At 33.4% G+C, this 61742-nt stretch overlaps 9 protein-coding genes across 10 annotated transcripts; 5 read left to right on the top strand and 4 right to left on the bottom strand.

The window, feature by feature from the left end:
• Positions 1-1180: 1180 nt before the first annotated feature.
• On the bottom strand, positions 1181-3974 carry LOC11435758 (B3 domain-containing transcription factor VRN1). The gene is made up of 5 exons (XM_003622618.4): positions 3774-3974; positions 2605-3067; positions 2410-2531; positions 1553-1847; positions 1181-1466 (listed from the first exon to the last, which is right to left on the bottom strand). The coding sequence occupies exons 1-5, from the start codon at positions 3852-3854 to the stop codon at positions 1435-1437; spliced, it is 993 nt and encodes a 330-aa protein (XP_003622666.4). The 5' UTR covers positions 3855-3974; the 3' UTR covers positions 1181-1434.
• A 2732-nt stretch (positions 3975-6706) lies between these two features.
• Positions 6707-8173, bottom strand: LOC11446380 (B3 domain-containing transcription factor VRN1). Its single transcript, XM_024770868.2, has 4 exons — positions 7765-8173; positions 7477-7601; positions 6931-7222; positions 6707-6847 (listed from the first exon to the last, which is right to left on the bottom strand). Exons 1-4 carry the CDS (start codon positions 8171-8173, stop codon positions 6810-6812), a joined length of 864 nt encoding a protein of 287 aa, XP_024626636.1. The 3' UTR covers positions 6707-6809.
• Positions 8174-11502: 3329 nt separating this feature from the next.
• LOC11437270 (B3 domain-containing transcription factor VRN1) lies at positions 11503-14109 on the bottom strand. Its single transcript, XM_003622615.3, has 5 exons — positions 13923-14109; positions 12631-13048; positions 12234-12355; positions 11853-12141; positions 11503-11769 (listed from the first exon to the last, which is right to left on the bottom strand). The coding sequence occupies exons 1-5, from the start codon at positions 14001-14003 to the stop codon at positions 11732-11734; spliced, it is 948 nt and encodes a 315-aa protein (XP_003622663.1). The 5' UTR covers positions 14004-14109; the 3' UTR covers positions 11503-11731.
• Positions 14110-19980: 5871 nt separating this feature from the next.
• Positions 19981-24077, top strand: LOC11436832 (cytochrome c oxidase-assembly factor COX23, mitochondrial). The gene is made up of 3 exons (XM_003622613.3): positions 19981-20179; positions 20932-21008; positions 23685-24077. The coding sequence occupies exons 1-3, from the start codon at positions 20089-20091 to the stop codon at positions 23730-23732; spliced, it is 216 nt and encodes a 71-aa protein (XP_003622661.1). The 5' UTR covers positions 19981-20088; the 3' UTR covers positions 23733-24077.
• A 4604-nt stretch (positions 24078-28681) lies between these two features.
• LOC11437863 (F-box/kelch-repeat protein At3g23880) lies at positions 28682-29857 on the top strand. Its single transcript, XM_003622611.1, has one exon. The coding sequence runs from the start codon at positions 28682-28684 to the stop codon at positions 29855-29857; it is 1176 nt and encodes a 391-aa protein (XP_003622659.1).
• Positions 29858-34259: 4402 nt separating this feature from the next.
• LOC11427098 (F-box protein ETP2) lies at positions 34260-34826 on the top strand. Its single transcript, XM_003622609.1, has one exon. The coding sequence runs from the start codon at positions 34260-34262 to the stop codon at positions 34824-34826; it is 567 nt and encodes a 188-aa protein (XP_003622657.1).
• Positions 34827-35764: 938 nt separating this feature from the next.
• On the top strand, positions 35765-36940 carry LOC11437542 (F-box/kelch-repeat protein At3g23880). Its single transcript, XM_003622608.2, has one exon. It carries the CDS (start codon positions 35765-35767, stop codon positions 36938-36940), a length of 1176 nt encoding a protein of 391 aa, XP_003622656.2.
• Positions 36941-47587: 10647 nt separating this feature from the next.
• On the top strand, positions 47588-53162 carry LOC25499938 (elongator complex protein 6). Of its 2 annotated transcripts, none has more exons than XM_039828231.1 (6): positions 47588-47847; positions 47957-48202; positions 49184-49269; positions 51540-51739; positions 51820-51966; positions 52872-53162. In XM_039828231.1, the coding sequence occupies exons 2-6, from the start codon at positions 48042-48044 to the stop codon at positions 52986-52988; spliced, it is 711 nt and encodes a 236-aa protein (XP_039684165.1). In that variant the 5' UTR covers positions 47588-47847; positions 47957-48041; the 3' UTR covers positions 52989-53162. The 2 variants fall into 2 exon arrangements, with proteins under 2 accessions (XP_039684165.1, XP_024625843.2); XM_024770075.2 differs by having other exon boundaries at positions 47589-47847; positions 49184-49256.
• Positions 53163-56559: 3397 nt separating this feature from the next.
• Positions 56560-57613, bottom strand: LOC112416264 (protein MAINTENANCE OF MERISTEMS-like). The gene is made up of 2 exons (XM_024769498.2): positions 57274-57613; positions 56560-57156 (listed from the first exon to the last, which is right to left on the bottom strand). Exons 1-2 carry the CDS (start codon positions 57403-57405, stop codon positions 56932-56934), a joined length of 357 nt encoding a protein of 118 aa, XP_024625266.1. The 5' UTR covers positions 57406-57613; the 3' UTR covers positions 56560-56931.
• Between the last annotated feature and the right edge of the window lie 4129 nt (positions 57614-61742).

Below are 61742 nucleotides of genomic sequence, written 5' to 3'. Positions count from 1 at the left end.
CTAAAAAAAAAAGGCAGCACGTTTATATAAAACACTAGTATGAAACAATCAATAAAAAAATAGGGTCAGTCTAATATTGAGCTCTTTCAAAAATTGTTCAAAGTCCGGTCCATAACATTTTTGGTAAAAAAAGAAGTTTATTATTTTCTCTTATAAATTACTCCCTCCGTCCCAAATTGTATGCTGCTTTAGGAAAAAAAATTTGTCATAAATTATATGTCGCTTTACAATACCAGTGCAACATTAATGTTACTTTTCCTATTATAACCTTAACTATTTATTACTATCTCTTATTTCAATTATTTCATTTATTTTTCCCATGTTATTTATTAAGGACAATTTTGTAAAACAACTCATAATATCTTTTTTTCCACACAATATTAATTGCATTTCTTAATATGTGTGAAATGCCCAAAACGTCATACAAATTGAGAAGGAGGGAGTATCTGCTAACGACTATGTTTGTATCTCAATTTAAGAATGGAAAAGAAGTAACAGCAGAGATGAATTTATAATACAGCTAACAATTAATTCAATTTAATGACATTTACTCCTCTAGCTCACAATTAGTTCAATTTGCAAAAACTGATCAATTAAATAGTGTGCAACTCTTCTATCCAAAAAAATAAAAAATAGTGTGCAGCTCCATGCTTATAAATCATGGCCTTCTTCTATCTATAATAGACCATTTATACTATTTAAATTTTTTAAACCATCAGAATAGACGGCATCATACAATTCTTAAATCAATCACTAAGAGGCGTTTGCGTTTGTTTCAAGTTTACGAAATATAATCCATTTTTTTGGGAATACAAGGATGGAAAGAAATTTTATTCCCGGGTTTATTGAAAAAATGTGTTTGATTAATATTTAAAGTAATTAATGATTTTATTTCAACTATCATATTCTAGGAATCTTCAAATATGACAAAACAAACGCCCTTTAAAAAAATCATATAAAACCTTGCCAACTGTTTTATTTTCCATAACACACCAAATTTATTACTAACATGTTCTATCAATCTAAGTCAAACACTCAAACCATGTTTTGGCTTGATTTCCTCATGTGCAGAACTTATGACACCAAAACAATTATAGCAAGAGTGGATGACCAATTATTATTTTAATCATAAATAACTACAAAACAAAGATTAAAACAAAAACATACTCTAGGGATAATATTAGCCAAAAAAGCATAATAGTTCATTCATAAACATAGCATATACCATCAAGTAATGTCTAGAAATGCAAAATAAGTTGAGTTTCTTGGTTACATGAATTAGACTAATAATGTTTTCATTTTTTAGCAGTGTTCCCAAAACATATGCACTAGATACATACAATATTGATTAAGTTTCATTAAGATCTAAAACTCCTTGGTGGTGGTAGTGATTTGATTGTAGATTTGCAGTAATGAATTCCATTCACTTTATCCTTAAGTAGCTTCTTCTTTCATCTGGAAAGATTCTGCATAGGATGGAAGAATAAATCTCTTTGTCAAATGAAAAAAAAGAAATAATTTGAAATGAAAATTAAAAATCAATTGATCCTACTTTGAAATGTAGAACAATTGGTGTTGTCATTGTCTGTCTCTCTAAAGATATGAACAATGAAGGTAAGTATAGTGCAAGAGATGAGCTCAAACTTGCAAACATCGTCAACTTTCAACTTATTGTCCTTTGCAAATGCCTTCCATCCGGTTGTCATGAGTTCAAAATGTAGTCCGTTACGGGTCTTCTTGATAGAGTACTTTGCAGGCCAAACTCCTTTATTTAACACCTGAAAATAAATATCTCCTCTCTTCTTATCCAAATCAAAGTGTCTATTACCAAACGAACGTGGTATATTCTGCCAAGTAAAAGAAAAGACAAATGTTAATGAATAAAAAATCGAATGTTCTTGTTGAGGAGTACGATTTTTCAAACGATTTAATATGAAGAACTATGCATTAGTGGTGTTTTTTTACATAGTTATCTAATCGAATCTAATCATGATGTCATTTGTTAGGATTAATATGAAGGGCACAATTGCTCAACAGGGACCAGTTGGTATCAAGGGAAAGATGAAAAGGGAAAGAAAACAGAAAATATGTATTAATCAAGATCGCAAAATATGTATTAATCAGTCACAAAACTCGTTTAATCAAAATTATCCCCTCCCCTCAAGCGTTATTCAAATACTTGTCGAGAATAAACAAAATAACAACAGAACCTATCAATCACCTAACAAACTAATCAACTAAGTAACTCCTCTAAAAACTCTTAATTATATTCTAATTATCCTTAGTGCATACATAGTCTTTGAACTATTTTTAGATAGTCAATATATATTTCTCACGCCTTAATCTAGTAAAGAGTAGAGAAAGATTTGGTTATTGATTCTACAAGCCATATATTTCATTGTAACTTACCAGTAGAAAATGATGTTTAACGTATGATGCACGCATGACAACAACAAAGGACGGATTGCTTGTTTTGAAAGATTGTGCTCTTTCAAGAGCTGTAACTCTCTTACCAGTAATCACTTCTTTCCCTGCAAAATTGGAACATAATAAGGATAATATTTCATGAATCATGATCATCTTTCATGTTCAACAATCTTATACCTTTGGACTCTCTGTCAGTATGATGCAAAGATGCTACCTTCTGCAGTTTTTCAACTCTAAAACAACTACTGCTTCCAATGTCACATGGTTGATGAAGTTCAAAGGAGTTATCTTTTCTCTTTTGAGATGCTCTACGACTTTCACCATTTGGAGGTTTATTTCCTTGACCATTGGAGACCCTATTAGTTTTAGCTGCAACTCTTTGGAAAGGGTAATTTATCTCGAACGCACTCTTTTCAAAGATGTGCACAAGAAAATGAGAATTTCTTTTATATTTGAAAAGCAGAAGATGGCCATGTGCTAGAGAGTGATGCTTTGCAAATTCTTTCCAACCCTTTTCAAACCATATTTTTCCATCACTTTTTACCAAATTTAATTTCCACTTCGCCCCGTTTGGAGTCTTTAGATATATAGCTTTTGATAAACCTTCTCCATATTTCTCTACAAACTTTCTCGGCATCATCTGTCAATTAATTAAACTAAATTAGTATGCATGATAAAACTCATGAAATTATTTTTGGCAATATTTTTTCTATATAAAGCACTATTAGAAAAGGCCTATATACAAATAGAACATGTTATTAGATGGCCTTTATTCAATTGCCCTTCCATTTTGGTCACTGCTAAAATTGCTCAAAAACATACCTCCAGTGGTTAACTTCCGTTTGACTTTCCAGCGGCAGTTAAGTGCCCTTGGGAACTTTTTAGAGGGAGATAATAACTTTTTAAGTTGGTTTAACCGATCTTAAAAGTGTCAAAGGCAATTAATTGCCGCGGAATAGCTGAACTGTAGTTAGCTGTCGTTCGATTGGTTGGGCCAACAACAGTTGAAGAAAAGTGCAATTTAAAGATGAGCAATTTCCATCTTGCCCAAGTTAATTACTTGCTGGTTTGGTTTTAAAAAAAAAATTAAAATTAAAATAAACAAAAAAAGAAGAAAGAAATTGTTCAAATTGGCCATGAAGACATTAGCGACATAGATGAGTAGAGGTAATGCTACCAACCCACAAACTATGACAAACAAATACTGTGACATAATAAAATGCATGCAAAATACAACTAATTACAAAGTAATGTGATCAACTGATAAACATTATAAACTACCTGAACAAAGAATCTAACTCAAGATTATCAGAAGAAAAAGAAAAGAATTTAAGTAAAAGGCTTACAAGCTTTCCTTCATGAAGATTTTGAGCAAGTATTATCTTGAAAAAGTGGGTTGATCTCACCTCAGGAATTTCACTACCCATGCTACCCTGAGTTACTCTGTTCTTAAATGCGTAGTATGCTTTAATTCATTTTTCCACCTGACTAAAGTTCAAGGCTTCTTGGAACTAGTAACACATAATCACAATTACTCCACAAGTGTTTTATTGATTTCTTTCTGTATCAATTCTATGATGCAGATTGCAACCATACATTATCTGGTCATTATTATAAGTAAAAATTTGTATTTAGATTCATTTAATTAATTATGTATATAATATTTATTATAAATCACATAAATCATGTAATAAATGAATCTAAAATATTGATTTTTGCTTATATTAGTGATCAGCTGAGATACTCATATGTCCCTTTTTATAAGACTAGTTTTAAAAAATGACGGTTATTAAGAAAAATTGTTGAAGTAAAAATTTTGTTCTTTAAGAATGTAATCATAGCCACATACTCCTTCCGGAATAAAATATAAGCAAATAAACTAGTTGAAAGGTCAGTGTATATCTACTTAAAAATTTAGTCCACATACATCAACTTTTCAACTACCATAGTTGCTTATATTTCATTCGGGTGGGAGTAATTCGCAATTCACATTGGTACAAGGTACATATAAGTTAACGATACGCGAGTACGCAACATGTGATCACTTACACTTTGTTTGGTCGTAAAGAGAAATTGTAAATAGATAAATAGGTGAGAGAGAGTATCAGAAGAGAGAAAGATGTAAGAAATATAGTAGATTTGAGGTGTTGTTTGTTATAAGAGAAAGATGAGAGAAATAGAAGAGAAAGAAGTGTTAATTATATATAAAAGTACCAAAATATCCCTAAATTTGAAAAACATCTATCCAAAATAAATTTTGCTCATTTGATAGTTAATATTAATTAAAATAATTAGTGCTTTGTTTTTTTACAAATGAAATGATTATTTAAAGTAAATAAATTATTTATTTTGATTTAATTAACTAATTAATTCACACACTTTTATGTGATTTTAGAACGTAACAATGCTATAAAATATTCTCTGGAAAAAAAAATGCTATAAATTAAAGTAAGTATAGATAATATGAAAGACATGGTCTCTCTCCCTTTCTTCGCACATCAGAGGAGACTCAAAAAGTGGGTGGGGCCTACAAATTATAATCTCTCTTCTGCATTTTTCTCTCTTCAATATCTCTCGCATCAAACTCTCACCTACCAAACGAACCGTTAGTAAATATTGGGGTATAGAGCTTCAAAACACGTTAGTTTGTAGTACCAATATATACTAGCATTATCTAACTAAGTATAGTAAGCTATGAATATTATCCCTCTGTCTCATAATAAATAACTCTCGAAAAAAAAGGTCCTAAAATGAATTACTCTTTTCACTTTTCAATTCAATATTGATTACATTTTTACAGTTACACGGTTTAAATAATACTAATTTCATCACTTCCAACTCACTATATTTCACTTTGCATTTATGATAATGATGAATGTATCAATACTTGGCAAAGGTACTTAAACCATCAAAAGCATCACTTTTCTTAAGATATACTTCCTCTGTTCCAAAATACATGTCGCGGTTTTACAATATGCACTATTCAAATAACTTACTTTGACCATATTTGTTAACTAATATATAAATATAAATGTTTGCACGTAAAATGTTATTTGATTTGTCTCGATAGATATAGTCAAAGTAGTGTATTAACATGTGTGAAGTGGTTGACTACAACATGCATTTGAGAACGAAGAAAGTATGAAATGATCAAATAGCTTAGTTATATTGGGACGAAGGGGGTAATATTAATTAGTTAAATTAATCAATGCGAGAAAGTATAAGGATTATTATAATAGTCAAATGCAATAAACTAGTGCCCATTTACCAAAACTTTTTTTATATTCACTTTTTTTCTTTTTTTATGAGTATTATTTTGCAAGAGACATTCTCTTTTTGCAAGTTTCAAAGAGATTTTATGCAAATTTTATATGCACAACCAAAGGTTTTCCTTTATATCTCCTACTCAACCTTGGTTCCTCTTTCTTCAAACTTTATTTTTCTCGATTCGCCGATTTTGAAGAATTATTAGAGAATTTGAGAGAACAAGTTCACAAAAGTACCACGAATTGGTATGCATGCACAAGTCCGTGGCTCGCAGCATGTCAACAAAATTATGTGATTATGAACGTAACCACTCTCAAATGGCCTAAGAGCGTCACCGTCCATCCTACGAGCGCATGAGACATGTGTAGACAATCACGTAGTGACAACTACCCCCACTTAAAGGGATCCACCTTCGAGGACATGCATGTAAGCTTTATCAAACGACTTTCTAGCAATATCCTTGGTCTAGCCTCGTTCTTATTACCTCCTAAAGCTCCTTACGTCATAAAGACAATAAGGGCTTGGGTGACAACCGTTCTGGAATAGGTCTCAACTCACATCACCGACTCAATACATGACGGTCCATTAACTCATAATCCTTATCGTTCAAGCAAAATAGAGGAATTCATGTATGTTTTACCGCACAATAGCACGCATCGATCAATCTAGATCGTTCATATGATCAATAACGGCCTCACGCACATCTCGGCACGGTTTCACAAAGTTAGTTACAAGTATGCTCCACTGTATGAGTGTGGCTCCGCCATATGATCACATTTTCAACACTTTCCGCACATTTTCCTTCCTTATTTTTGTCACTAATTTGAGTGTTGTAGTGCTAACCTACAAATTTATTTCCCCTCATCGGAGAACTACTTCCACCACATCGGAGATCACCTCATAAGAGCACTTTCAACAGTTATCGGTTGTTCTGGTCTATTACATATCAATCATAAAATTAATTGAGCATAGGTTAATATTAACCAAAGAAGCATAATAACCCATTCAAAGAAATAACATAAAGTAATGTCTACAAATCCAAAATAAAAGTTGAACTTCTTAGTTACAGGAAGTAGACTAGTAGAGATTGTAGTAAAGATTTCCATTCCTTTTCTTTATCCTTGAGAAGCTTCTTCTTTCACTTGGGAAAATTCTGCATATGATAAGAATATATTTATTTGTCATATGAAAAAAATAAATAATTTGAAATGAAAACTAAACATCAATTAATCATACTTTGAGATGCTGAACAATTTGTGTTGTCATTGTCTGTCTCTCTAAAGATATGAACAATGAAGGTAAGTATAGTGCAAGAGATGAGCTCAAATTTGCAAACATCGCCAACTTTCAACTTATTGTCCTCTGCAAATGCCTTCCATCCACCTGTGATTTCAAACTGTAGTCCTGTTCTGGACTTCCTGATAGAAAACCTTGTAGGCCAAACTCCTTCATTTAACACCTGAAAATGAATATCTCCTCTCTTCTTATCCAAATCAAAGTGTCTATTACCAAACTTACGTGGTATATTCTGCCAAACAAAAGAAAAAACCAATATTGTTAATAAATAAAAAAATGTGTAGAAGTCAAACTAGCCCACCAAAATTGCACTGAGGTAAGTCATACCTTAGACCTCAAGAGGAGCGCACTTTAAGGTCAGAAGCCAAAACCACCGTTAAATTATTTTTAAATTATCAATATATATAGCTCACCCCTTAATCTAGTAAAGACTAGAGAAATATTTGGTTATTGGTTCTACAAGCAAAATATGTTATTGTAACTTACCATTAAAAATTTATGTTCAACGTATGATGCACGCATGACAACAACAAAGGATGGATTTCTTATTTTGAAAGATTTTGCTCTTTCAAGAGTTGTAACTTTTTCAGCAGCAGTAATCACTTGTTTTCCTACAAAATTGGAACATTATCAGACACATATTTCATGATCAAGACTTAACATGAAATGCCTACTAGATTTAATGCATACTATGAAATAAAAAGCTAATAGTTTATGCTAATTTGTGAAGCTTTCATGAGACAATGAAGACGTAAAATCTTTTTATTTTTTTACCTTTGGATTTCTTTTGTGATTTCCCAACTTTAACACAACTACTACTTCCAAATTCAAAGGAATTAGCTTTTCTCTTTTGAGCTGCTCTACAATTTTCACCATTTAGAGATTCATTTCCTTGATCATTGGAGATCGTTTTAGCTTCAACTCTTTTGGAAGGGTAATTTGTCTCCAAGGCACTCTTTTCAAAAATATGTACCTCAAAATTGGAAGTTTTTTCATATCTGAAAAGAAGAAGATGGCCATGAGCTAGAGAGTGATGCTCTGCAAATTGTTTCCAACCCTTTTCAAACCATATCTTGCCATCACTTTTTACCAAATTTAATTTCCATTTTCCACCATTTGGAGTCTTTAGACATGTTTCTTTTGGTAGACTTTTTCCATATTTCTCCACAAATTTTCTTGGCATCATCTGTCAATTAATTACACCATATTATTTTCCCACTCTATATTAGTTTTTCTCACACTCGCTACGGTATTCGGATTTTATAATCCAAAATTGAATAAAACTAACAGAAATGACTAAATGTAGTAACAGTAAGAAACTTAGAGGACTGAAATAAATCAATTTTTAGTTAGAGGACCAATCTGATACCAATTATATAGTTAGAGGACCAAAAAGGTAATTTAGCCCATGATAAAATGCATGCAGAATACAACTAATTGCAAAGTAATGTGATCATGTTATAAACATTATAAACTACCTGAACAAAGAATCTAATTCAAGATTATCAGAAGAAAAAGAAAAGAATTCAAGTAAAAGGCTTACAAGTTTTCCTTCATGAAGATTTTGAGCAAGTATGATCTTGAAAAAGTGGGTTGGTCTCACCTCAGGAATTTCACTAGCCATGAGTTGATACTCCCTGCTGTGAAGTTTAGATGACAATTATAGTTAAGAGGAATAGAATTAAACTACTGCTTTCGTATGAGACTGAGTGTGTGGAAGTAGTTGAGATTTATTGTTTGGATACCCATACTACCCTGAGTTACTCTGTTCTTAAATGCGAAGTATGCTTTAATTCATTTTTCCACCTGAGTAAAGTTCAAGGCTTCTTGGAACTAGTATCACATAATCACAATTACTCCACAAGTTTTTTATTGATTTCTTTCTTAATTCTATGATGCAAATTTTAGACATACACCCTGGGAAAAAATTTATATTTTACATATTTATATGAATAATTATATATATGGTCTTTATAATAGATCATATATATAATTTAATAAATAAATATAAATGTTAATTTTTGTTTATAATTGTGATCAGATGGTGTACTCGTTTGTCCTTTTTTATAAGACTAGTTTAAAAAAAATTAAAATTATTAAAAATAATTGTTGAAGTAATAAATTTGTTCTTCGAGAATGTAACCATAGTCACATACTCCTTCAGGAATATAATTTAAGCAAATAAATTAGTTGAAAGATCAATGTATGTAGTTAAAAATTTAGTCCACGTACATCAACTTTTCAACTACCATATTTGTTTATTTTCATTCAAGAGGGAGTAATTCGCAATTCACATTGGTGCAAGATACATATAAGTTTATGATACGCGAGTACACAACATGTGAAGAACTTAGTACATATTGGGGTATAGAGCTTCAATACACGTTAGTTTGTACTCGTACCAATACTAGTATTACCTAACTAAGTATAGTAAGATATCAATATTATCCCTCCTTATCATAATAAATGACTCATTTGTAAAAAAAATTGTCCTAAAATGAATTACTCTTTTCACTTTTCAATGCAATATTGATTACTTTTTTATAGTTATACTGTCTAAATAATATTAATTTAATCAATATTTGACAAGGGTACTTAAATCATCAACTTTGTATAAGCAAAAATTGGTCAACAAAAGTTAATGTATTTGGTTAAAAATTTGTACCTAATACATTAACTTTTATTGATCAATTTTTGCTTATATTTTGGGATGGAGGGAGTATTAAATTTAATAACTTTTTTATCATTGATAATTAAAGATTAGGCATGGCAACAAAACTCATATCCGTGGTTACCCGCCCGAACCAAACCCAATTTGACGGGTTTTCCCCGTTTTGACTGGGTTTGGTTATGGGTATGGGTTTTCCCCGATCTCAAAACACGGGTATGGGACGAGTAACGGGTATATAGGTACCCACCCCGAACCCATACCCAAACCCGTCCCAAATGTAAAAAATTACTTTATGTTGATATGTTATGTTATTTTGTTTGATAATTGCCATGTTAATAAAAACTATCATTGATATTTAAATGATTAACTAAATCATTTTGTCTAACAAATGTGAAAGTGAGCTTATTGTTGGATAATGTATTACAACGTTGCTCTTGGGGATGTTAAAAAACTTCTATTTTTTATTAAAAAAATTATTCAATGCGGGGACGGGGATGGGGTGGGGATACCCGAACCCGTCGGGGACGGGGATGGGATTCAATTTCTCATCCCCGTTGGGTATGGGTAGGGTAACGGGTAAGTATATGATAATCGGGTATGGGGATGAGGAAGGTAAAACCCGTCCCCACCTCGCCCCATTGCCATGCCTATTAAAGATATTAACATTCAAAGTTGTGTATATTGACACGTGTGAAGTAGTTGACTACGACATGCATTTGAGAACGGAGAAAACATGAAATGATCAAATGGCTTGGTTATATTGGGACGAAGGGTGTAATATTTAATTAGTTAGATTAATTAGTGAGAAAAAGTAGAAGGATTATAATAGTCAAATGTAATAAACTAGTGCCCACACCAAAACCATTTTTATATTCACTTTCTTTTCTTTATTTATCGTATTATTTTGCAAGAGAATTCTCTTTCTCCAAGTTTCAAGAGATTTTATGCAAATTTTATATGTACCACCAAAGGTTTTCATGTATATCTCCTACTCAATTTCGTTTCCTCTTTCTTCGATCTTCATTTATCTTGGTTCGTCAATTTCGAAGAATTGTTGGAGAATTTGCGAGAACAAGTTCACAAAAGTACCATGAATAGTATGCATGTACCAGTTCTTGGTTCGCAACATGCCAACAAAATTATGTGATTATGAACGTAACCACTCTCAAATGACCTAATTGTGTCACCTTTCGTCTACGAGTGCATGAGACATGTGTAGAACAATCACGTGGTGACAACTACCCCCACTTAAAGGGATCCACCTTCGAGGACATGCAGGTGAGCTTTATCAAACGACTTTCTAGCAATATCCTTTGTCTAGCCTCGTTCTTATCATCTCCGAAAGCTCCTTACCTCATAAAGTTAGTAAGGTCTTGGGGGACAACCGTTCTAGAATGGGTCTCAGCTCACATGGCCGACTCAATACATGACGGTCCATTAACTCATAATCCTCATTGTTCAGGCAAAATAGAGGAATTCATGTACGCTTTACCGCACAATAGCGTGCATGGATCAATCTAGATCGTTTGATATGATCTATAACGGCCTCATGCACATCTCGCACGGTTTCAAAGTTAGTTACAAGTATGCTCCACTGTATGAGTGTGGCTCCGCCATATGATCACATTTTCAACACTTTCCACACATTTTCCTTCCTTACTTTTGTCACTAATTTGAGTGTTGTAGTGCTAACCTACAAATTTATTTCCCCCTCACCGGAGAACTAGTTCCACCACATCATAGATCACCTCATAAGAGCACTTTCATTGGTGATTGGTCGTTTTGATCTACTACATATCAATCGTAAAATTAACTAAGCATAGGTTAATATTAGCCAAAGAAGCATAATAGCTCATTCAAAGAAATAGCATAAAGTAATGCCTACAAATGCAAAATAAAAGTTGAACTTCTTAGTTACAGGAAGTAGACTAGTCTAGTGTTCCATATTTTAGCAGTACTCCTAGAACATGCACCAGATACATGCAACAATAATTAAGCTTCTTAGTTATAGGAAATAGACTATTAGTGATTTGATTGTAGATTTGTAGTAATGATTTCCATTCCTTTTCTTTATCCTTGAGAAGCTTCTTCTTTCACTTGGGAAAATTCTGCATATGAGAAGAATAAATTTATCTGTCAATTGAAAATTATAAATAATTTTAAATGAAAACTAAATATCAATTAATCATACTTTGAGATGCTGAACAATTTGTGTTGTCATTGTCTGTCTCTCTAAAGATGTGAACAATGAAGGTAAGTATAGTGCAAGAGATGAGCTCAAATTTGCAAACATCGTCAACTTTCAACTTATTGTCCTTTGCAAATGCCTTCCATCCAGTTGTGAGATCAAAATGTGGTCCTTTAAGGGTCATCCTGATTAGGTACTTTGCAGGCCAAATTCCTTCATTTAACACCAAATATACATCTCCTCTCTTCTTATCCAAATCAAAGTGTCTATTACCAAACTTACGTGGTATATTCTGCAAACCAAAAGAAAAGAAGAATGTTAATGATTAAAATTAGAAAGTTTTTGTTGGAGTACTTAACAGTGTGTATTTTCTTTGCAACTTACCACAAGAAATCGGTGTTCCACGTATGATGCGCGCATGACAACAACAAAGGATGGGTTACATGTTTTGAAAGATTGTGCTCTTTCAAGAGCTGTAACTCTCTTTGTAGCAAGCACTTGTTTCCCTGCAAAATTTGAACACAATAAGGTTGATATTTCATGATATCATCTTTTATGTTTCTATATATTGCAACCAGCTAAAAATGTATGTCAATTCCTCGTTGAATTGTATACAATTTTAGCTGGTTTCACTATATAGCTGTTCTGAAGGGATTTGAACTTCGTCCATCGCCACATCATGGAAAGAAAAATGATAATACGAATTGAAGAGAACAAAAGCTAACAATTTATGTTTACTTGTGAAACATTGATGAGACAATGAAGACACAAAATCTTATACCTTTGGACTCTCTGCCAGCATGATGCAAAGTTGCTACCTTATTCAATTTATCAACTTCAACACAACTATTGCTTCCAATTTCACATGGTTGATGAAATTCAAAAGAAGAGTTAGCTTTTCTCTTTTGACCATTGGAGACATTTTTAGCTGCAACTCTTTGGAATGGATAATTTATCTCTAAGGCACTCTTTTCAAAGATGCGCACAAGAAAACGAGAATTTCTTAGATATTTGAAAAGCAGAAGATGGCCATGAGCTAGAGAATGATGCTCTGCAAATTCTTTCCAACCCTTTTCAAACCATATCTTGCCATTAATTTTTAGCAAATTTAATTTCCACTTTGCACCATTTGGAGTCTTTAGATATATAGCATTTGATAAACCTTCTCCATATTTCTCCACAAACTTTCTTGGCATCATCTATCAATTAATTAAACCAAATTAGTATGCATGATAGTACTTTCTAAGTAATGTGAGACTCCTATATCACATTTATCAGAATAATTACTTAGTTTTCTAATCAGGCCGCTTAACCTAACTTGTCCAAGCCAAGTGGGCCGAATTGAGTAAACAGGTTGCACCAGCCCATAGTTTCATTAGGCTACAAATTTGGGAGAATTGCTTTTCTCCCATCTGTTTTTGCTCATTCCCATCAAGAAATACACCTGCGTGAGTTAACTCACGCAGAGAATACACATGCGCGAGTTACCAAACAAATTTGTCCCTAAATATAAGCTCATATGCAGTTTACCATGTGCATTTTTCTTAATTATAAGTCCCCTGTTAGAGAGCATTTATATCAATCGCCCTTCCATTTTGGTAGTCCAATATGTCATGATACATGCTATCTTACCCAAGTTAATTACTTGCTGGTTTGGTTTTAAAAAAAAAAAAAGTTAAGAAAGAAAAAGTTCAAATTGGCGATGAAGCCATGCAGCGACATAAATTTCCTTTTTTGGTAGATAGGCGAAATGACAAAGTCATCATAAACTCACACACACAAGTGGAGGTGCCGGGGTTCGAACTCTGATCATGACGTCCGGCCTAACAATTTCGACATGCCAGTTGACCTAGGACTTATGGAACATGTAGCGACATAGACGAGTAAAGGCAATAATGCTACTAACCCACAAACTATGACCAACAAATCTTGTGTCATAATAAAAGCATGCAAGCAAAATACAAAGTAATGTAATCATGTTATAAGATATACAAACAATATAAACTAACTGAACAAAGAATCTAACTCGAGATTATCAGAAGAAAAATAATAGAATCTAAGTCAAAGGCTTACAAGCTTTCCTTCCTGAAGATTTTGAGCAAGTATTATCTTGAAAAAGTGGATTGGCTTCAACTCAAGAGTTTCACTAGCCATGAGTGAGTACTGCTTGCTATTAAGTTTAGATGACAATTACAGTTAAGGAGGATAGAATTAAATTATATGGCTTTCGTATTAGACCGAGTGTGTGTGTGACACTCTCTCTTTATTTTGTGGAAGTAGTTGAGATTTATTGTGTTTGACTACTTCATTTAAAACTCCTGATGAATAAGCTAAACTACCCTACACTGTTCTTCAATGGGTATGTTTAATTCATTTTTCCACCTCACCAAAGTTCAAGGCTTCTTAGAACTACTCCTTCTAACAATAATTATTGGGTCTTGTTAAAGAGTGTCCGAGGCACCGGTTAAGAAATCTATAAATAGAATTTATGTCTTGGAAATATAAACTGTCATTTTTTATTAAATATTAATTACATTACTTTTTAATAAAACCTTATTTCTTTTGGTGCTTAACAAATGTCTTGGGGGCACTGACTAACTTTCTCCATAATTATATAAGAAACAATTGACTTTTGGATTCATTGAATAATTAATGTATCCGGGCTATTTTTAGACTATATACATCAATTATTCAATGAATCTAAAAAGTCAATTGTTTTTTATATATAAGACCGAAGAGAGTAGTTGTTCTATGAGAATAAATCAACGATACTTTTTATAAATAATAGTAAGTAGTAACAAATAATCACAAATAGAAGTGTTTTTTTTGGAAATGCTAACAAATCACGTACTTAGAAAGTTTAAAAAAGATTTTTTTTTTTTTTTTATGCCCGTGAGCTTAGTCAATTGTGTGAGCTCTAGCCACTAGACTATTTGACAAAAAAAAAAAATTCGTGGGATTGATACATTTAAATTAGGTCACTTAAAATTATAAAGATGGAGTACATGATAAATTGATAGTATTAATTAGAGGCATATTTGAAAAAAGAACAATAAATGCATTTAATAATGGCAAAATTACATTTTTAGTCCATTAACTTAATTTTAGATAACTGTTTGATCCTTTATTTTTTTTCATTACAATTTCGTCCTTTTGATCCATTTACGTATGAATTTTGAAGCTTAAAATTCATGATTTTATTTTCTTATGGTCTTTCAGTCTTTAAATCTATGATCTTTGTCTATGTTTGCATAAGAATATTAGATTTGAACCTTGTAAATGTATATGAAAATGGACAAAAAGGACCAAATTGAAATGAAAAAAAGATAAAGGACCAAACTGTTACCTGAGCTAAGACACTAAAAATGTAGTTTTGCCTTTAATAATTTATAGCAGATCTTATATTTAGAGACAACAAATTTTTTGTAGTTGTTCTTATAATTAATAACAAAGATAGTACAATGTCAATGTAAGCATTCTATAGGTTTGATTTGGAACTGTAGAGGAGCGCCGAGTACTGCATTCTATAGGTTTTGTAAGTATTATGTTGATGCTAATAAACCAGATATGTTAGTTATCTTGGAGACTATAGTGGATCCGGAGTAGTTAAGGAGAACCTTTAGCTTATTGGGTTATGAAGGCTATGATCATACAGAGGTTAGGGGGTATGCAGGTGGGATAGCTTTTGCTTGGAAGAGTGACATGGTGGATGTGATTATTATTCAAAAACATTTTCAATTCATGCATGTAAAAGTGTGTTCACGGAGATGGAGATTGGTTTTTTACACCGGTGTATGCAAGTCCTAATGAAGATCTCAGAAGAATTTTGTGGGATGAGTTGTTTAGGCTAGCATCAGGTATGAGTAATCAGACTTGGCTTGTTGGAGGAGATTTCAATGATATTGCTGAAGTGTCTGAAAAGAAAGGGGGTGTGCCTGCTTCTTTTCATAAATGCTCCAAGTTCAAGGATAGATTAAATGGGTGTCATCTAATGGACCTTGGTGTGGTAGGGTCTAAGTATACATGGAGAGGTCCTATGTATCAGGGAGGATGCCGTATTTTTGAGAGACTTGATCGTGCTTTGTGTAATGAGCAATGGAGGTTGGCTTTCCCTAATGCCTACGTTAAAACTTTGCCACGTCTAGATTTTTCTGACCATCATCCAATTCTCATTGTGCCGTATGTAGATGTGGATCGAAGGGTTGAAACAAATTTTAGATTTGAGAGTGCTTGGATTCTGTAAGATTCTTATAAGGAGGTGTTATCCAAGGTGTGGAATCCGAATGAGCATATGGTGACTAATCTTGATAATTTCCGCAGCTATGTGCCATTATGGAAACTGCAATCTATTGATAGTGTCAAGAAAAAAAAGAAGGAATTTATGGCGAGACTTAATGGTATTCAGAGAAGAATTCGGAATGGAAGGGGTCATAGTGGATTGATGAGGTTGAAGAGGAAGCTTCAAAAAGAAATGTCTCGAATTTTTCAACAAGAAGAACTCATGTGGTTTCAACGATCTAGAGCTAAGTGGTTGGTGGATGGAGATAGGAACACTAGGTACTATCATTTAAAAACAGTGCAGCGAAGGAGAAGAAACAAAATAATTATGCTTAGGAATGTTGATGGCCATTGGGTGGAGATTGTTGAAGAGGTAAAAGATATGGTTAATAAGTACTATTATGAACTTTTCACTACTAATGTTGACACCAGTGAATGGTTTCAAACAAGTCTTGCTTTTCCCAGACTTGATTTGGAAACTTTAGAAATCTTGAGGCATCCTCTTGTTGACGAGGAGATTCGTAGTGCGGTTTTTAGCATGACACCGTGGAAGGCTCCTGGTCCTGATGGTTTTCCGGCTGGTTTTTATCAAAAATCTTGGTCGATTATTGGTAAAAATACATGTGATTTTATCAAGAAGTTATGGTGTAGTCCGGAGCAATTGGCAGAAATCAATAGTACAAATATTTGCTTGATACCAAAAGTGCAAGATCCTCAATTTGTCAATCAATTCAGACCGATCTCTTTGTGCAATACAGTTTATAAAATTTTGAGCAAAGTGATTGTCAATAGACTTAAAAATTGTGTTGCTGAAATTGTGTCGCCTTTTCAGACAGGCTTTATTCCAGGAAGGAGTATTCATGAGAATATAGTTGTTGCTCAGGAAATGATACATTGTATTAATCGTTTGAAGAGTAAAATGGGGTATTTTGCTATTAAGGTGGATCTCGCCAAACTTATGATAATTTAAGCTGGAATTTCATTCATATGACGCTTCTTGAAGTTGGTCTCCCTATGGAAATGATTAATGTTATTATGCATTCAGTGACGACAGTGAGAACTAATGTTCGATGGAATGGTAACCGTGCTGATTTTTTCACTCCTAAGAAAGGTTTGAGGCAAGGTGATCCTATTTCACCTTATCTATTCGTTATATGCATGGATAAATTGTCCCATCTTATTAGTGAGGCAATCGATAAAGGTGATTGGTTGGATTTGAAAACTGGTAGAACCGGTCCAATGATTTCTCATTTGATGTTTGCTGATGATTTATTGTTATTCGGTCAAGCAACTGACAGTCAAATGAGAGGAGTGATGGAAGTTCTTAATAAATTTTGTCATCTATTAGGTCAAAGTATAAGTATCCAGAAGACTACCATTTTCTTCTCCAGTAATGTTTACAGAGTTACCAGAAGATTATTAGTTGATATATCTGGTTTCAGGGAGACTACAGAGTTGGGTAAGTATCTAGGTGTGCCACTTACAGGAAAAGCTCCAAGGAGAAAAGATTTTCAGTATTTAGTTAATGAAGTGAGGAACAAGCTGACAGCATGGAAGAGTAATCAATTCTCTTTTGCAGGGAGAGTGACGCTTGCTAAATCCGTCATTGAAGCTATACCTATGATGAATAGTGTTGTTCCAAAAGCATATGTGCAAGAGATCCAAAAAGTGCAGCGGGCTTTTATTTGGGGGGATAAAGAGGTTAGGAAACATATTCATGCTGTTAAGTGAGATGATGTAGCAAAACCTAAGCATCTTGGGGGGCTCAACATCAGACGGTTAGAAGAAATGAATCAGGCTTGTTTGTTAAAGTTGGTTTGAAAATTAAAGAGTGGTGATAATGCTCTTTGGTGTAGTGTTCTCAAAGGAAAATATGACCGGGTTAATTTGTTGATGGATGAGGTGGTGTCTAAACCGAATGATTCAAGTTTGTGGAAGAATTTGGTTCAATTATGGCCCAAAATTGAGAGTTTGGTGTTATGGTAAGTAGGAAATGGTGATGCTATCCATGCGTGGGATCAGTGTTGGATAGAGGCGGGGTTGAAAATTAGTGATTTGGATATTGTCATTCCTCCTTCTTTGAGAAATGCAAAGGTTGGAGAGCTTGTTGATGATTGTGGAGAGTGGAAATTTTGTGATCTTCAAACGTGGATGCTAGTGGAAATTCTGCAAAAAATTCGTGTCATTCCTCCTCCTCGGACTGAGCAAGGGGATGATATTAATGCTTGTACAGGCGGGAATACAAGGGACTTTTTTGTTGCTCATGGTTATAACGTGTTATGCAATTTTGACATGAGTGACGTTGTAGATCGTTGGGATCGAGTCTGGAAGCTTCATGTTCCAGAAAGAGTTCGAAGTTTCGTTTGGCTTATCAAACATGATAGGCTAATGACATGCAGTAGGCTCAACCGTATGCACATAGGGAATCCTTACTGTCATCATTGTGGGGATGCCATCGAGACAACCTTGCACGTCCTAAGGGATTGTCCTTTGGCAGAGTCGGTGTGGCTAAATTATGTTGAATTACAATTCCGTACCAATTTCTATACTACAGATTTGAGAGATTGGATAGAGCAGAATCTAAACCGGAAGAGGTGGGCAGAATTTTGGGCGACGGCGTGTCACACTCTTTGGTATTGGAGGAACAAGCTAGTTCATGATGATGAATTTGTGATGCCTGCTTCTCCTTGGCAGGTGATTAATCAAAGAATCCTGAATTATGGTGCTCATTCTAGTATAAATGCTGCAATTTTAACAATTAGTAGAGAGTTGAAAGAAATTCGGCGGTGGCCTCCGAATTTTGGCTGGATTCGACTTAACACATATGGTGCTTCTAAAGGTGGCCAAAATGCAGGTTGTGGAGGGGTGTTCAGAGGTGATAAGAGAGAATCGATTTGTAGTTTTTCAAAAGGGTTGGGCTCTTGTAGTGCTTATGTGGCAGAGTTGTGGGGTGCGTTTGAAGGTTTGAAGTTGGCTCGTTCTCATGGTTACCATAAAGTGGAGCTTCACATAGATTCTTCGAGTGTGGTCCGTTCCATATCTCGTGATCAAGGTGGTACTGTGGGTGGTCTGACTCTTCTGCATAATATTCGACGGTTGATCGACCAAGATTGGGAAGTTCAAGTTCGTCACTCCTTTAGAGAAGCCAACGCTTGTGCATATGTGATGGCGAATATGGCTTGTGAAAGTGGTTTTTCTTTGATTTTGTATGAGCAATGTCCATCTCAGATTAGTTCTATTTATTTAGCCAGACTTTGTTGGTATTTCAACACCGCATCTTGTGAAGCGGTAGTTGCTTTCTTTCGGGCTTCGGCCCTCTTGTAATCCAAAAAAAAAAAAAAAACAATTTTACATTACATCTAAATTCTAATCAAATTTGTTTTGAACAGTTAATCCACCGTCATAAAACTCATAAATTAATCCATGAAGCTAACTTTTTGGTGTGATCTTAATACTTCCTTCGTTTCACGATGACGGTTGTTTGAGGTTTTGCACATAGATTAAACAATTGAATAAAATAATTAATAGACATAACACTTTTATTAAATTATCCTTAGAGCATTCACATTGATAGAGTCTTTACCATTTAAGATCCGACACTAATAGGTACTCTGAATGTGGAAGAAGAAAAAATTGAAGGTCTCTTAAGATCGGATCTCACTTACAAAACAAACTTAAATTGCATTGGAAATTGTGAAAAAAGAAAAAAGTTGAAATATTTATTAAAGGTAAAATTGAAAAAAGAAATTAAAATTGTATTAAAAAAGTAAAGTGATTTAAAAAGATTTTTGCTTTTGCTAAAGTAACAATCATTATAATAAAATGAGAGAGTATTTTATTGAATGCATGTTTAAAAAAGTTTTACACCTTTAAAATCTCAAACATGAAAGCAAACATGGCGTGAACCGTGTAATAATAATCTTGAAGGTTTAAACGGAAAGGAGTTCAATTCAAAGTAGCGATGGCGTCGAAAGATTCAACACCACCGTATCAAAGCGCCGCGAGAATCTCCGACTCTCAATGTTTTCCTCAATACACCGCTTCTCTCAAATGTTAGATACCCTTATTCCTTTTCCTCTATTATCTCTTCAATTTTTTCTTCTTTATTTCAATTAATTGTATTTAAAGTCTGAATTTTTTAGTACTTTTTAGGTATAAGTAATTTAGTATTATTAATACTACCCATTTGATAATGTTTAGAAATTAGGTGAATTTAAATGTGTATAAGGTGCTTCAGTTAATTGGAAGTGAAACTGTGAACTTATAAGTGTGCTCTTTCAATGTCTCGGGTTTGAATGCTCCGAGTGATAACAATGTCTCGGTTTGAATGCTCCGAGTGATAACAATTCCTGTTGAACCGGTCCATACAAGGTTTTACTTTGACTACAATTGGGCCCCTGCTAATGGAAGGTGGGATTGGTCGCCCAGATTAGTTGGTCATTGAGCCGGATACTGAGTTTTCGATAGAAAAAAAATTGAAGCGACAATATTTGTTTTGCAAAAAAATTTGTAGGATGAAGTTTAGTAATTTATCTTCTGAGCATGGTTATCAACTTCTTATGATATATTAAAGTCCTGTATTGTTTAACCCAATCTATGCGAATCTCTAGTGTGCATCTATTTTTGACATATTCATATCGAAAAGTAATGAATGAAAAAAATGAAGTATTGGAAGGACTTCAAGTTTGTGATTCCATGTTATTTTTGGGATATAAAGAAGGACTTGTGAATGATGTTGGACCTTGTACTACTATTCTGGTGATTATTAATGTATCTCACATTTTTTTTCCCGTAACATTTTCAGGTTTAGAAGAATTTAATACGGATAAGAGTAAATGTCAAGAACATTTTGATGTTTACAAGGAGTGTAAGAAAAAGGAGGTACTAGAATCTTCAGCACTGTCTGTTCCTTGAATTGCTATACATTGCATATTTTGAAAGTGGTAGAATGGATCCTAAGAATTATGTTGCTCTACCTGAAATGTGATTATGGTATAAAAAGAAATTAAAGGTTGTGGCGTTGCTGGTAGATATTTTTGGTTTTCTGCATGTAACTTGTAAGCGTAGATGATATTTGCTCCATACTTTGTCTATGTTCTCCCCTTCGTCACATACTTATGGTTACTGGGGAGCTATAAGTATTTCGTATGTTCCCAATAAATGCAAGAAAGATAAAGTAGTTTACAATACATGGTAGTTTTTTGAGCAGCTGGCTGAGCTAGCCAAGGCTTTACTTCAAATGTACAATGAATGGAGCTGTGTCAGTTCAATAATGAAATTGACAGCATTGTCTTAAATAGTAAATGTGAAATGATGTTTTGAAAACTCCATGTTACTCAAGAAATTATCTTGATTACAAATTCATATTTCAATACTAAAAGTCTTTCTCAAATCAAAATATAGATCTCTTGTTGCACCTTCATCAACTGCAAAATGTTATGCTATCATCTTTGTTATCCGGTTTGGTCTTGTTATTACTTTGTATTAATTCGTTGCATGAATGCGATTCTTTGAATCATTAATATTATGCAAAGAAACAAGTAGGGGCTTGTTTTCTATGATTAGGCTTTAGTGGGATTGTAACATGGTGTCTTGGGAACTTGGTATCCAAAAATAATGCATTGGCGGTTAATGGTTATAACTGTTGTTGTAAATGTACTTCTTTGTGGTAATTGGTTATTTATAAACATGATTTAGATTAGAATGAGCACAATTTGTTTTTCTAAGGCATGTTTCTTTTTAAACCACTTGTCTAGAGGTACTGCTGATTGCATCAATCAGTCCAGTGAACTAACGATGCACCTATCACAGGTGTAGAAGCCCTATAGTAACCAAAATTATTGAAGTTTGGTTAGTTATTTCCTATAGAAACCTGGAGACAGGGAGTGATATGGAGGATGGGGAGCGAGAGAGTACTCCCCCTCATTGACATCCAGAACACCGAGATCCCCGCACCCCTCCCCCCTCCCAAACACCCAAAGCATGTGTCATCCCAAATTCCCTCAGATTACACGGGGGGAATTATTCACTCACCCAATACTCAAAAGCATTTCATCATAGACCCTCTGGCTGGTTTAATTTTGTTGTTGTGTCCCTGAAGAAGCTCCATAGCAAACAACTATTTGAGAATAGCTGTTTGATCAACATCCTTCTTGGAAAAATTATGAACAGCGTGATCAGGCGACTGTCCTCAACTGGTTAGCTGCCGTGGAGCTTGGTTTTATGAGCACAATAAAGTCAGAACAGCTAGAGAGCCTCCAGTAAGACTTAATTAACATTTGAGTGTCTGAATGGATAGATTAGATGAAAAGTATTTTAGGTGAAGGGAGAGATATATCTCATTACTCTAGTAACTGGCGTTATCTGCATTCCTTTATTTTATTTTTGGCTAAAATATGGTTTTGGTCCCTGCAAATATGCCTCGTTTTGGTTTTAGTCCCTGTAAATAAAATTTGTTGTTTTTGGTCCCTGCAAAATATGGTTTTTGGTCTCTGTTTCTGTTTGTAGTTTGTACAAACAATCCTCTGTTTTGTTCATATAAAACTCTATTCTGCTCTCTCTGTTTCCTTATTTTTGTTGTTTTTGTTTTTATGAAATAGCGGTCATAGCGCTATGTGCTATCCCGCTATAGCATTTTTGGGGTCGGCCGCTATCCGCTATTAACTACTATGATAACAACTGAGTAGTAGTTTAATGTTGATGTATACTTTGATTTATTTTTATTTTCTGACCATTTTCTAGTCAGGTGTTTTGGATGAGACGTGTATAACTTCATTTTGACACTTTACCTCGTATGACTTAGGAAATTGTAATTGGCATTTTGAATATCATCTTTATCTTTAGTGTTGCGTTGTTCTCTTCCTTCGGCATCATACCTTGGTTGTGCACGAGGCCTTTTTTCTTACTTGTGGTCTTATTTTATAATTTGAACTGCCTCCAGAAATGAAAACATACACCAAACTCAAGGCTTTGCATAAATTAATTGGTCCTAAATCTCACCGAAACATACACTGAATTTTGTTGTCGTACTTATTGTTGGGTGTTGACAGCTTGGCATCTATGTAGGTGATGTGGTGTAACTGTATTCTCATCTCTGTAGTCATATTGATGAATGCTAAAGATACATTTTTTGTTATTCTTTTTTCAACATACTCTTTACAGTTGGGTGAGTTTCTTGTTTCGTACTATCTTGAGCTCACGCTCTAGTTAGTTGGACTCAAATGCAATTTACTAAATAATAAAGTGCGTGTTGGAAAAAGTTAGTGATTCTTACTATCTTGGGGCAACTCTCTATTTAGTCGAGTTAAAATGAAATTCACTTAATAATAAAAGAGTGTGTTGGAAATAATCTCAAACTGTGTATTGCTTCCATTTCTCATCCATATTAAAGCATATGAACTGTGGCTGTCTCTTCCTATGTAAGTGAAACATTTGACGTGTATATGATAGATCAGATCAAATATACTTTTCAGAATTGTTTTATTATTGTAATATCATTGCTGAATAATGCTGCATGAAATATTTTTATTTCTCAATTCCATTTCCTTTTTTTAACAGAGGGAGGCAAGATTGGAACGTAATAAAACTCGGTCCTTATTCTCATGAAATCTTGGCAGAGTTTCACTTACTGTATAACTGTTTACAAAGTTACTGGTTCACCAGTACCAGTGGTTCATATATGGTAGTGTTAGCCATTAAGGTTATGAATTTATGTGAAGCCATGACAAGAAGGTGTTGCAATAAATTTGTTAACGGTACTCTACACTGTCGTCGTTTTTGCATCAATACTTACTTTAGGTTCCAATAAATTAGTTGTTTACAGCTTACTGCAATATGTTGTTAGTTCCACTGAAACCTTGTTGACCTGTGGATACTAAAATTATTACTATGATGATGAATGAACTCTCTCTCTACCGACTTTTGTGGTACAGCAAGTATATGTTTTAAGGATGCTGATTATTATTTTTTTTAGTAAAAAGGATGCTGATTTGTTTGTTACTTTTTTACTTGATTATTAACTCAATGGGGGAGTTGAGACCGAATCATTAAAACTATTTAAATTTTCGTTCCCTTGAAACATAGTTCAACTCTGCAGAGAATTCTGTGTTTTCACCAAAATAAAATTATCAGTGAATGTAGTAGTTAAAATTATGAATTTTGTTTTTCACCATTATGAAACCAAACACACAAACTTCTATGCTAGAAGTGGTTAATTTTATTTCATAAATGTGTGGAACAAGCATTGAGAATCATTGTGTGGCTGATGAGTTTTTAATTTGTCGAAGCATGGTTTCTTAAGTTACTTTGATTGAATATTATACTGTCTCTGTAGCCTTTAACTAGTTTGACTAATCTTACAACCGAAATATAATATTCTCAATTATTAGATTAATCTGATGGCTAAGGTGCTTTAGTTCCTAAAGTTCAGCGAGTAAGTAATGACTACGAGATTATATTTATTTTCTCAGTCTTTGTGATCGAAGCAAAGCTTTTGTCTTGTTGGTGGTCTATCTTTAAGGCTTTGCATCATGTTCTGACCTCTGAAGCCCGGATACGAGATACGATATGGATACGATACTGCACCGATACGGAAAAATTTCAAAAATTAAGATACGATACGGCTGTGATACGTTAATAAAAAAAATTATATAATTAAATGTATTATATAATTATAACCATTTTTTTATTATGCAAGTATATTAACAAACACAAGAAACCAGACTCGTAGCACATTAATATAAATATAATATTGACGATTAAGAGAGTGGTCATTAGATAATTACATACGCAATATATACCAAAAAGAGCACCAGCAGTATTATACATCAATGCTACACTATATCCAAAAGAAACTTGTTAGTGATATACTATATCGATCCAAAAAAGAATCACTATATCCAAAAAAAGAACACATCAGTACTAAGAGTTAACACTAACAAGTAACTAACGTTTATAATGTTTTTATTCTTATTTTTTACACAAAAAAAAAAAAAGAAATCAAAATAATATAAAAAAACACAAGTATCCGTACGTATCGGGATGTATCGGAAAGTATCGGATAATTATTTTTTTAAAAAATAAAATTTAATATTTGGATACTCTTCAGATACGTATCGGAAAGTATCGGGCAAGTATCGGTGCATGATACACAGGGAATACGGTACGTCATCCATTTTGAAATATCGGGGCTTCACAGGTTCTGACTTATGATATTGTTAAAATATATTCCAACTCATTCACTTTTGCTAAAATGTAATAAAATCTATAGGTTTAATAAAAGGCAATTTCTTTTTCCACACTACTATCATGCGTCCTACCGAATTTCAAACATACATCCGTTCGGATTATATAATCAAAACGCTTTTGAGAGCTTTTAGGATTATATAATAGAAAAACTCTCAAGTTAAACAAACTACGTTCAATATTTATTTGTAGATTTAAGAAAATCTCATTATATATAATTATATCAAAGAGTATGATCTTTATACTAACAAAAAATATACAATTATATCATAAAATCATTATTATAGGAAATAAGGATTTAGGGGAAGCACACAACTAATGGATATTTACAGTTAAATGAAAGCTCTCTATAATGTTTAGGGGTCGCAATATCCCCTCAATGTGCTCTCTTCGTTTAAAGAATGCAGAAAAATATTTGCATCTTAAATTGTGGTCATGGTTTGCTAGCTTAATCAATATGGTCTTGCAATTTTCTTCAATGGATGACATCTGGAAATTATGTGATATGTCATGGTCCCCCAATTCAACTAATTATTATTTACCATTTTATCATTCTTTGCTAATAATATCCTTTTCAAAGGTATCTAAAAATATATAGGGGGTGTTTGTTTCCAGGTTATAAAATTTATTCCTGGGAATATGAGGATGGGAATGCACTTTCCCATGTTTGGTAGAAGGTAAAAGAAAAATATACCTGGGAACAAATTATACCCAGGAAAATTTTTAACCCATGATCTCCCTATTTTTATTCCCATGAAAAAGGAGTTGGAATGTTTTATTCCTAGGAATGACATTTGCCTTGCTACATGAAAACCCCACTACCACCATGTTTTTTCAACTGCCAATTAATTTCTGTTTTTTTCTTTTACATACTCTACATCAAGACATTGTTATAATGCATGTTATTATATGTAATTCATCTATTATTTCTTTATGTTCTTTTTGGTTTGTGCAAAAAAATATTTATGTGTCAAGTTTTCAACAATATTGTTCTATTATAACAATCAACTATATTCTATCAATCAACTATATGAAAACATAATTTTATTTCATGGTGTATTTTCAAATGCTTCAAGTTATAATGAAAATAAAATGTAGTAAAATAAATTCAAATTGATTTAGAAACAAGGTAGAGGTATTTTTGTAACTGTATCATGTTTTTTCTAGGAATATATATTCTAAACTAAACAACAATTAGCTATTTATGGGAACATTTTTTGAAAATATTCCTGAAAAATTAAAATACTAACCAAACACTTTTTTTTAAAATACCCAGGAATAAACTTCCCAGGTAAGTTATTCCTGGGATTAATTTATGAATCCCTGAAACAAACGCCCCCATAATGTTCTTTTCGTTTTTGGTTGGAATATATATAAATATAACCCCTTTCAGCACTTTTGGGATGATCTTTTCCCTTTCCAAAAATACCTTCAATTTTCAATAAAAACAACACATGTAATAAATAGATAAGAATAAATTTAAATATTAAAACAAATGTAACAAATACTATATATATATATATATATATATATATATGTCTAGTAAAGTAGATGTAGTATATTTATACTTATTTTTTCGCTATATCAATTATAACCTTAGACAATTTTTTTCTATAATAAAGATTGTTGTTGATGTCATTAAAAAAATAAATTTAAAATATATTTGTTTGTTATATTGTTTGGTGTGATTGAAATAGATAATTATTGTTAGTTTGAATTTTTATTACTTGAAAGCAATTAGTTTTAGTTAAAGTCAAACTTTTATAAAAAAAAACATCGTTTATAAGTTTCATACAACCTATTCTTTAACCAATGTTCCAAAGTAATACTAATTTTCTCATACTCTCAAACTGCTAAACACAATTTTCTCTCCTTTTCTTTTGAGATAAGAAATACTAAATACAAGATTATTATTTTTATAGGGAATATTAAACATAAAAATTTCTAATTTTGATAATAACTTGTCGAGTAACAGAACAAAGAATCTAATGGAAAAATATGTAACAAAAAAAATCTAATGGAAAATAACAAAAAAAGATAAAACTATCCTTCAAAAAAGAGAGATAAAACTAAGAATTTTAGAAATTGAATCGTGAGAACTCGAATGATCATGAAATTAACCTTTGCCCAATTGATAATGATGAGCATTGCAGAAAACTCTTACTAAATTTTCCAAGAATCAAATAACTTGTTCTTCGATACATTAAGCAATTTGTTATCATTGACTTGCTTTTTATTTGGCTTCTTCACATTGTTGTACCACTTTCTAAATTTTTGCTTCACACTTTCTTTCTCTTTCTCTTCCTTTTTTCCAAAGTTTGTTAAGGGATATTGCATATACACATACTTTTGCCTAGACTTAGCAAATTCCTTATAACTGATGATTTCATTAGTTATAGGGTTCACCCTATCACCCTTCTCTCGAGTCTTCATCATTTCTTTAGGTTGCACAGATTTCTTGAACTAAGAAGGACCTAACTACGTTAGAGTTGGGGTTTTGATGTTATAGCATGTGTATGCAAGTATTTATAATGTCGAGTTTATGTAGAATTGCTTGGGGTTTAAGATTGACTCAAATTAAATTGGATGATAATCTTTTCTTTTTTTTTGTTAAGGAAAAATTGGATAGTAATCTTGTGCATCGTTATATTTTTTGAAGTAAATCTTTTATATATTGACAAAATCTTTTTTTGAAGTGTCTATGAATTTGGGAATCTTTTTGGTTAACATTTGACTTAGAGAAAAACTAGTAAAACTTTTCGAAAGGAAAAAACAAACAAATTAAATAATAAAATTATATCAACTAGCGAGAAAAGACGGGCAATCTTGTGTCCGTCTTTCCGCTCTTTAGATTGCGCTAACGTTAGAAAATTTGAATAGTATTTTTTATGAAATTTTAATTTTAATTAAAAGCATAAATATAAATGTTTGTTATTTTTAAATTATAACACATCAAACTAATTATTTCTCTAAAAAAAACAAATCAAACTAACTATCTTTATCTATTTCAAAGACACCAAGATATAACAAAAATATCCCTAAAAATAATATAACAAAAACATGGAGTACGATGATATAATATACTTTTTGCTTTTTGATGGAATATATATCTTTTATACATACCCTTTTCTTTTTTTTTGGAAAAGATCTTTTTAAATACGATGATATAATATCTCGTGTGTATATATATATATATATATATATATATATATATATAGACACGCACACTTGTGCAACCAACAAAACAAATCAGGAAAAGGAAAAACCACCGTAGATATTTATATCGTCCTCCCTCCCTCCCTCCTTCCGTCATGAATCTCCGACCACAGAAGTCACAGCGTCCACCCAACTCCATGTCATTGCCGACAATATTCCTCCCTGACGAACTTATCGTAGAAGTGCTTTCTTTCCTTCCTGTTAAAACTCTTATGCGACTGAGGTCCTGCTGTAAATCGTGGAACTCCCTCGTATCCGATCCTTTATTCGTCAAGTCGCACCTTCAGCGTTCTACACAAAACCCGAACTTCACACTGGGAAGAACACTATGTAGAGTGGATACCAGTGTCCTACCCATCTCCTTTGATCGTTTCATAGAGAGTTCATGTTCTACCAAACCGATTACCCTTACCAACGATCCTTACTATAGTTTGAAGGATAAGGATTGCTCTAATGTTGTTGGTTCCTACAATGGATTGATATGTTTGCTCGGTTATTCTTTTGAGCGTAGACAGATGTGGTTCCGTTTTTGGAACCCTGCTACCAGGACAATATCAGATAAATTAGGGCATTTTCGTAGCATACCCTACAGTTATGATTTGACATTTGGTTATGATAATGAAAAAGATACTTATAAGGTAGTGAACTTATACCGAGGGGCGAAAGTTTTTAGTCTGGGCGATAATGCTTGGAGAAATATTCAAAGTTTTCCGGTGGAGGATCATCAACTAAGTTGTGATGGTGTGCATTTGCGAGGTATTGTTAATTACTTGGCAATTCGCAATTACTACTCTCATTCTTCGTATGATTGCAAGGATCTTACTGTTGAGCAATTTGTGATTATTTCTCTTGATTTGGGCACGGAGACATACAAATATTTGCTTCCCCCTCGAGGTTTTGTTGAAGTGCCATTTATTAAGCCATCTATTTGTCTGTTGATGGACTGCCTTTGTTTTTCTCATGTTGTCAAGCAAACTCATCTTGTTATATGGAAGATGACAGATTATGGAGTTCAAGAGTCTTGGACTCAATTACGTAGGATAGATCTTCAAATTATAGATTATAACTTGGAGAAAAAATTTCATTCTCGGTGGTTGCCATTGCACCTTTCTAAAAATTATGATGCACTCGTAGTAGCAAACGATTCTGAAGAACTGCCAGTTGTCTATAATTTGATAGATCATAGTGTAAAGAGAACTAGAATTATCAATGGTGAACGCTGGTGGCACTATATCAAGAACTATTCTGAAAGCTTGGTTTTGTTTCATTGAAAGTAAGTTCCTCTTCATTGATTTCTTTGAATTGCCGTTAATTCTTGTATTTTTTTATTATGTCACATGATGTATTTTATATTTTATTATTTTGGCTATTGGTAACGTGGAAATTGGGAAGTTTAGGGGATTCGAAGTCAAGGAGAATATAAATTTTGACTTATTCAATATGCCGATGGCACTATTTTGATAGGAGATGGTACTCGGAACAACTTGTGGAGTATAAAAACAATATTAAGAAGCTTTGAAATGGTATCCGGGCTGAAGGTGGAATTCTTCAAAAGAAAACTATATGGTTTGAATTTGGATGATTCTTTCTTTAATGGAAGCAGAGTCAAGTTTCCTTGCTTGCAACGTTTATAATGTGCCATTCTGGTTCCTTGGCGTTTCGGTAGGTGGTAATTAATCCAAGAAGATATGCAACATGGACTCTGGTAATCAAGTCAATGAAGAGGAGATTATATGGGTGGAGACTGGAGAGGTGTCATTTATCATTGGAGGTAGATTGGTTTTGTCAAACTCGGTGTTGAGTAGCATACCATTATATTAAGCAAATGGGGAGGAGTCTCAAATGTCAGAAGGATAAATTGGGTAAGTTGGAATAAAGCGTGTCTATCAAAAGATGAATAAGGTCTTGGAGTAAAAGATTTAAAATTGTTCAATGTATCTCTATTAAGAAAATGGGTTTGGAGATGTTGGTCGGATGAGAATGCAATCTGGTCGAATTTATTTAAATTTACATACGGATTGGTGGCGGCTGAATTGCTTAGTTCGGAAGGTGAAAGAGGTTGAAGGATAGACTTATTTAGTGGCGAGATTTATGAACAATTGGAAGGGATTTTTAAGGTGAATCAAACTGGTTTAGAAATACAATTAGAAGAAATGTAGAAAGTGGGGAAAATACGTTTATAGTGTGCCATTTAATATACTGATTTAGTTGAAGAAATTGCTTGTACTGATAAGAACATTTCAGTAGCGCAGAAAAGAATCACTGAAGGAAATTCTCATGATTGGAACTGGAATTGGCTTCGTGACCTGAATCAGAATGAACGTTTAAAGTCGAAACTTTATGGCGCGGATCTGCAGACTGGTGTGGAAGATAGGTTCAGCTGGATATACACGGACAATGTTGCGTTTTTTGCAGAGAAAGAATCATTTGATTATATAAATTTATATGCTTTTTCTTGATAATGATGCTGCTATAGAATCTAATTTGTATATGCATTCACTGTGTCACTTCTTACTTTATTTAGTTGTGTTTTCCTATTTCACTTTCCAATCTAACACAAGTCATTTTTTAATTATAGATCTGCAATCTCAACTTGAAAGACATCAAGGTTATTGATAGTACATGGCAGGACGGACGAGGAATGATGGGAAGAAAGAAACGAAGAAAGAGGCTTATTGCAGCTACAATTGTTTTAGTTATAGCAATCATTTTCTAGGAAATTTATTTCCCTTTTGATATCTATGTTTTAGGAGTATGTTCTACAACTCAACTCTTTGTTGAACTTCAAATTTTTTGTGGGAGATGTTATTTTTTTATTCTAAACATGAGTACAAAAAAGCGTGAAAAAGTTCAACCTCTAGTTATAGGATTCACTGTAACACCCCGCTACCCAAATATAATTAAATACAACATAATCATCAGAGTTAAGCACCAACGGGCATGCTACACTACATTTTCAAGATTTCTTAAATAGCATATGAAACTATTTAAATAAACAACTTTCAAACATCAATAATCTTGCAGCGGAATATTTGCATCAACATCAATAATTACTTAAACCTCCAAAATAATATCTTGGCATTAAGCCTTAACAATAATTCTCATCCCACGTATCAGAGCCCTAGACACGACACTTGAGTCACCACCGACTACTCAGGATCACCTGCAAGTTATCCATAGGAAGGGCAACATTTTCAAGCAGAATGAGTGAGATTCACAACAATAAAATATAGATATTAACATCATCAAATGAATCTAACACCCTATTAAACATCAATACATCATCTTGTAAATTTAAGTATATATTTCACAAGCAGCAACTTCATCATCAAATCAATCCATTATAGTACATGTATAAAAATATACTCAACAATCAACATCATCAACATCAATCAATATGGCACTACAACCAACAACAGAGACTCATGCATGACATGACGACACCCCTAAGACTCCTCAATAAATGCATTATGCATGTGGTACCAAACAGGACCGAAGCCCTCACCGCTTTTGAATGGTTAAAGCATTCATCAGGACCGAAGCCCTCACCGCTGTGAACAACTAGTGCTCCAGGACATGAGTCCTCCCGCTGTTTATGCATATGCTATGGACCTACTTGTGTATATCTACATACAACTTGACCATGCATACATTCTTCATATGACTCCAATTTATACAACATGTATGATTCAATAAATATAGCATACATTACAACCATCAGCAACATCATCAAACAGTGATCCAACAATACAGAACAATGCACAATTAAACATAAGTATGCTCACAACATCCACATCAATCACTACCATTCATATAAATAAAATCAGCACACACAACTTGGTAGCTTCGCCTCGCGAGCACATCTGCTCACTATGGCGAGCTAGCAAAACAGGTTACTCGCCATGGCGAGTTCAAGGCGAACTCGAGGCGAGTGAAAATATGGGACTCTCGGGAGTTTTGACATTTTTCTCACTCAAACTTCAATTCTAAGCTCCCTATTCATCTTTTTAATCTAAAACTTGCTCCAGTCCTCTTTATAATCGTTTAGGCACATTAAACTATCCCAAAAACATCTTATAACAACAATTTGAAAATCAAGTTTTGATCTGGGTTACTCGCCACGGCGAGTTGGTCTGCTCGCGAGGCGAGCTATGAAGTTGCTCACTCGCGTGGCGAGCACAAGCTACTCGCGAGGCGAGCGATGAACTTCTGTACGGGCAGAAAACAGGTTTTTCCCCAAAATCCTATTTTTCTCCAATTCACTCCCCAAATCAGTTTACAGATATGAATTAACTTACTGCATACACTCAGAACCTATTTCTAACATTAGAACCACAATCTCTATCCCAAAAATCATCATTTCATCACAAAACCCATAATCCTCAATTCTCACCAAAACTCTGTTAAACTCAAAATCAGAAATTAACATCTATACTACTGAAGCAAACCTCACCCTTACCTTAGAATTGCAGAAGAAATGCACAGCAAATTCAGCTCTTGGCTCTACTTGCTCTTCTCTCCCTTTTCTCCCAACTTCACTGTTTTCACGTAAACTGCTTTCTAACCTCTCTTTTCTTAACTCCCCTTTGCTTAACTCCCTATATTTCACTTAACTCCCCATAAATTCTAATAAATTCTAATTAACTCCCAAAATCCCAAAATAATATTTATTTCTCACTTAGTCTATTTATTATAAAATAAACTATATACTAAAATACAACACATCACATAAATCACCAAATTTATTTAAAATCACATAATAGACTCTAAATAAATCAAAAATAAATAAAACAACATTCACCCTATCACCCTTCTCTGGAGTCTTCATCATTTTCTAGGTTGCACAGATTTCTTGAACTAAGAAGGACCGAACTGCGTTAGAGTTGGGGTTTTGATGTTATAGTATTTGTATTGCAAGTATTTATAGTGTCGAGTTTATATATAATTGATTGGGGTTTAAGTGTCTATGAATTTGGTAATCTTCTTGGTTAACATTTGAGTTGAGAAAAAACTAGTAAAACTTTTCGAAAGAAAAAAAACAAAGACTTGAGAGAAAATTAGTAAAACTTTTTGAAAGAAAAAACAAACAAAATTAAATAATAAAATTATATCAACTATCGAGAAAAGACGGACAATCACGTGTCTGTCTTTTCGCTTTTTGAATTACGCTAACGTTAGAAAATTTGAACGGTATTTTTTATGAAAATTTAATTTTAACTAAAAATATAAATATAAATGTTTGTTATTTTCAAATTATAACAAATCAATTTAACTATTTCCCTAAAAAAACAAATAAAACTAACTAGGTTTATCTATTTCAAAAACACCAATAATATAACAAAAATATCCCTAAAAAAATATAACAAAATTGCCGAAATTGTTAGACGTCATGACTGAGATTCGAACCCCGATACCTCCACTTTATGTGTATGAGTTTATGATGGTTTTTCTATCTCGTCTATCTACAAAAAAAAAATATCTTTTATACATATCCTTTTAAAAAAAAAATCTTATTAAATACGATGATATAATATCTCGTGTATATATACACACGATATAATTGTGCAACAAACGAAACAAACCAGGAAAAAGGAAAACCTCCATATTTATATCTCCCTCCCTCCTTGCGTCATGAATCTCTGATCACAGAAGTCGCAGCGTCCACCCAACTCCATGTCATCGCCGACAATATTCCTCCCTGACGACCTTATCGTAGAAGTGCTTTCTTTCCTTCCTGTGAAAACTCTTATGCGACTAAGGTCCTGCTGTAAATCGTCAAACTCCCTCGTATCCGATCCTTTATTCGTCAAGTCGCACCTTCAGCATTCTACACAAAACCCAAACTTCACACTGGGAAGAACACTATGTATAGAGGATACCAGTGTCCTACCCATCTCCTTTGATCGTTTCATAGAGAGTTCATGTTCGTCTAAACCGATTACCCTTACCAACGATCCTTACTATAGTTTGAAGGATAAGGATTGCTCTAATGTTGTTGGTTCCTACAATGGATTGATATGTTTGCTCGGTTATTCTTTTGAGTCTAGAGAGATGTGGTTCCGTTTTTGGAACCCTGCTACCAGGACAATATCAGAAAAAATAGGCCATTTTCGTAGCATACCCTACAGTTATGATTTGACATTTGGTTATGATAATTCCAAAGACACTTATAAGGTAGTGAACTTATACCGAGGGGCGAAAGTTTTTAGTCTGGGCGATAATGCTTGGAGAAATATTTAAAGTTTTCCGGCAGAGGATCAGCAACTAAGTTGTGATGGTGTGCATCAGCTAAGTTAGAATTAGGGTTTTTAGTGTTAATGGTGGGACACTTTATTCTAGGCGGATCTGGACCTTCGGTACATCTATGGCTAAAACTTTAAAGAAAAGTTAATGCAAACTATTAAAAATAAGAAATAATATTTTTTGATGCAATACAATTACAATGAAAATTGTCTCCTATCTATTTGTTTAAATTAACAACATTGCTTATTTTTAAAAGAATATAGTTGTCTAATCCCAACTTTTGTAACTGAAAGTACACATTCAACTGTTGCAATTATTTGTTTCACGCGCGAGAGAGAAGTGTTTTGATATAATTGTATATTTATTTATTAAAAAAAAACTTTGGGGAGTGGATGTGTGGCTATAGCCACACATAACCACATATTGCATCCACCCCTACTTTGTTCGCGTCTGTTCGTTATTATGCGCTAATACGTATAAATTACGAACAATAGTTTTTATGAAACCCCTACTCTGTTCATGTCCGTTCGCTATTCTTATTGCGCTAATATGTATAAATTACGAACAATAGTTTTTATGAAATTTTGATAAAAATTAATTTTGATTTTAATTAAAATTATAGTTATAAATAATAGATATTTTGAACTTTCATATTGTAACAAACTATGCTTATCTTTTCAATTATTCTAATAATATAACAAACGTAATATCTTTCAAAAAAATATAAATTCTTATTTTTTTTTTGGTAACACCAACAAAATATCATAAATTTACCTAAGAGTACAATTAGAAGGAGAAAAAAGAGACATACCTATCCTTTTAAAATCGGTGATATATATATATACACATGATAAAATTGTGCAACCAACAAAACAAATCAGGAAAAGGAAAAACCACCGTAGATATTTACATCGTCCTCCCTCCCTCATTCCGTCATGAATCTCCGACCACGGAAGTCGCAACGTCCGCCCAACTCCATGTCATCGCCGACAATATTCCTCCCTGACGAACTTATCGTAGAAGTGCTTTCTTTCCTTCCTGTGAAAACTCTTATGCGACTGAGGTCCTGCTGTAAATCGTGGAACTCCCTCGTATCCAATCCTTTATTCGTCAAGTCGCACCTTCAGCGTTCTACACAAAACCCGAACTTCACACTGGGAAGAACACTATGTAGAGTGGATACCAGTGTCCTACCCATCTCCTTTGATCGTTTCATAGAGAGTTCATGTTCGTCCAAACCGATTACCCTTACCAACGATCCTTACTATAGTTTGAAGGATAAGGATTGCTCTAATGTTGTTGGTTCCTACAATGGATTGATATGTTTGCTCGGTTATTCTTTTAAGTCTGACGAGATGTGGTTCCGGTTCTGGAACCCTGCTACCAGGACAATATCAGATAAATTAGGGCATTTTTGTAGCATACCCTACAGTTATGATTTGACATTTGGTTATGATAATGAAAAAGACACTTATAAGGTAGTGAACTTATACCGAGGGGCGAAAATTTTTAGTCTGGGCGATAACACTTGGAGAAATATTCAAAGTTTTCCCGTGGAGGATCATCAGCTAAGCTGTGATGGTGTGCATTTGCGAGGTATTGTTAATTACTTGGCAATTCGCAATTACTACTCTCATTCTTCGTATGATTGCAAGGATCTTACTGTTGAGCAATTTGTGATTATTTCACTTGATTTGGGCACGGAGACATACAAATATTTGCTTCCCCCTCGAGGTTTTGTTGAAGTGCCATTTATTAAGCCATCTATTTGTCTGTTGATGGACTGCCTTTGTTTTTCTCATGTTGTTAAGAAAACTCATCTTGTTATATGGAAGATGACAGATTATGGAGTTCAAGAGTCTTGGACTCAATTACGTAGGATAGATCTTCAAATTATAGATTATAACTTGGAGAAAAAATTTCATTCTCGGTGGTTGCCATTGCACCTTTCTAAAAATTATGATGCACTCGTATTAGCAAACGATTCTGAAGAACTGCCGGTTGTCTATAATTTGATAGATCATAGTGTAAAGAGAACTAGAATTATCAATGGTGAACGCTGGTGGCACTATATCAAGAACTATTCTGAAAGCTTGGTTTTATGTGAATGAAAGTAAGTTCCTCTTCCACGATTTATTTGAATTTCCGTTAATTCTTGTATGTTGTTTGATTATAACACATGATGGGTTTTATTTTATTATTTTGGTTACTGGTAACGGTTGAAATTGGAGGAGTTTAGGGGGTTCAAAGTCGAGGAGCATATAAATTTTGGAGTGCAGGATCGTATTCATGGCACATCATTGTTGAATCATATAATATTAGAATACACTTATTTAGTTGATCATTATTCACTTTCCAATCTAACACAAGTCATTTTTTAATTATAGATCTGCAATCTCAACTTCAAAGATATCAAGGTTATTGATCGTACATGGTTGGACGAGGAAATGATAGAAAGAAAGAAAGGGATGAAGAAAGAAACGAAGAAAGAGGCTTATTGCAGCTAAAATTGTTTTGGTTATAGCACTCATTTTCTAGGAAATTTATTTCCCTTTTGATATCTATGTTTTAGGAGTATGTTTGTTCTACAGCTCAAGTCAAGTTGAACTTCAAGTTGACTCTTTTATATGCAATGTAATTTAAGTGCAATTTTATAGGACCATTTGGGTATGATAAGAATAGTAAATGTCTATAGAAATTCACCTGTTGTTAAAGAATTTTTACATTAAAATTAACAAGTGTATGAAGAAATATTAGCATGATCATAATTCGCAACATCTTAGCATGATCATAATGGTTGTTAGGATGGAATGTTCCATATTCTCAATGAACACGCCGGAATTGCATTTTCTGCCAATCATACAGACTATTTTTCGATTCAGATCATATATTTTTACGAATCAGGCGACGAAATGAAGCTTTTTCATATATGGATTCAATTCAGACTATTTTTAGAAACATAGCACCGTCCTTTTAATGAATGATATTAACAAAATTGATACATGCATAGGGTTGTTCATGTTTTATACTCTATGCCCCTATGTAATGAGAATTGAACAATAAAATATGGATAGTTAACTAAACAATTAAAAATATATGAAACCTAATTTTGATTTTAAAACATGAAAAGAATATACCATAAATAACAGTTTCTTAAAACTCAATTGATGTTTTATTAAATTATACTCAAATGGAATAAAACAAAATGTATAGTCCAAGGTAAAACACGTGACAATACTTACAACATCTACATTGGAGAAACTCTTTTTTTAGTACTTAAAAAGGTCTCATCACGTGTATACATCGATCATTAAATGATACCAAATAAGAGAAAAGAGGAAAACGATAGAAACATGGAATTAAGGTTATGCCAGATCATTAAACGAACGAAAGAAACGGGTAAACCAGATCAGCAAATTGAGTGATCTTGCAAGAACTTAAGCTAAGGTTAGACGAAGCAAAGGGTAACTGGGTCGAAGAGCTCCATTCAGTTCTCATGGTATATCATACAAACTCCTCATTTGACTACAGGATAACTTCCATTCTACCTCACATATGGAACAGAAGCAGTTATACTCGTGGAAATTGGAGGACTCGGCTGGAGAACAGCCACACCAAAGACATCCAAACCAACGATGAAAATATTCGTGAGGATTTTGACTTTGTTGAGAAGAACAGAAACTAAGAAGTACTCAAAGAAACTGTTATCAAGCAAAAGATTGCAACTCGCCACAACAAAAATGTGATCAAACAAGAATTCAAAACAGTAGACCTCATATTGAGGCGCAATCAAAAGGTGACCGAGCAAGGAAAATCAACTTAAAGACATTGACAATAGCCTACGATCTGAGGTTATTGTGCAAAGCCATGTATTCATACAATGAAGGCATATGCTTCATAGTGGCACTCAATTGACTTGGAATCATGTAAGCCCTACCAGCTATAATAATACTTCACATGTCAGCTACTTGTAGAGCATATCAGAGATATTAAACTGTTTAATCAAAATAGCATAAAACTAAAACAGATCATAGTTTCAACTTCCAAACGGAGACGGAGAAATGCTAGCTAGTTTTACTAAGTATAAGTGGTTACAGACAAGATAGGAATAGAAACACAATCACTAGAGTGAAAACAATCTTCTAACTCTTCATGAATTTTGCCATCTGTCTTGTAACACTTTTCTGTCATAGAATCATCCAGTCATTAATACAGCATCATCTGCAAGGACACAAATCTAAAGAGAGGATTATTTTGTTATTCAGTCATAGATTCGAAAGTATTTCAGAAAATCTATCATTAAAACTCACCTCCTTCCTTGTATCGGTAAATAAAACCAGGTGGTCATGCTGATCCACCTTCACAACAAAGCCAGTTTCACCTTCGTCAGTACCAGAAACAACTTTAACTCTGTCTCCCTCTTTAAAATGTTTACGAATTTGCGATGTTTGCACCTCATAAGATCCCTAAAAAAAGGAAAAAAACATGTTATGAAAATTAGTTGTTATGAAACTGACTGACTGACTTTAGACTGGATACTTACTGAAAGATGATCTATTGCTCTTATTAGAACATAACCTTCCTCTACTTTATCCACCACTTTGATTTTTCCTTCTGTTTCTCCGTCTGTTACCATAACAATGTCTCCTTTCCTAAATTGCTGTTTCTTTCCACTCTCACCCGATTGAGTAAAGTTTTGTTCCTCCTTGTTAGATTTGCTTGCTAGTGTCATTAGATCATTCATCTCATTCATTGGAACAGCTATTATTTTCTTGCAATATAAAGTTTGAACCCCTTTGCAAGCCTGAAACACGTGTAAAAAAAATAAAATTAAAGATGTAACATTAAATTGGTTGAGAAAATATAGATGTTTCACTTGGTCTTGGACATACCTCTTTGACATCTGATTCTTTATGAGCTTCCACATATACACATTTCGGAAGAGATTCAACAACAAAAGCTGAAAAGATTGTGCACTTTTGCATGCGCTTTTGCATGAGTCTAATGACAGCCTCCTTTTCACGACCAGCCTAATAAAAAGTAACCATTACGAATTCAAACCTTTTTATTCAAGTCTAACAAATAGGATCATTTGATTCAAACCTATAGGTTGATCAGCAATAAATTGAACAGCATATTCAATTCAAGTTTCTTTGATACTCCATTCCGGTTGGAAGAAGAACAGCTCTTCATTGGATCAAAATAATCCCTTTTCTCAAAGGTTATTAAACTATAATGATCTGAATGTTCCCGATTCATCATTGCAAACAGAAGAACTATATTCAATGTTAACCTCCTTATTATTCCTCTCAGAAATTCCACTTTTTTACCTTCTAAACATCCGAATAATGAGGAATAACGAGGAGGTAAACAGAATCGGGAACATTTTCAATGTTTTCCAAATGGACTATTTTCAATGAGGAGGTAAACAGAAGGACTATTTTCAATCTCAGAAATTTCAGTATTTTCATATAGATCTTCTGTTTAGAAGATAACAAAAGTGGAATTTCACTATTTTGTTATTCCTCCTCATTCAAAAAAAAAATTGTTGTCAATAACACCTCTCAGAAATTCCACTATTTTCATTATTCCTCTCAGGTAAACATCTTCATTACTGAGATTTTGAATTATTAGAGGAATACTTCTTAGAAATTTGCATGTTTAGAAAAAAAAAAAGTGGAATTTCTGAGTGGAATAATGAGGAGATAAACATTGAAAATAATCTTTCATCTGTTTGCAATGATGTATCAGAACATGCAGATCCTTTGTATTACCGTGTCAAGAAAAGCTATAAAGAACATGGTGAAAATTTAGAATACTTGACATTTATCCATGGAAATATATGAATGATATTTCAACTTACAGTACATTGGACCTTCCAGAGCTTTGGGTCTTCTAACGATGAAACATTTTTTTCTTCTACAAACAAGAAAAGAAAAAGTCACAAAAAGATAAAAAATCAAGAACAGGTTTTTATGAACTAAGACCCATAAAGAAAGCAAGAAAAAAATGAGAAAATGTCACAAAAAGATGTAAAATCAAGAACAGGTTTTTATGAACTAGGACCAATAAAGAAAGCAAGAAAAAATTAGAAAATGCACCATTGACTTCATGCTCAAGTTTCCTTCTCTCTCCCTTGTTGTCTTCTTCTCCTTCTCTCTCCCTCTTCACCATGATCACAGTATTCAAATTTTCAGTTGGATGTTGATGTTTGCTACCAACACTTTGTTTGTTGTTGGAAAACCTAAGTGTTGTGTGTGTGTTATACTCCTTTTATAGTGGTGTGTGTGTGTGTGTGTGTGAGACATTCAAAATATTTAACGTTCTTTTTTATTTTTTGTTAAAAAGTGGAATTAGTAAATTCTTATTGATTCTTAGTAACTTCAAATCATAACTAACTATCTTAGTTACTTGCTATGCAAGCTATTACTTTTACTACTCTCTTTCTCCTTATTATGCACGTGATGCAATACATGTATTTATGAATAAAGATTAATTGGCGTATTAATTAATTATTCTAACTATCAAAATTAAATGAAGTGTCAGTTAGTTATCATATATCAAAACACTAAAACGGTTAGAAAAACGGTTACACTTCAGTTACAGTTATTTGTAGCGTATTAATTCGTCTCTCCTACCTTAGTGACTTTTTGTTTGATCCTATATCATGGGAATGGATTCTTGCACAATGCATATTTGTGTTATAATTAGTAAATTTGTAGAGATATATCTTTCAAAACACCTGTAACAAAAACAAAATCTAAAAATAAAATCCACCCTCTTTTCTAAATTTCATTAGGGGTTCTTTTACGATTCATGTCAACACTGTGGGGCACTGGCGGAGCCCTTCATGGGCTGGGGTGGGCCATGGCCCATCCGGAAAAATAAAAAAATCAACGATTATAGGTTTATTTTGTAAAATTTTATGCAATTTTGTGTCAGTTTTATGTTTTGGTTGATCCAAATTTCTGCAAAGTGGTGTAGTGGCCCATCCGAAAATTTAAATAATTCAATTATAGGTCTATATTATGAGAGATTTTATACAATTTTATGTCGGTTTTAGGTTTCGATTGATCCAAATTCTCACAAATTGGGGTAGTGTCCCACCCAAAAAATTTAAATAATTTAATTATAGGTCTAATTTGCGAGACTTTAAACAATTTTTCAATAGTTAATTTTAGTGGCCCACCTTGATATTCTTTTCTGGCTCCGCCAGTCCTTTAAAGATTCATGTCAACACTATAATTATCAAAAAAACTATGTGCCAATTTATTCTTTAAAAAAAAAAAAACTATGTGCCAATTTTATAATTAGGAATGATTCATTTAGGGTGTGTTTGGATGCAGGATTTAAGAGGGGAAGGAAGGAGAGGAGTTACTTTTCTTTTTAAAATTACAGACTTCATTATAATATAATTTTTATAAAATTGAATTAATAACATGATAAATGATCATGTAATACTTCAAAAACACTTAATTTTTTTTTAAAAAAAAAAAAAAAACATTTTACATTGTTCGTAATTTAAAAAATAAAAGTAAGTCTCTACTCATCCCTTTCCCTCTTAAACCCTCAATCCAAACACACCACCTTATATCAAATTTAAATAGTTATGATTTGTTGATGTATCGTTAAGTTTAGGGACCAAACTAATACCAATTAAATAAGTTAAGGGACCAAAATTTAACGTTTTTTTGCATTAAATTAACATAAGGGAACAAACCAATACTTGAAATAAAGTTTAGAGACCTTTTATTACTTATAGGACCAAACCAATACTTGAAATCAAGTTAAGGGATCAATTAAACATTTAAGTCTATTATTGTGGTTTCAGGAGTGGGTATAGAGAAACACATCATCCATCCATATCATAAGAAAGAGGAGTTGGTTTCTCTTAGGACTGGCCACAATTTAACAATTTGCTATTTGGTTAAATAAACCTATAAGTTAAAGGGATTCAATAATTTAGAATACAAATATATGGAGGTTTATTCTATTGTAGTTTCTCTATAACATTATAGTCTGATCTATATTGAAATGTGTATTATTAAGAGAAAGATATTAGATTAAGTCTCTGATTGTTGTTAGTATCTAATGTGTGTGTACACTTCTAATTGTAGTTTGAGGAACGGATTTTATGGTGTTTCTTTGTTGTATGTCATAGAAGACAACATAAAGAGAATTAGACAACATTTCAAAGAAGACAAAATTTCTTACTTCAATTGAATGTGGTGTTTCACACATGTTGTTCATTGAAGCTTGTTGTTCCAACTTCAGCCTTGACTATAAAACATCTGAAAATTACATATTTACATCCATCGGCAGTTAACTGCCACCAGATTTACACTAAAAAAAGATAACTTCGGCAGTTAATTGTCGCAGCATAAAGAATTTTGCCAATTAACTAACGCCATTAAAGTTTTCATGAAAATCAAAAGTGGAAACAGCAATTTTCATATTCATTTCTTACTTCAGCTGAATGTGGTGTTCCACTTAATTTGGAGTTCTTCCTAATTAAGCATTTGAGCCCTGAATTTTCTCGTTGAACCCTCTAATTTCTTCTTTGAATTTTATTTTTACATTCTTAAAATTTAAGATATTAAAAAAAGTTGGTAAGTATCAAAGTAAGAAAAATTGAATAAATTACTAATTGGTTGTTGATTTTGTAGGGTGCCTTCAAATAGATCTCTAAGATTATAAATATTTCAAAAATATCATTGACTCGATCTAATTTTACTTATTAATCCCTCTGAGAGTAATGTTAGGGTTAAATTTAAAGTAAATTGTTAAATATATTGACCAAATTGATTGATCAACTTAACTCTTTAATAGAATCATAAATCTTTTAAGATTCTATTATATGCATGGTTGGGTTTGTGTGTATGAACGAGTAAAATGACTTTTAAGATGCTATTTTTACTTTTTTTTCTTTAATTAATTTAATCTTTGTGATGATACAAGTACTTTAAATACCACTGGTTGATCCTGTTGATGAAAGAATGGGAATATGCATGTATGTTCAAGTTTTGCATCGTATAGTTCTATTTTGGTCCACATAACATTGTTATTATTCAAGTTTTAAGCTCTATTATTGAAATCTTTATTTCAACATTTCCTTCTTTAATCTCTAGAGGAGCCAAACAACAAAAATATAAGTAACTGACTACTTTTTTTTTTCACTCAGGTAACTAACTTCCTAAATCAACTATGTATAAATGCAAACTAAAAAAGGAGTGGCACATGCACACCATAGAAAGAACATAAATAGTTAAGGTACGTAACAAACTTCCTTAATCAACTATATATTTTAGATACTACTTTTTCCATCTATTGCTTCTGTTTTATGGCGGATGCTAAGGTGGGAGAACTTGTCATGTCTCTCACCATGCATGAGTTATATTAGGGGTGTGTATGGACTATGGTCGGATATTTTGACCAATCAAATTATATACATTTATAAATTATTTATATAGATTTGAATTTCTAACCATAATCATGTTTTATTATAAACTGGTCACCAAATTGGATATAAATAAAGTTAGGGAAATGTTAAAAGTATAGAAGCTAAATGTAAAAATTTATTTTTAGAAATTGTGCATTCAATATCTTGAAAAGTTAAAAACTTATATTTTCAATACAAAACTTATGTTTTATTTCTATTTTTACATCCTTAACTTGTGCCCTAAGGACACAAGTTAACATGACCCAAATAATCGGTTATATTTACAAAATCGGTTTATAAGTGGATATGATTTGGTTTTTAAAAATGTCCAGATTATTTTAAGATTAGAATTAAAACCAGTTATTTCTCTTTCAAAATCGGTTTTTAAAACCAAATTTTATAAACAAAAATCCAAATTTAAAACAGCTTATTCAAAAAATTTATCTTATACAAAAGGGTCTTACTAAGGACACTTGTTAAGGATACAAAAATGAAAATAATTGATAAATTTCAAATAAAAAAAGTTACTTTTTAAAGTTTTAATGCATTGAATGTTCAACCCAACATTTCTTCTTTAGTCTTCTTAACAAGTATCCTAATGGCACTTGTTAGCATTTTCCTATACAAAATAGCTTATTACAACATGTTTTTAAAAAAACAGTTTATTCAAAAATGCTTATCTTATGAAAAATTGCTTATAACGATTTATTTTTTAAAACAGCTTATTCAAAACAACTTATCTTATGCAAAACAGCTTATTACGATCTCTTTTTAAACAACAACTTATTAATTTATATAATTTTAAGCATTTGATCATTTTAAAACAAAATAAACTCTTGGATCATGCAAGACCATTGAATCTAATCGTGAACCACTAACACATTATTTTTCTTTTCTTCATGCACCTCAAACCTAGAAAAAGAAAGTGACTTGTAAAGTGAGCATGTATATTTTGATGATTTGTAAAGTGACTTTTTTTTATTATAATGTTTTAACGTGAGTTTGGTTAAGGAATTGTGAAAATTGATTTTGATTGAAATTAATTTTCATCAAATTTTTGGGTTTATTTTCGTGAAATAGATTTTGTGAAAATTGATTTTGTGGTCAAGGTGTATTAAGATGAAGATGAAATAGAAGGAAGAAGATGAAAAAAGGAAAAGAAAAATCATGTGTTGATGGTTGACTATTAAATTCAATGACCTTGTATGATCCAAAAGTCTATTTTGTTTCAAAATGATAGAAAGCAAACCATTAAATTGGTTTTTGTCTTTGTAAGTCATTCTCAAATTAGTCAAAGACTCTATTAATATTTAAAACTAATATATGTCTTTTGTTTATTAATATTTCAAACTAATATATGTCTTTGGTTTCTCAATAGTATTTGTCTTTGTCAAACGTTTGTCAATTAGATTCATGTCTTTATGTTATGTTTTTGTTACATGACGATGGACCTAATTGAGAAACTTATGACAAAGACATGCACTAGTTTGGAATATTAATAGAATTTGACACTAATTTGAGAGTGACTTACAAAGATAGATACCAGTTTGAAAGTTTACTCAAATGATAAAATAGTTAAAATCATATAATTTAGGGTTAAATATATTTTTTTATCCTTATATTTTTTTTTTCAAATTTTAAGTTTTAGTCCTAATAATAAATTTCATCATTTGGTTCCTCTAAAATTTTCTACAACCACTTATGATTCCTGTTTTAAATCAAATCAGTTGTATACTTCATATTTTTTTAATGAATGTTTATAGAGATATTTATAATATTATGAAAATCTCTTCTTCAAAAAATTTGATTTTTTTAACAAAATATAAATTAAATGTAAATTTATAAGCGTTAAAAACTTAAAAATTCATATTTAATTCATCACTTGTTAAAATAAAATAAACTTTTGCAATATAGATTTTTATAACATACTAAACACGACCACATAAAATAATAAAAAATTTCGAAGCATACACATGATTTTACTTAAATGTAAGGACCAAAAACTTATGATGGAAATTTTTTTAGAAACAAAAATTTGATGAAATTTTTTACAGGAACTAAAACTTAAAGGAACTAAAAACTTATTTAACCATATAAATAAAGAAAAATGATATTTGCACAACCATTTTTTGATAACTTATGTGTTTTTATTCTCTCTCTTCTTCTTTCTATCTTCATTGTTTTTATCCAATCACAAGAGGAGAAAAGTGGTTGTCACCAAAGTTGTTTAATATTAGTTGTACAAATATCACTCCTCAATAAATTAATAAAGTCTACTAGTCCATCTTATACATTTTTGCTTAAGATCCAACATAATGATGTTGCGTGGTGGTGGGGATTTTCGGTTGAGGTGGTGGTGGCTTTGTGTGGCAGATTGTGGGGCTGTCTTGGTGAGGTTTTGGATGGGTTGTCATGGTTGTTTTGGACTCACATTTGGTGTCGGGACAGTTTGTGGACTTGAGCTTTATTAGGGGTTGGTGGGTGTTGTTTATGTGAAGAAGATAGTGTTTGTTAGGATGATTTCGTCTGGAGGTAGTTTCTGTTACTCGAGTACTTGTTTGTCGTCACTAGCTTTAGTTTGCGTTTTTTCAGTGGTTAAGGTGTTTAGGGTTTTTGGAGGTAGCGGGTCCCGTTGAGTTAAGCCTTTGTTTGCACCACTGCATATCTTGTCGTTTGTCAAACTTATTGTGTGCTGGTTTCCGATGGGTCGATTACTTTTGCTTCCAGATTGAGAGTTGGTGTCTACCTGCAATCTTGGTTGGCGCGATTTGGTGTTTCTCTAGTGTATCAGGGGTGAGGGGTGCCCTTCTGATTTGGTCCTAAAGTCTGGTTGGCTGATCACTTTTGTTTCGAGATCGAAAGTCAGTTCTTTGACTCAAGTTTTGGTTTTGGGCTTTTTATGGTTTTTCAGTGGTTGTTTTCTTGAAGGGGCCAGTTTTAGATGATGATGTGTATTTTGGTGGTTGTTTTCTTCAGGGGTATTTCTAGGATGTTTATTTTCGGGTGTTCCGCCTATATACGGCGCATTTTGTTTGTATTCTCAGTTTCACCGGTCTTTGTTTGTCTTGAACAGAGATCAGCATGTTTAATATTATTTATTGTTTCAAAAAAAATAAATCCAACATAATGAAATCAAATTGTCAAACAAAAGATGGAATTAAAAGACCTTAGTCTAATCTAAAAGTCTTAGTTCAACTAACAAATAACAAAATTGCAAAAGCGGATGTCGTGGTCTAATTTCGAACCCCAAAACTTAACAATTTTGTGTAAATTTCATTTCAATTGCTAACCACTTCATCTAAGATTGAAAAAAAAAACCTGGCCTAAAATATACTAATTCGAGGACCAAAACATTGCTTCACTTATATCCTTCTTTCTTTCTTCCACCCTTCTGCAGTGACCCTAACCAACCACCACACCACCAACAATCCGCCACGTCCTCCCACCACCACCATCTCTGCCGCGCGCGCCGCCCACGCCAGTCAGTCACTAGTACCACCAATCCAACCTCCATTTCTCCTCTAGTTCTTCTCTCTCTGATGATTTTTCATTGAGGAAAAAGGAAAAACAAGATTTAAGGTTAGTTTGAAAATTACTCTTTCTTTCTTCTTTGCTAATTTCACTTCTAATTTGATTCATACATTCAGAACTGTGTTTTACTTATTTATCTCTTAATTTTATTTACCAGAAGAAAAGAAAAGACACGATGGAACAGAAAGAATTGAACCTTCTGAATGAATCATTAGGGTTTAACAACAACAACAACAACCTCTATGGTCAATTCGTGCTTGTTGAAGACACTGTTGATACAAGCGCTGCTTTCGTTCTTCACCATATCTTCAAACGCTCTTTCTCTTCTCACCCTTCTTCATCTGTTATCTTCCTCGCACTCTCTCATCCTTTCTCCCACTACGATCGCGTTCTCAGAAAAATTGTAATCTCTCTCTCTCTCTCTCTACATTTGCATTATGCATCATTGTTGTCTTTGTTTGTGTGTATGTTTATGTTTTTTTATTTTTCAATTTTGGGAATTTGGGTATCTTCTGTTTTCATTAAAATGTTCAATTTTTGTTGTTTTTGTTGTTGTTAGCCGGGACACTTCTAATGGAAAGGGGTATCGATACTGACACTGTCACCAACACATGTGATTACATTGAATCATGTCATTTGCTCAAATTATTTATCGGTGTCTATGTCAGTGTATGTGCTCGGTCAGGTATCTATGTATGTGTTTGTGCTTCATAAGTTTGAATTGCCTGGCTTGGAACATGTTGAAAGACATTTTGATTAATTAAGAAAAAGTTTATTAGTTGTAATTTAATTGAATCCAATTATAACTACAATTACTATGAGTATTACTTTAATAACTGTAAATACCCGATAGTTCAAATTTTGACCCTGAGTTAGGTAAAGTTTGACCGATGATTGTTTCAGTTAGAAATTGAATATGGTACTCCCATTATATATTTTTTATATGGTTTTTGGCTCTGGTGTTGTATGCTGTTGTATTTCTTTATTAGTGAAACTAATACTTTAGTTACTGAATGTTAAATACAAAACAGACCAAATATTTGCATCACAGTGTGATTCAAATGAATACTTGTGCCTTTAAGGACAGTAGTGCAAAATGGGACTATGGAGCAATTCTTGTATGGCATAATCATATCGACAAAGGCAGAAGAAATTTAATTTTCATAATTAATCACCAGAAAGTATAAATAAGTTTTACTTATACTTTCAATCATATAAATATTGTACATCTGTGAAATATGATTGGACGTACTGATAGTGTATTGTTATAAACTTGTATTACTTTCTAGTCAATTGTTTAACAGACTATTCTGCATTTTGTGTCTAACATATTTATATTTCTTGGTGGATGGTATTTGACAATCTTCTTGTGTATCTGTGGTAGGGCTGTAACTTGGCTGCTCAAAGAGATAATAATAAATTCTTTTTCATTGACATGCTTATGTTGCAGTTTCAAGGTGAGAAAATCAGGTAGGCGTATCATTGTTTTGTTCTATCATTCCTTTGGTATTTTGTCCTTATCATTTGCTTGGCATAGTTAAATAACGCTAAGGTGGCTCCTTTGCGATAATATTCAATTGTTATCAGCTTGTCATATTAAACTTAGGGTAGAAACTATATGGGCCGAGTAAGGATTTTATCTTTTATAAAAGTTGCATTATTCTTTAGTCGTTAAATTAGATAGTCTAAGGCAGGAAACAATCTCTTCTTGAAACTAAAAATTGCAAATTATTTCCTTCCAAGTCTAAATCCACTAAATCGTATCTACAAGAACTCCTTTAGATATGCATGTGAAGTCTATGGATGCCCACTTGCATACCTTTTCCTCACTTGAATCTTTGATTCTATATGTTTCCCTTTCCTTCCCACGGTCCTTACCATCCAAGCAAATTTGTTAAATCCGTCCTCTGCTCTTTACTTTTTTCTTACATGGTATAAGCATAGGAGTGCCAATAAGAGTTAGTTATTGATGGTGCGATGTTATCAAATAGTGAGGATGTTTGAGTGTGAGGTTATTTGTTAGTTGTGGATGGAGGACATTGCTCTCTATAGGAACTAGGCTCTGGCAGAAGGAACGTTTCCTCTGTAATCTCTTGTTTTTTCATGAATAATATTCATATTTCCTTCCATCAATTTGTGTTTCCCTTTAATTTCTATTGTTAGAGATTAATGGTTTGCATCGTAATCCTTTCAAGATACTGTACGTTTTAGGCTCTAATTTGAGGAATGGGTTTTTGTGGAGAGTAGTCGAATCTGAAATGGGATATAGTTCATTAGGGAAAAACATTAAAACTGTGTTGTGGAAGGTAACTCAAATAGTATATAAATATAATTGAAAGGTGAGTACACTGTGTAAGCATGCTCGTCTTAAAAGAGAGAGAAAATTAAGCTAAGGTCCATAGATCCATTATAAGTGTGCTGAAATGATCAAATTCAATCAGGCTCTGGTTTGTGAGAATCTGTTTTACTAGGTCAATTCTCCTCCGCAGAAAGAACCCTGTATGTTATTAATAGATTTCCCTATAAAATAACTTTGAGGGTCTGCAACTCTGCACCTCCGTACGCACAAAAGACCCATCACTTTCTCAAATGACTAGATAAGCTTAACTCTAATCCCTTTATCTTATTTATATACATGTTGATTAGAACCTAAAGTGAATGAAGTATAACAATATAGAAACGTTGTATGCTAATGGAATCAAGGGTTGTATCAAAGTGATAGCAGACCCTGAATACAGTAAGTAACACACAGAACAAAAATACAACGAAAGAAGAAAATATAAACTTAGGAAAAGTCCCACCCAATTCCAGCCTCCCTCCTGTAATTAGTAATTACTACTCACCCTAAATATGTCCCTGTCTGCTGAATCACACACACAACACTTCCTTACTACCAACTCAGGAGTTATTATATCATGGAAAATTCATTTTCTCTCTCCAGTTTATGCTTCTTTTCAACGCTCCTGTTCTTTTTCCTCACATACATACATTGTAGTTAATTTAGGGGTCCTATAGACTCCCATCCTCAGAATACTCCTTCTTTTCAAGGTGAATGTAAGGACAACAACCAGCAACAAAAGTTCTTTCCCTCATGATCCTACTGCTGGAAACATACAGATCAACTTATATCGGAAGCATAATTATTTTTACGAAGATCCTGTCGATTGGAGTGTATTTGTAAGAAACCGGATTCCTTGACCCCCGACCTTGATTTTAAAGTGAACTCTCAACTTGAAAATAGCAGTAGCTTCATGATTCTGAGATCTAGGTAGTTGACCATAGTGCTATTGTGCACAATCATGGAACAGCGGTGCATATCCAGTACTGAATATGCCAACAAAGTCTATATTATCCCAAAGAAAAAGTATAGTAAGATGCCTCTTCTTAGGGATCCACTTTTTGACTTACCCTTTCACATAATGCCCAAAATATTCCCCTAACTATTTTATCTTAAACTTTGAAATCGTGAAGGTTGTAACCATAAATTTTTATAAAAGCTATTTTGAAATGACTCTAACTTATAAAGGATGCCATATTAGGTTCTGCAAACATGTCATTCCATGCATAACTGTTTCGAAAAATGGAATTTGTGCTTGAAACACAACCAAGATAGGCGTGCCCCTTTTCTAATTAATATTTTGTGATTTTAACTGGGTGAAGTTACCAGATATTGATATTTTGTTTTAGTGTATGATGGACTGTATAAATGACTGAGTAATATCATTTTTATCGATGACTAGATGAAGGGAAACCCAATCACAACGGTTTTGCTGCTGTATTTGAGAAAATAGAAAGCGTGATCAAGGCACTACCTCAAGACAACATGAAATTTGCCACTATAATGATAGATGATATCTCTTTTCTTCAAGTTGCTGCTAATGGCTCTTCAAATGATGTTTTAGACTTCCTGCACTATTGCTATACACTAACGTCAGAATATGTAAGATAGTATTAACTTGACTCTTTTTCAAATCAATTTCAATATTTTTTTTGTTCTTTATTTATCTGTTCCTATTACAGGGTTGTGCATTCATTGCACTTGACCATAAGGATATTTATTTGAATGAAGAGAAGCCAGCTATTATCTTAGAGATGGAGTACCTTGCTGACATTTTGGTCAAGGCTGAACCATTGGCCACTGGTTTGGCAAAAGACGTGCATGGACAGGTATAGTTGTATACTTGAGGTGAACCTATGATTCTACATGTTTTTGAAAATTTTAATGGAGTAAAAATAATCTTAATGAAAACAACCTCTCTTTGACTTCCATTTATGGACATCAACACTTAAATTGGTGTGTAATACTTGGAAGAGATCAACACTCTTGACTTCTGAGCCTCTCACAAAACTGGCATTTTACATTTTGATTGAGTAAACTTTGCCACTACTTTCCCTTAGTCAAGCATGTAGCTAAGAACGAGTCCTTGTATTTATGAACTTACAGTTCCTGTTTCCATGAAATTTCTCTTCCAAGGGCATATCTTGAACCTACTGGCTCCTGACTCTCCTTATAGAGTTTGATACCCATTAAATGATTCCTTTTTTACCTTCAACCAATTTTTTTGGAAGTGCCTTTTTGATTTATAAATTTACCTATAATTGAAGAATTGATAGTGAACATGTTTTATAAAGAAAAAGTAATATTAGGCTTGAAATAAGTGAAGGTTTTTCTGTTCTTACGCAAGTTGTCTGTTTTTCGTGTTTGATCTATCTATTATCTTTCTTACTGAATGAACAAGGAATAGTCTTTTGCCACTCTTCCAACTTCACATTTTTAATCAATCAAATTATCTATCATCAGTGGCATTGTTAATGCATGTTCTGGCCGCTACAAGATTAAGGAAAAGGGAGAAAAAGAAGTTATGATTGTTATCTTTCAATGTTCAATTATGTCGTAATTGTGATACTGAAACTGCTAATTGTTCATGCTTTTAGTTTGCACTAATTCCTTGGATTTATCTTTATCTTGGGGTTATGTAGCAACCACTTTCTGTTGCAATGCATTATTGATTAAATCAGATCAAAGTATTAACTTCCATTGACTTTGTTTTGTTGGCGATCTTATTATGCAGTTGATGGTGTTGCATAAACAAACACAACATGGAATTGCACCTGTGAAGATTCACAATTTTCATTACAAGATCAAGGAAAATAGCATCGAGTGTTTTTATCCTGGCACAAAAATCTAATGCTATCAAAATGCTTGTACCTGTGTAATCTTGAAAAGTGAGAATGATAGCACATCTTTTTTGTTGCCGTTCATTGCATTTGGAAAATTTTTATCCTCAATTTTCAATTAGTAACATTAATTTTAGCACAATCTTTTCAGATTCATTCAATAACATTTTACAGGTTTGGTCTCCTCTCTTCTACCATAATATAATATTGAGAAAAAGCAAAATCTCTTATTTAACACATCCTCTTTATTTTTGAGTGGCCCAAAATTCCTTTTATCTGATAGTGATTCTCTCAGAAACCAAATGCAGAAATCTATAGGTTTTTCGTTATACCTGAATCCAAAATTATATGTCGTACTCATTTTTTTTCACATTTCACACCACACCATAAATTACGTATGTTTATGTTACACAATTTTATTTTTTAAAAAAGTGTACTATAAACATACTATCAGAATGAACTTTGGAACCACGGTTGTAATACTGTGTACATTTGATTACAGTGAAGCTAGACAGTAACTTTTACTTGGATGCACGCAAAAGCCTTTCATCAAACAATTTCTTCAAGAGAGCTTCATAACATTCCTGATCTTTCGGACAAGGTTCCTCTCTTTTCTTAAACTCTTTCTCAGCATGTAACCTTGCAAGTTTCTCCATTTGAAGCTCCCCTTGAAGCTTTTGTCTCGGCATTTCAATGTTGTCTCCGAGTCCAACATATCTACTCACAAAAACAGCTTCAATGAGATCTGAGATCGTCATTTCTTCTTCTAAGTTATGAGGTTCCATCACATTTGTTCTAACTTCAGCTTCAACTCAATCAAGAATCACGTGGTTGATTGGTGGAAGATGACCCGTGTTCGATTTTGGATTGAATGTTCATCATAAGGCGTAAAAATGCAAACCTTTGTAGAAAAAATGAGTTTAGGTGAGAAAACTGAAATGGTGCTTAAAAATAGAAGTAATGAAGGGAAAAAAAGTAATAAAATTCCAAGCTAAGGTAAAATCTCATCTGGAATAGGATTGAGTAATCTCACCTTGAACAAGATTTGAGAGTAGGTCACAAATAGTCCATTAGATATAAATATACAGAAGACTAAAACTCTGGATATCATTTGATCTATATAACCAATCCCACCTATTGAAATAAACTTTAATTAATTGTCACAAATCAAAATTAAAACTGGCTTCAAAACTGGTTGAAAATTAATCAGAATAAACAAAATCAACTTACTTTACCATTCTTGCAAAGAATAAAACGCCAACAAACTCAAATAACTACTATTGACAACATTTCCATTTTTAAGTATCATAAGATTCAAGTTATATAATTGCCTCCTTCATTCCTCCTTTCATACATTTAAGTATAAGTAAATATAAAAACTACCAAGATGAAGAACTTTTTATGGTTCAACCTTAAGTATATGTTTTTGTCATGATGGACTTGTACATGCCTTTGAAGTTGCAAGCGATATCTCACAATACACTTCATTAAAGACTTTTAAAGACTTTTAAGTTGTGAAAAGTAGTAAGAGAAAATTTACAATAGGCTATACATTTTCTAGATGGGTTTGCCTGCTGTAGAAAAAGCACGCTGTAAACAATCTCAGCCACACATTTGCAATCAGACGGTTCAGTTTAACGCAGTTACAAATTCACTATAAACCATCTCAGCCACACATTACAATATGACGGTCCTAATTCGTTACAACGTGAAACAACATGCTTTTTCTACAACACCAAATCCAAACCCTACATTTTCGATGACATTATCTCTTTGAATGCTATTGTGTGTTGTCATTATATGCAGGGCCGGCCTTTGACATGTGCAACTAGCTCTATGAAGTTGTGCCTTCAATTTATGGGGCCTCAAATATTTGATGGTTGGTCAATATGCCCCTTGGAATGCTCGTAAGCCCCTCAAATATTTCCCAATCGGCATTTTTTGTGTGTATGTAAACTACAATCAGGTTGTACTTCTCGATCAACTATTTCAGAAAATGTGAGTCTTTGAGGGATTTATTGAACAATCATCCAAAGTATCTCTTATTGTTAATAATGTGATTTTAATTATCAACTAAAATTTTCTAATTGTTAATTTATAATTGTTCAACTTACCCCTAATTTATTTTTATCAGGGATTCATTTTTTTATATTAGGGCAGAGCCTCAAATTTTATTGGGACGACCCTGATAACATGAATGAAAAGATGACAAAAATTTGCATCATCTTTTTAAAAAATAAAATTTCAACTTATAGGATTAAGCATCTAAAACAAATTTAATGCCTCAAATTATCACAATAAAAATTAACAATGCCAAAAGAGAGTAAAATAAATTTGATCTAAATTTCCAATTAAAAAGCATACTTATTATTTTATTTTTTTACCATTATTGACACTTCAAACTACTTCTTCTAGCAATTATTTGCAAATGATATCTCCTAGTACACTTTATTAAAGAATTAACCTTATAAAAATTAGTAAAAGGAAAGTTTATAATACAATATATAAGTTTACAGCAACATTGCCTCTTTTTATAATATTGTGTGTTATCATAACATGATGAGATAATTTTCAAACATTCTCACCCTCTTTTGGATAAATGAAAAAGAAAGAAGAGAATTGTTGTTCCCACATGTTGTTTGGCTGTGCCACACGAGTAAAGTATCAAAATGCCCCTCAGCAGTTTGCTACCGAAGTTTTTAGGAAACCGACGGCAGTTAACTGCCGAAGTTTTTAAGAATCCGGCGGCAGTTAGGTGCCGAGTAAAACCTCGGTAGTTAACTGCCGAGGAAAATTGAACATCCAAAACTTCACAAAATTCTCAAGTTCTCTCAAATCTACTACTACACTCTTAGAAAAAAGTAACGATCACGTCTCATTGAAAATTGCTTATTATCAATACATGAAGTTACAAGAACAAACTTTAATTTTCATTGAGTCTAAGTATTTACACTCCTCTCTCTCTCAAGAGCCAAGTTAAGGTCTTCACCTTACACTCTCTTTTCCTCTCTTATCTCTTGATCTGAAACTATGGAAAGAGTTGTCCTTTGTGCAGCACCTATCATTTTTAGATACCATTTCCGGCCATTGTCATCAGCTTTCATGTTTACTATAAATTAGATCTATTTAATTTATATTTTTCTCTTAAGTTCTACTATTTGAAACAAAATAATTGTTTCTCATCCCTATTTTTCCTACTATCAACTTATTTTTATGTTTTATGTTTTTAATGAACAAATGTTAATCTTCCAAAGCAACCTATATTTGCACATTAAACAAAGTAAAAAAAGCCCATGAAATTAAAAATAATGTCATCAAAGTAGAAATATACAAATATACAAATATACATAACTCAATGTCATCAAAAGACTAAAACTAAAAAATAAGTCCTAAAAAAGAAAAATAGTACTACTGGTCCTGATCCTGATGATGGTGCCTCCTCCTCGGCCTCTGGGCTCTCCTCCTGGTAAAAATCGGCGCGATCTGCTCCCTCATATGGGTCATGGCCTCAAACCACTGCTGAGGGGTCATGCTCATGACCTCCTCCTGGCCTAACTGCTCATCAGCGTAGGCAACAGCGCCACTAACCATGTCATAGGTGTCAGGCGAGCTTCTCGCCTCATACCGCTGCCACTGCTCTGCAATGATCTGCTCTTCATTTGCAGGCCTCGGAAGATCTCCTGGAATAGGTGGCAAGATATGAGGGTGAAACACCCTAGTGTACCACAGGACATAGCCATCCGCCACCCGCCATGTATCCTCTCCTGCCTGCTCACCCCGAGCGTCCGCCTTAAGCGTGTGAGTGCGGAAGTCGACGAACATCTGCACAATGGAAGGCGGGGGGAGGTCCCTAACATCAGTCGGATGTCTGGGGATGGTCTGCACGTATCCGTACTGCCTCAAAACCCTCTCGGGCAAGTGACGGTACACCCTACGGACGCCGCACATAATCCATCAAGAATACCAGAAAACCTCCTCGAAGTCCTGGATCTCTCTGTGCTCCTCGTACGACCGCCAGCATACATCATCTAACTGTATACGATCGAGCAGTGACCGATACGTGATCCCCTCCCCATGACCCTTCTGGAGCTTCCACCTCGCTGCAACCGGATAGTTTTCCAGGTAGTCAGTGTTGAGATCAACACTGAAAAACCCTGGAAAATGCGCCAAAAACCATGCCTGCACAAACCAAACAAATAACATTTATAAATTATTACGCACGGAAAAATATAACAAAAAATTAAAAGTTCACAAAAAAATAAAGTTAACATAAATATAAAATTTCAGTTTTCTTACAGTGAGCAGTGTCACGCTCCCCCCAAGCGCTCTGTGTCCAGGCCTACATGCATCCGTCAACTCGCCGTATAGGTAGGCGAGGGTCATAGCTCCCCAGGAATAATTACGCATCCCTGCGTAGCCGTCCGCCATGGTCGTCAAATATATCAGCTCGATGCGCTTGTTGCTTCTATCGCCAAACAACAAGCATCCGACCAAGTACAGAAGGTAACACCGGACGCAGTATGTCCTGACCCTCGCCAGCTCCTCAACCTCCTCAGGATCCTCCGTACCCGCCAATACGTTGGCCCTACCAAGGTACGAGGTATAGAAGTCCCTCAGCCTGGGGTAGCTAATGTACCCACCGTACTCCTGGTTGCAAATCTTCTCAGCCTCATGCTGGGCCACACCCAGATACGTCATCAGCAGTGCCGCTCCCTCATGTTTGGGCATCTTCTTCCCATGGTCCAACATCCGCCCCTCAATAGGAAGATGCGTGAGACATGCGACATCATCCAATGTCACAGTCATCTCCCCCATCGGCATGTGGAAGGTGCTGGTCTCCGGATGCCACCTCTCGCATAAAGTAAGCAGCAGGGCATGAGGCACGGTGGAGTACCCCAAGTAGACCAAATCATGTAGCCCGCTCTGCGGAAGCGCATCCCAAAACCAATTCTCATTCCCGTTAGGGCGTCCGAGAGTGAGAATCTTCGCCCCATGATTAATCGGTTTAAGCACGCGGGTCTTACGAACCTGAAATAATAGAAAAATAAATATGGATATAATAATTAAACATAAAAACACATAACAATGTATAACAGTGTATATAATAATTAAAACAAACACACATTTAAAGAAAATAATTAAACATAAAGAAAAAGAATTAAAAAAACACATATAGAGGTGGATATAATAATAAAAACAAACACACATTTAAAGAAAATATTTTAACATAAAGAAAAACCAATTAAAAAAAACACATATAAAAGTGGATTTAATAATTAAACAAACACACATTTAAATTAAAGAAAATATTTTAACATAAAGAAAAACCAATTAAAAAAAACACATATAAAAGTGGATATAATAATTAAACAAACACACATTTAAATTAAAGAAAATATTTTAACATAAAGAAAAAACAATTAAAAAAATACACTTACATTATTTGAATTATACCAGAGTGGCAACGCCACATGACCGGCATAAGAGTGGAGCAAGGACAAGTCAGCCGGTCCACCAGGAAAGGGAGGGTCCGTAGGTAACACCTCCGGTGCAGCAGCTGCTGCAATGTCATCCTCGTCTCCTGCATCCTGCTGATGTGGTATATGATCCTGGTCATATCCACCATCCGTCACATCATGCTGTACCTGATCCTGATAGTTCAGGTACTCCACCCCAGTTTGGTCAACAGGTTGTGACGGGTCAACAACCTGTGACTCCTCAGGCTGTGTAGCCTGAGAGCTTCCTGAGCCATCTCCCCTCCGACCTCTACCCCTCTTTGGAATGTGGCCACTCTGTCTCTCCCTGCGGTGGCTCTGAGTCATGGCACGCCTACCACCAATCATCTTCGATGGATCAATGGGGTCCTGATCGGCCATATCTACAAAAAATAAAAATAAAAAATTAATACCATTCAACCACTTTATCAACAAACAGTAAACCTAAACAAAATCTACACTTTCACATTCAACCTAAACATAACCGCTTTCACATTAAACCACTTTACCAAAATAAAGACATTGATTGAACCTAAACATTATCATACACATTATCATTAACATTCAAACGCAAAAAATCAAATGCATTATCATACACATTCAACCTAAACTAAACATAATTCAATATACACATTCAACCTAATTCAATATACACTTTTTCAATATGCATTCAACTTAATTCAACATACACGTTTTCGAATTACAATCAAGATCGTATCCAATACCTAAACTAACTAAATAATCAATAAAATTGTCATTGACACTGTCATACCACAATTTTTGACCTAAGATCACATTTCATTTGTCTTTTGGCCCGGAATTGTTTGCCTTTTTAGGAAAAAATTCGGCAGAGACGTATTTTAAATACCTCATTTTTTGTTCATTTTTTTTACCACTGTTTTTAGTCATTTTATTCTAGTCCTTTTCGTTATTATTATTATCATTATTTTATTATGTTGTTTGTTTTTATTTTTATTAAAAAGGCATAAAATGAAAATTCATCAAGAATAGTCTACCAGAACGTTCTCCAGAACGTTTTGGTCGTACTGCGAGCGAAATAAAGTGACCTCATTATGTCCCATCAAATATGCCATTAGATTACAGTTGCACAACACCACACGTTTTGCTTCAAAAGTGCATGGAACTAAAAGAACGTTCTTGAGAACATTCTGGTGGAACTTCAAAGGGATAAGAATGACATCATCATGTTCCCTCATGTTGCCACCAGATCACAACTGTTTTTTCATCACGTGTGGTTGTCTCAAAAAGGAAAGGAACAACAAGAATGTTCTTAAGAACATTCTCCATGTGGCAAATTTTACAACTTGGACACTCTTGCTCTCAAAGCAACAAAGGACAGCACTTGTAGCTTTCAAAGAAGTGCCAAACAGCTGTAAAAACAAGTGGCCTCCAAACTTCTACAGCTTGCATTCACGTGTCCACCTTTTCTCTTTGCAAATTGGAAGTTCCAGAACGTTCTGCATGAACAAAATTCACTTTTTTCTCATTCTTGCGCTCCAAGCAACAAAAACATAAGCACATGGGCTGTTTTTAACAAGGAAAACACAGCTGTTTTTGTCTGTGAAGCTCCAAGTCTTTCACCTCTATAAATACAAGCATACCTCAATGGTAAAAGGGGAGGCTTACACACAAAGAATTGAATCTCTCTCAAAGTGAAGGTGCTCACTACTTTCTAACAAAGCCTTTTTTTCTTTCTCATCACCATCAACAAACAAACAAACAAAAATCAAACAAAAAACAACAAGCCATCATTACCAAAACAAACAAAAAAAATCAAACAAAACAACCCTTGTTTTTTTTTTTTCCTTTTCTTTCTTTCTTCTACTCTCCCACAAAGGTAAATCATCTCCCTTTTCTCTTTCTTTCCTCCTTGTTCTTTTCCTTTTCATTTCTTCCTCTCTCTCTCTCTCTCTCTCTCTCTCTCTCTCTATATATATACATATATATATATATATATATATATATATGTCTTTTAATTTATTTTACACTACAATACACACTTCAATCCAGAGTGCTCTGGTCCTAAATTAACTGTTAATATTTTATTTTTGTTTAATTTAATTATTCTCCAGAACAATCTGGTCCTTGTTAATTAAATTAATCCAGAGTGCTCTGGTCCTAAATTAACTGTTGATATTTTATTTTTGTTTAATTTAATTATTCTCCAGAACAATCTGGTCCTTGTTAATTAAATTAATCCAGAGTGCTCTGGTCCTATATTAACTATTAATATTATATTTTTTTTTAATTTAATTTAATTATTCTCCAGAGTGCTCTGGTCATTGTTAATTAAATTAATCCAGAGTGCTCTGGTCCTAAGTTAATTGTTAATATTATATTTTTGTTCTCCAGAGTGTTCTGGTCCTATATATATTAAATACTATTTATCTTGTTGAACTAACGTAAACTAACAATCTTTTCTTCACACCCACACACTTTTATTTTTTATTGCTCTATTAGTTTAATTTTCAGTTATTATGCAAAAACAACAAAAACATTCAAATAACAAATCACAAAAAATATTTTTTTCATTACAAACCTTGATTCTCAAATCAAGTGATCGTTCTTTTTATTTTTCTTAATCAAATTTCAAATCAATTCTAATTCAACTTCAAGTCAATTTTCTTCAATCTAAAAAACACGAATCAATTCTCATTTGCCATTTGGCTTTTTATTTCAAAACCTTTCTCAAAACATATAAAAAACACCAAACAAATCAAACGTCAATTTCTACCCCAAACTACGAGGTTTTGATCCCTCACGGGTACGTAGGCAGAGGACCTTGTCCTTCCAAATCAATTAAAAAACAATTTTCTTTTTTTTCTTTTCAACTTTCAACTAAAAAACATTTTTCTTTTTTCTCTTCAATTAAAATCAATTTTCTTTTCTTTTTCAGCTCATCATTCAATTCCATTTTCATCTCTTTAAAAGCAAGCAAGTTTAAGCACAAAAAGTTAAATAAAATCAAGAGGTTCTCGTAGAGTACTACGAATATTTAGGGTGCTAATACCTTCCCTAAATATAACCAACCCCCAAACCCTAAATCTCTTCAAAATGGGTGGTTTGGAACTTTTTCCCCTTAAAAAAAATTTGTTCAGTCGTGAGATAAAAAGTGAGTCAAAAGCTAATCAAATGGCCTTGACATCCGAAAAATGGCGCGACAGACACATTTTATCAAACACTTTGTGTGCAAAGTATCAAACATACTCAAAATGTGTTATTTTGCCACCATTCAAAACCACATTATAC

This window comes from Medicago truncatula, chromosome 7, assembly GCF_003473485.1.
Source record: "Medicago truncatula cultivar Jemalong A17 chromosome 7, MtrunA17r5.0-ANR, whole genome shotgun sequence".
Lineage (NCBI taxonomy): Eukaryota > Viridiplantae > Streptophyta > Magnoliopsida > Fabales > Fabaceae > Medicago > Medicago truncatula.
This window is presented reverse-complemented; position numbering and strand designations above follow the sequence as displayed.

Bases quoted from the DNA above. Each gene is read 5' to 3' on its own strand.
- LOC11435758 (XM_003622618.4), bottom strand. From the start codon at position 3,854: ATGGGTAGTGAAATTCCTGAGGTGAGATCAACCCACTTTTTCAAGATA. The intron at 1,848-2,409 runs GTAAGTTACAAT...TTTACTTGGCAG, and splicing joins TTAAACATCATTTTCTACTG to AATATACCACGTTCGTTTGG. The intron at 1,467-1,552 runs GTAGGATCAATT...CATCCTATGCAG, and splicing joins CAATTGTTCTACATTTCAAA to AATCTTTCCAGATGAAAGAA.
- LOC11446380 (XM_024770868.2), bottom strand. From the start codon at position 8,173: ATGCCAAGAAAATTTGTGGAGAAATATGGAAAAAGTCTACCAAAAGAA. The intron at 7,223-7,476 runs GTAAGTTACAAT...TTTGTTTGGCAG, and splicing joins TTGAACATAAATTTTTAATG to AATATACCACGTAAGTTTGG. The intron at 6,848-6,930 runs GTATGATTAATT...TATCATATGCAG, and splicing joins AAATTGTTCAGCATCTCAAA to AATTTTCCCAAGTGAAAGAA.
- LOC11437270 (XM_003622615.3), bottom strand. From the start codon at position 14,003: ATGGCTAGTGAAACTCTTGAGTTGAAGCCAATCCACTTTTTCAAGATA. The intron at 12,142-12,233 runs GTAAGTTGCAAA...TTTGGTTTGCAG, and splicing joins TGGAACACCGATTTCTTGTG to AATATACCACGTAAGTTTGG. The intron at 11,770-11,852 runs GTATGATTAATT...TCTCATATGCAG, and splicing joins AAATTGTTCAGCATCTCAAA to AATTTTCCCAAGTGAAAGAA.
- LOC11436832 (XM_003622613.3), top strand. From the start codon at position 20,089: ATGGCGTCGAAAGATTCAACACCACCGTATCAAAGCGCCGCGAGAATC. The intron at 20,180-20,931 runs GTTAGATACCCT...TAACATTTTCAG, and splicing joins ATACACCGCTTCTCTCAAAT to GTTTAGAAGAATTTAATACG. The intron at 21,009-23,684 runs GTACTAGAATCT...TTTTTTTAACAG, and splicing joins AGGAGTGTAAGAAAAAGGAG to AGGGAGGCAAGATTGGAACG.
- LOC11437863 (XM_003622611.1), top strand. From the start codon at position 28,682: ATGAATCTCCGACCACAGAAGTCACAGCGTCCACCCAACTCCATGTCA.
- LOC11427098 (XM_003622609.1), top strand. From the start codon at position 34,260: ATGTCATCGCCGACAATATTCCTCCCTGACGACCTTATCGTAGAAGTG.
- LOC11437542 (XM_003622608.2), top strand. From the start codon at position 35,765: ATGAATCTCCGACCACGGAAGTCGCAACGTCCGCCCAACTCCATGTCA.
- LOC25499938 (XM_024770075.2), top strand. From the start codon at position 47,975: ATGGAACAGAAAGAATTGAACCTTCTGAATGAATCATTAGGGTTTAAC. The intron at 48,203-49,183 runs GTAATCTCTCTC...TATCTGTGGTAG, and splicing joins ATCGCGTTCTCAGAAAAATT to GGCTGTAACTTGGCTGCTCA. The intron at 51,740-51,819 runs GTAAGATAGTAT...TTCCTATTACAG, and splicing joins ATACACTAACGTCAGAATAT to GGTTGTGCATTCATTGCACT.
- LOC112416264 (XM_024769498.2), bottom strand. From the start codon at position 57,405: ATGGCGGACGGCTACGCAGGGATGCGTAATTATTCCTGGGGAGCTATG. The intron at 57,157-57,273 runs GTAAGAAAACTG...TGGTTTGTGCAG, and splicing joins GGAGCGTGACACTGCTCACT to GCATGGTTTTTGGCGCATTT.